The sequence below is a fragment of the Andrographis paniculata genome, unplaced genomic scaffold, assembly GCF_009805555.1.
Source record: "Andrographis paniculata isolate CXL003 unplaced genomic scaffold, ASM980555v1 Contig37END, whole genome shotgun sequence".
NCBI lineage: Eukaryota > Viridiplantae > Streptophyta > Magnoliopsida > Lamiales > Acanthaceae > Andrographis > Andrographis paniculata.
In genome coordinates this window covers 3,593,131-3,665,219 of record NW_026137570.1, presented here as the reverse complement: position 1 = coordinate 3,665,219, position 72,089 = coordinate 3,593,131, and the positions used below count along the sequence as shown (strand labels likewise).

The following is a 72,089-nucleotide window of genomic DNA, read 5'->3' as shown; positions in this document are numbered from 1 at the left end:
CTAGACACCGTACGATACATAAGCAAAATAGGAAAAATAAATACTACATACTGTAAAAGTAAAATGGTGATCCCCAAAAGAAATTCACTCATTTTGATGTTGATTGAAGATCTCCTTGAGGTCGTGAAAAGACCTATTTTTTTTTTAAAAAAAAAACCCATGTCAACTGCTCCAATGTCATTATCAGGTCGTGCCTTCATATCCGATCGCCAGTTGTAACTTCTTCCAACCGCCTTAGAACTGCTTTTCGCCCGACCTGCACGTCCACTGCTTCATCTCTTTGCCCGTCTTCCATCTGCCCGACCTCCGCGTCAGCCGCCTTTTCTTTGCCCGACTTCTCTTTGAAAAACCTCTGTATCCCCCGATCACCTATTCACAGGTTCTCCCAAGAAAGCCCATTTTCCTAACAACGCTTTGACCATTGGACCTATACCTAAAACCATAATTTAATCAATAAGTCCATTCTCGAAAAACCCTACTCATTGATTTTCCTTACTCAACACTCTTCTTCTTTCATTCTTCCATGCTCCAGCCGCTTCTGTCCGTCGTTTTTTTTCTCTTCTTATTATTTTCCAATTCTATTCTTCATTCTTCAATGAAGAATTTGAGATGAAGAAGAAAGATAAAAAAATTGGGGAAAAAAAGAAAAGAAAGAACCATGTGGGGCTGCGGGGGTGCGAAAAAGAATTGGGGAAGAAGAAAAAAAATTGGAGAAAAACCTGCGTGTGAAGAAGAATTTGGGGAAAAAGAAGATGGAAGAATCTGGTGCTGTTGAGGAGAAACAAAATGAAAGAAAAAAATAGAGAAAAAAATTAAAATATATATAAATAAGTGTATAACAGTCAAATATGATAAAATTTAACGTCCGTTAGTTAAATTTAGAGATGAGAGAGTGTGCAACATTTTGGAAACCACAAATAGGTTTTTTGGAATTTTAAAACCACATGGAGTTTTCAACGAATTCGGAAAATCACAAAGGGGTTTTATTGCTATTTTTCCTATTTTTATTTTTTTTTATAAAATATCATATTAAATATTAATTTTTTTTAGTATTTTTTTTATTTTGAAAATTTCTAAAAATTTCTTATGTAAGTGGAAGTTTAGAGTTTGTTTCTTTACCAAAAAAAAAAAAAAAAAAACTAGGAATTGTTTTATATGGTTAAGAGTGACTTTTTAATTCCGTTTAGACAAATATTTTTGAAAATTTTAAAGAATAATAAGAAGTTCAATATTTAATATAATTGTGTTCTAATATAAAATAAGGTATTCCTTCTATCTACTTCTAATATTTATATTCTTTTTGTCCGTCAAATTCAAAAGTTTATATTTTATTTTTTAGTAATTATGGTTTTTATTAATATATTTTTTTAAATTTATTTACCATTTTATCCTCACTTTATTACTTATATTTAAAAATAAGGGAAATTTTTTTTCCTACCAAGAGTGTGCACTAGGTAAACCCCCAGTCGAACCTAATACCTGTAAAGTAAGCCCGACAGACAAGTCAGACTAGGTGAACCATGTGTGGCAGGTGACCTAATGCGTCGGGAGTTTGAACCCATAATAATAAAACATCAATTTTGATATAAGAATAATAGATAATATGACATAATTTGTTTTAAAATAAGCACATATATATTTATATCATGTAAATAAAAAATAAATAAAAATAAAATATGTAAAAAAATTAAATCATTTAATAACAAAATAATCATTTTAGCTTAAAATTTATTTATTTTGAATAAATTACAAGATTAATATGTTTGTAACATTAAATAAATATAATAGATATAAATTTATTTAATTCATTAAACCTGACTCCTAACTATTTAACTAGATAATTAGTGTAAAAATAATTTAATTTGATTTATATAAAATTTTATTTTATAACTTATTACATTATATAATTTTAAAATATCATATCTAATTTCTAACTATAAAATACGTATAAAATAATTTATATTATAATTAAATATTGATATAGTAATATATAATATTAAAGATATTAGTAAGTTTGTCCGGGGATTGGATTGGATTTATACTATTTATCTCATATTTTTCCCCCCAAAAATATCAAATTAAACACCTATTTTTTATTTTATATATTATACAAAAAATCAATTTTACATTCAAAACATCACATCAACACCTATTTATATCACATCATACAACTATTCAAATTCAAAATTTTTATTATTCAAATCACAAACCCCAAACAAACACACCCTAATAAATGAAAAAAAAGCAAACATTTTTTTCTCCCTTCCAAATTTGGGGTTTGTTTGGTTCGAGGGGAATGGATGGGTGGGAAAGAAAAAAATTATAATTACTTCGTTTGGTTCTGTTTTTTATTTTTAAGGGGAAGAAAAATGAGGGAAAAATAACAAAATTGAAAAAATTTAGAGAAAAGAGAAATATATTTGGTTTTTTTAATTTATAAAATTACTATTATATCATTACTATTATATATTATGTATTTAATTATACATAAATTATATTATACTTTGAAATTATAATATAATGTAATTAAAGTATAATTTTTCATATTAACCAAACACGTTTTATGAATAAATAAATTGAATCTTATTAAATACTCCATTTTTATTTTTCTTTATTTATACAATATAAGAGACAAAATAGTAAGGGGTTGTTTGGTTTGAGACTTTTTTGTGGGATTGAAATTTCACGGTATGATTTATATGTAATGGAATTTATTATATTTAGGATTTGGAATTCTATCATATGTTTGATTGGTAAAATTATATGAGAGTTATATTTCTCACATCTTGTTTGTTTTTCACATGAGTTTAAGGATTTGAATTTTTTATATTTTAAATGACATAATTGTCATCCTATGAATTTTATTTATTTTTTGATAAATTAAATCGCTAATTTATTCTTAATATAAATTGAAAAGATATCAAGAATTTTATAGGGATGATAATAAGTTCGCGTAAACTCGAGACCCGACCCGGACCCAACCTATTTATTTGAAGTTGAGTCCAATTATTTGAGTATTGGGTCTGGGTCCAGGTCATATTTGGGGTAATATATTAATAATATATCAACTATACATATGAAAAAAATAATTTTTAACAATATAATTATATTAAAAATATTTTTTGAGTTTAATTTATTCATTATTTTATTATAATATTTTTTAATAAAATACATAAATTTTAATATATGTTGAGTCCGGTACATGTGCAATTTTAAATTAAAATTTAAGAATTGTAAAAAAGAAACATGGATTTTTGTCGAACCCATCCGGTCTTACCGGGTATAATTTCGGTCGCATCCGCTATCATCCCTATAATTCATATAAATTTTATAATAAATAATAATTTTAAACAATGAATTTATAAATTTATTTAAAAAATATTATACCATAAAAAATATAAATTTAATTAAATATATAATTCAAATAATAATTAATTTTAAAATTATTTAATTTTTATTTTATGTAAATATATTTATAATACTCTATGTCCCATATAAAGAGTAACATTTGTTTTTGGCACGTAAATTTTTTAATATTAGTATTATATTGGGTTGTCATAAAAATGACGAAAATACCCTTATTAGTATTGTATAATATAAAGGTGGTGACATTTGTGTAATATATTGTAAGTTGAAATGATATTTATTATGTTAGGTAGGTAGTACAATTACTAAATTATAAAATAAAACCTTTGTTTTGGGACGGACGAAAATGAAAAATAGAACCTTCTTATGGGACGGATAGAGTATATGATATTATTTCTTTTACAATAGGATATAAAAATAAAATTAAAAATTCCAGGAATGGAATTTAAAAGTAACCGGGATAGCCATTACAAAAAAAATCTGTGGGTTGTTTGTTTCAAATATTTGATAGGATTTTACGAGGTTTGATAGGATTTAATGGGATTTGGTTTTTAAAATACCATGAAATCTATGTTTGATTAAAAAAAAATAATGAAATTTAAAATGATAGGGTTTAAAAAAAGGGGTCCAGAATCCTACAAACGAAAGATTTATTAATAATGAGGTATCCATGTTACTTTTAAATCTCCTTCTATGAGATTTTAAAATTTACTTTTATATTATTTTTTTAAAATTAATTATTATTTGAATTATATATTAAATTAAATTAATATTATTTTTATGGTACAATATTATTTAAATAAATTAATAAACTCATTGTTTTAAATTGTTATTTATTATAAATTTTATTTGAATTATAATATTATCGGGATGACAATAAGTCGGATTAAGCCGGAACTGAGATCCGTCCCGAATATATATTGTTAGATTTGAGACCCAAATTGGATCTGATTATGCCGGATCCGGCCGAAACTATACCCGGTAAAACCCGATGGATCTAACAAATCCAATTTTTTTTACGATTTTTAAATTATAATTTAAAATTACACATGTATCAGACCCAATATATATATTAAAGTTTATATATTTTATTAAAAAAAAATATTATAATAAAATAATGAATAAATTAAACTTTTAAAAAAAAATTTAATATAATTATATTGTTAGAAATTATTTTTTCATATGTATAGTCGATATATTATTAATATTATAAATCGAGTTCGGGTGCGGGTATGGTCCGCTTAAACCCTAGACCCGATTCATACCTGATTAGAATACCCAAAACATGACCTGGATCCAGACCTAATACTCAAATAATTGGACTCAACTTCAAATAAATAAGTCGGACCCGAGTCAGGTCTCGAGTTTACGATAATCTATTGTAATCCCCATAAAATTATTGATACATTTTCAATTTATATTTATTATAAATTAAATGTTTAATTTATCAAAATAAATAAAATCCATAGCGGGACAATTATGTCATTTACAAGACTATAAAAAATTCAAATCCTTCTACTCATATAAAAAACAAACAAGATGTGAGAAATATAAATTCCACTTAATTTTAACAACCAAACATATAATAGCATTCCAAATCCTAAATATAATAAATCTCATCATATATAAATCCTCATTTGAAATCTCAATCCCACAAAAAAAGTCTATGAAACAAACAACCCCTAATTTGTAGGATTTTAGACTATTTTTTAAATCACATCAATTTAAATTTCATCATTTTTTAAAAAAATAAATATGAATTTCATGGGATTTTAAAATTCAAATCCCATTAAATCCTTGAACCAAACATCCCCTAAAATTATTATATTTTTCCTTCACTTGTATATTTAACCAAACACAAAAGTATTATTTTCACTCTTCTTTCCCCATTTTCCTTTGGTATTGTACACTTCAAAAGTTAACCGGGCCGGCCCAAGCAGGTGCAGCCCAAGTCCCGGGTAGATCCGGCCCAGAAGAATGTCCAGATCAGTAAATAGGCCCGTGATCAACAAGTAAATAGATAAGACATAATTTGAAAATAAAAAGAGGTTTGGGAGATTAGAGAAAAATAAGGGATGAGAGCCTTATCCGAATAAGGTTAGGGAAATAAAAGCCTAAGGAGGTTGGGACGCCAGGGACATCAATCATCTTCTTTATGCATTAGTTTTTCCTCTGCAAATTTAAATTCCTACATTGTTTTCAGACCTTTACAGTTTTCTCCCGTTAATTCCAATTTAATTTTTAGTTAATTCCTGTTTTACCTTCTTCTTTCTTTGTCAAATTTTTCGGTTATCGCGAGATAGCCCAGATCTTTTTTTGAGGAGGCCGGGGAACCTTACGATTCAATCAATTCCGACAGGCTTTTCCGATTCAGCCGTCGGTGACGATTTTTTTACGACAACAGATTGGCACGCCCAGTTGGACACCAATGTATCGCGACTTTTGAATAAAACTTCGAAAAAGGAAACTGATGCCGCCGATAGCCCTAGAGATGTCAAAGAATAGGAAACCGTCGGCGATTCGTCATCGCATCCCGCGCAGGAGGCTGCTCCACGAGATGCAGCCTGCACAGCGGTTGGGGGGTCCGATCCCATCATCAGCCTCCCGGCAAGCGTTCTCTATGAAAAAATTCGCGGAGAAATTCAATCTTCTTTCCACAAATCTGCTATGGAAATGTCCAAATATATAACGGACGTACTCAAGCCCGCCATACGAACAGAATTCGCGCTGCTCTGGAAAGAGAAAACTCGAAAAGGCAAGGCTCCCATGATCGGCCTCAATCCGCCCAAGACCTGGCCGAATCCCATCCTCTCGGCTAATTTTGGGGCAGCTTCTCAAGCGCTCAGCTATGGTCACGTCACGATCCTTGGAAAGAACGGATTTGGAGAACCTCCGGCTACCATCCGAAGGCTCAGGGAATCCAGCGCGACGACTGGGCAAACCTTTGTCGGGCCATCCTAGGCGGGAGGGTTTGGCATGACTTTCAGGTCAATACCAGCTGCCCCGGGTTGGCACCCGGGTTCTTCATCTACGGGGGTGTCGTTAAACACTCCACCTCTCGCTCCGACCCTCCAGGGATATCCAACGGCTGGATAGGGAACCGGCAACCCTTGGGGGGCAGGGTTGTCCGCGACCTCAGCACCTTCGTTCGCTCCAGCCTCTTCGGGGCCTGGGGGCTAGGAAGGATTGCCCCGACCGCACCCCATTGCGCTGGGGGGGCAGGCTAGCACCGCAGAAGGTCCATTTGCCGCTGGTTCCGGGACGCAGCAAAATTTCGAATTTGTTGCCCAGGCAGGCCCTGGCAATTTCCTGGCACAGCAGACCCCTGCGATAAGAGAAAACACGGAAGCCCCTAGATTTCGCCTCCCACCACGGGAACCGATCCTCCAGGCCCCTCCGCAGCCGGCGATCCGGAATCCGCCGCACATCCAAGCTTCTCCAGAACAGCCTGGGGGGCAGGCGGAAGTAATGCCGCTGCTCCTGAACCCTCAAGCGATTGAGGATGTGATAAAGAGGATTTACGGGTATCCTATCTGCTTACCGGCCAGGCCTCATTACCAATGCTCTTTTCCAGGATACATTCCTTTGGATCACCCGTTACCTTGCAACGCTCAAATCCCCGAGTTCGCATTATTCTCAGGGGAGGATGCCCGCTCTACGATCGAGCACATTAGCCGATTTACGGCTCAATGCAAAGGAGAGTATGGGAATAACGACTGGTACAAACTCCAACTCTTCTATTTGTCCCTTACAGGACCGGCATTTTCCTGGTATACCTCGTTACCTCCGAATTCTATCCACACTTGGGCGGATATGGAAAGAGCCTTCCACGAACGATTTTACAGCCCGCTTCCAGAAGTGATTGTCTCGGACTTGACCAACTTACATCAGCGGGGGGACGAATCCGTTGAACATTTTTTGGAACGCTTCAGGAGATCGGAAACTAGGTGCCAGGTCCGTATACCAGAGAATCAGGTGGTAAGCATGGCTATCGATAACATGACTCATCAATTACGGGATAAACTCGCCCTCCAAGAGTATCAGGATTTCCGGCAGTTGACGTCCAAGGCTGTAAAGGCCGAACAGCTCGTGAGGGAGGCCCAGGCAGTTCGGAGTCAGAAGTTTCGGGGTGCGAATCATTGTGTTTTCACCCAAGAGGAGGCTGCCGAGGAGGCCAAAGAAGGAGAAGAGGCCTTCCTGGCAGAGATAACACAAGGGAAGGCATACACATTCCCAGCCCTTAAGCCATCTCGACGGAAAGACACAAATCCAAAAATATCTTGTTCTTTCGATATCGCAAAGACCGAACAGATCTTCGAACACTTGCTAAAAATAACCAGCTCCGCCTTAAGGAAGGTCACAAGATGCCAACCGAAAAGGAATTGAGTGGGAAACCATTCTATAAATGGCACGGAGTATACGGTCACCAGATTGGCAACTGCATCGCTTTCTGAAATGCCGTTCAGAAGGCAATCAAAGAAGGCCGTATTAAGATGGCCGAAAAATCTGATATGAAGGTGGATACGGAGCCGTTCCCGGCACCGATCAACGTTGTCAGAGTACACCCGTCTAGATTTGGGAGATCAAATGCAGCTTCGCGGATAGGCTACAGGGGGGCAGATTCCAAAAAACCCGTGTTCGAGCCGCTGGGAAGGTCGATCAAACCACTAAATAAAAGTTCGGTATAGGATATACTTTCTCCCAGAAATACGGTCGCAAAAGTAAGTTTCAAAAAATGAGGGAGGTTTGGCGAGTAATGCATGTGGACCAAGTCGTAATCACGCCCCATCAAACTCGACTCCCAGGGAAGGCCCCAAACGACGGAAATTGGGTGAGGAATCGGAAGGAACGATCGAGCCAACCCCCTACCAGAACCCAAAAACGGAGGGCACAGCGACAGTGCCTGGCCGCTCGTCCTTTTCAGGAACAGCAGGCTGGGGGCAGCAAATTGCCTACCACGAAAGTGGAGATAACAAACAACAACACTAGAGATCGGTAAGGACTAACACCGAGAGACTGAATCCCAGCCGTCAGGACCTACGCCATCACATCTAGGCTCGGAGGGAATGGAGACCGAGAGGAGTTCTCTCAAGGGTCAAATTTCCCAAGGAAACGCATTTTACGGTGACGCTCGAGGGGATCAGATTCCTGAAGACGAACAAAAGATCGACGCCCTTACCTGCGATGGGGCATCGAAGGCCACCTTAGATATTATCGCCTGCGACAAAGATCTCGAACAGAATGAGGGCGATCTCGAGGTTAGGACAGTGGGCGTGTTACCTCGGGAATTTGAAGCGCCTACATCCCAGCCTGACTATCTCCAGAGAGACATCTTACTGGAAGAGACTGGTCCATTGTATTGGGCAAAAAAGGAGCTTAATGTTCCGGAAGGGGTTCCGGACCCAGTGATTTTCCAGAAATTATCTGACGAGAATACACGTCACCTAAAGCCGTTATTCCTTACCGTTCATCTCGACGGAAAAATAGTCAGCAAAGTCCTGGTCGATGGGGAGCGTCCGTTAACATCATGACCCTGTCCACTTTGCGGAAAATAGGGAAAAGCAGAAATGATCTTGTCCCAACATCTTTACGGACGACCGACTTCACCAGGAATGCACATACATCAGCAGGCGTTTTAGTGGCAAAAGTGACGGTCGGAACTAGGACGGATCATATGGCTTTTTTCATCGTCGAAGGAAAGCCAACCTATTTGGCTATTTTTGGAAAGGATTGGATCCATACTACTCAATGTATGCCTTCGACCCTCCACCAGAAAGTCATGTTTTGGAATGGAAATCAAGTTGAGATGGTAGAAGGCGAGACTGATCCTATTATGGAAGTACATTCCGCGGAAGCCATATATTATTCTCCTAAAGTTTACCCGTTGTCCATGATGCTGGAGGACGCTGGGATATTGAAGGAATGTAATTTAACCATAAAAGGGTTTGATATCAGAGTGGAGGCCGGCAAACGGCCTAACGGTGCAGACGATCGTTATGCCTGACGACCTAATTGTATGGGACTTGGAGGTAAAGGCAGGCAGGTCCGGTTGTCTATTCATACAAGAAAGGGACCTTGCCGCTCCGCCGCCCAACGAACAGACAGGAACGGCCCCCGGACCGCCTGATTACGATCCAAATGAAGAAGACGTTCAGCCGTCAATCCGAAGAGCTGCTCCACTTTTCGAAGCTCAAGATCCCGTGGAAGAAGTTAACCTGGGGAGCGACGCAACGCCTCGGATGACGCAGGTCAGCGCCCTACTGGACGGCGATGCGAAAGAACAAATGGTTACTCTGATTCGTGAGTTTAGACATTGTTTCGCATGGGACTACCATGAGATTCCGGGGTTATCGAGAAGTCTGGTGGAGCACCGACTACCCATTAAGGCTTCATGTCAGCCCCATAAGTAGGCCCCCAGGCGCTTCAACCCGGAATTGTTGCCAAAGGTAAAAGAGGAGGTCGAAAAGCTTCTTAAAGCTAATTTCATTCACACGTGCAGGTATCTATAATGGATTTCTAACATCATTCCCGTACTAAAGAAGAATGGAAAGATTCTTATCTACATTGACTTCCGGAACCTCAACCTGGCGACACCAAAAGACGAATACGTAATGCCGATTACCGACATGCTCGTAGATTCCACAGTAGGATACGAAATCCTGTCCTTCATGGATGGCTATTTCTGGTACAATAAGATATATCTGGCCAAGGAGGATACCCATAAAACAACCTTCCGCTGCCCTGGAGCGATCAGAATCTTCGAATGGATAGTTATGCCTTTTGGCTTAAAAAATGTTGGAGCAATCTACCAGAGAGCAATGAACGCAATATTTCACGACCTAATCAGTGCTTGCATGGAAGTATACATAGATAATGTGGTTGTTAAATCTCGGGCCTTCGACCATCACCTACTGGACCTTCGCAAAGCCTTCACACGAATTAGGCAGCATAACCTCAAGATGAACCTGGAAAAATGCACTTTCGGAGTACAAATAGGAAATTTTTTAGGATTCTTGGTGCATCAGAAGGGTATCGAGGTTGATAAAAACAAGACCAAGGTTGTCCAAGACCTCGGACCCCCCTCGCAACATAAAGGAATTACAAAGCCTGATGGGGAAAGTCAATTTCCTGAGAAGATTCATCGCCAACGCGGCTGGGAGGATGAAAGCCTTCTCTGTATTATTGCACGGGAAGGACACATTTGAATGGGGGACAGCCTAGCAGGAAGCCCTAGACCAGATCAAGCGGGCGCTGACATCTCCAACGGTGTTAATGCCGCCGATCCTTGGAAGGGGGCTAAAACTGTATATAGCCGCGACGGACAATATGGCAAGCTGTCTTTTGGCTTAGGACGATAACGAAGGTCGGGAACGTACTGTTTATTATCTTAGTAAGATCTTAAATGAGGCCAAAACTCGTTATTTGGGTATTGAAAAACTTTGTTTATCTTTATATAATGCCTGTACGAAGTTAGAATATTATATGTTGCCAGTCGAAACTAAAGTCATATGTAAAGTCGATCTTCTTCGCTATTTACTAAACATGTCAGTCCTTCGAGGCCGTTTGGTTAAATGGACGCTAAAATTAGCGTCTTTCGCATTGACGTATCAACCCCTCAAGGCCGTCAATGGACAAGCCATTGCCGATTTCTTAGCCGAACATCCGGGGATGGTTCAAGCCACGTCCGTAGATTATGTAGGCCTAGAACCCTTGATGGTAGCTTTTGACGGATCCAGTACTGCAGGGGCAGCCGGAGCAGGCATAATAATTCACAGCCCGGAGGGGGGAGTATGGCGCTTCGCGCATCAACTTTTGCAAGGTGTCACGAATAACCAAGCCGAATACGAAGCGTTACTTTTGGCGTTACGTTTCCTTGTCGCCCGGAAGGTCAGGAAGGTCGTTATCCGAGGGGATTCCCAGTTAGTTATCCGAAAAGCCCTTAAAGAATTCAAGTGCATAGATCCACAGCTCCAGGTCCTTCTCCACAAAGTTCACAGTCTCCTACATCAACTTACGGATGTGGTATTAGAGGATGTACCTCGAGATGAGAATGCGGAGGCAAACGAACTGGCACAATGGGCTTCCGGTTTCGAAAGAGGACATACGCCTCAAGGATTCAAATGTTTACAGATCGCCACGCCAGATTCAGACTGGCGAACCCCTTTGCTGGAAGGGCTGGCAGACCCCGGGAAGGGCGCCTCGAAAGCCGTACGATATCAGCTCTTGAAATACACCCAAATTAATGGGGAGTTGTACCGACGGAGGTCGGATGGGACGCTGGCACGTTGTCTAGGGCACAAGGAAGCATTGGAGGCCATGGCAGAGGTCCACGAAGGCATTGGAGGCGCACATAGGGCTTGGCTTGCGATGAGGTGGACGATACTCCGCTATGGCTATTTTTTGCCACGGATCTCGCAAGACTGCACGGATTATGCACGCGGATTATCCCCGTGGAGGAACTTCATTCAATAGTCAAGTCATGGCCCTTCTAGGGTTGGGCGATGGATGTAATTGAGAAGTTTTATCCCTCATCTTCTAAAGGACATTCGTTTATTCTCGTGGCAACCGACTACTTTACAAAATGGGCGGAGGCCATACCCCTTGCCAAGGTACACCAGAGCCATATCATACGCTTCATTAAAACAAATATTATTTTCAAATTCGGCATCCCTAAGACGATCACCACCGATCAAGGTACCGCGTTTACGGGTGCGAAGGTCAAAGGCGTTCATGGCCCAATATGGGATCCAATTGCTCCATTCTTCCCCTTACTAGCCCCAAGCTAACAGGCAGGCCGAGGCAACGAACAAGGTGTTAATTTCAATTATCAAAAAAGCTCTGGAAGATAATCCGAGAGGTTGGCATGATACGTTGGAAGAAACACTATAGGCATACAGGAACGCCAAACCTTCGGTGACTGGAAGCACCCCATACCGGTTAACTTATGGACATGATGCCGTGCTCCCACTGGAAATTACAGTACCTTCGCTCCGAACTTTGCAGATGAACGGACTCTCAATGGAAGATTACGATCAAGCACTACTTCAGGAGCTCGATGCCTTACCCGAGGAAAGGTTACAAGCACTCGAACATATGCGGCATCAGAAAAAAATGGCAAAAAGGGCCTTCCAGAAGCACATTAGGTCTCAGGCCTTCCTGGAAGGTCATCCTTCTGGTCGGGCCGAAAGATTCGAAATTTGGAAAATGGTCACTCATATGGGAGGGACCGTTCATCATATCTGCCAAGACAACTGGCGGTGCATATAGATTAATGGAACCTGAGGGATGAGAGTCCAGCACGTACATTAATGGAAAATATCTTAAGAGATTATATCCATCCCTTTAGGAGTTAGAATAAGAAGTGCCTCCATAATCAAAAGATGGTTGGTTCACAGACAGGACGAGGGTAACCTGGATTGATCTACCATTAAAGAAAGGCCGACACGACACTGAATTCATATCCATCAAAACAACTCCCTCCGCCACTTACAGATCATTACAAAAGAAACCAAAAACAAAAAGGGAAGGGAATGATTCAAGTTAAAGCTACACAAGTACGGAACAAGTTATTAGTCCATAGGGGAGTCGCTCAAACTTACATCATGTGTGACATGAACATCCACAAGCCCAATACTAACGGCGGACATACCTGCGGCCGGTGGATCATACGTTGTCTCGGCAACACACGGTTCCCCAGCCACAACGACCACCATGGGAGGAAGACGGCTGGCGAACTCCGAAGTCCTAGGACGCGAGGAAGTCCATAAGGCCATCAGGCTAGGCCACGCCGAACGCAGTTCTTTTAGGCCCCGCTCAACCCGCTGGAAATTCTTCTCAAAGACGAGCTTTTGGCCGCGGATTCCAAACAAGGGCTCATCCAGAGCCCTCGCTCGATCGTACGTCTCCATTCTCCGAGCTGTCCTTGAAGCAAGACTCGCGGCCACCCTCACCGATTCCAGTGGGATCTCCTTCAGTCGCTCCTCAATTCTGCTCAATTCGGCTCGTAAAGCTTTTTCTTCAGCACGAAGACCCTCTATATATGCCGTCTCATCTTCAGTGCGTTGTTTCTTATCCAGAAAGTTGTGAGCACAGGCTACCTTTTTTGCTTCTATGGCTGCCAATTCTTTGAGTTTGTTGTCATTCGTATTGCGGACACCCTGTAACATCTTTAGGCGTCCGGAAGTTTTGCCTAGATGGTCCGCAAGATCTTCCAACTGCTTGCGACGAGGCAGGTCCAACGACAAGGAGGCAGCCGCGGTCAGAACAGATGCCTGCAGGCTATCCAAAACAACCGAATCCTCCGGCAAAGTAGACTGATATGCATTGAAGGATTCTAGACCCAAATCTTCGAGGCTGGAAGGGACAAAGGTATCGGTAGCAAGGCTTTGGGCGAAATATGCATCCACGTCGGCAAGGACTACTTTTGGGACTAAAGAAGCAGCTGGAGAAGGAGACGTCCAGACACGCTCGGGCCTGGTCGAGGCAAGGGAGCGAATCTGGGCCGAGTAAACCGCCCCTTCCGGAGTTGTAGCTCCATGTGAAACCTACGTGCGTGCACCAGGTTAGAACAGTCTACAGAAGCGAATCGGTATCAACCTTTAGACGCTTACCTAGAAGGATGATAGAGGTGAGACAGATCGCTCAGCCGACTTGACAACGGCTTCAGAGCCTATTCCCGCGTGAAAAACCTACCAAGCAGAATCTATCAGGACGCTTCCTATACATGAGTACGAAAAGAGGGGAAGAGATGAAGCATACCTGAGCATGAGACGTCCAGGAAGGTGAGTCTGCAGTCGGGGCAACAGAGGACACGGGTGTGGCCTTCTTGGGAGGAACCTGTAATATTTCAGCAGCCATAAGGACCTTTTTTTTTCGTGAGGAAAACCCATTTTTGAAATACCTGAAGGGAAGGTGGCGATGGAACTGACCGTTTGGTAGGGCGCTTTGGCCGCGACTTAGGCACGGCCGATTTTGATATTAGCCTTCGGAACGGCGAATGGCAGAGAGTGGCGCGGATTGGATGCCTGTCACCGGAGGCGTACCTGTGATTGAAAGAAAAGGGATCGGTCATACACGTTTCCGGGTTATGCGCTCCGCAATAGAAAATAAATAGAATACCTATGGCGAAGGGCACGAACACTTTCTCCACCTCCTCGGAAATAGCGGCAGGCGACTCCTCACCACCCGAATGCCTATCATCCGGTCTGACTAGGGACCGCCGAAGAGCCGCCACGTTCGAGTGAACTAAAATTAGCCCACCAATCATCGAAAGAAGGCAACGTGCTTGGATCAAAAACATAAGACGAGTGCGGCAGCTCCTCTATGTCACAGAGATAAGAACGCCAATCGTCGATAAGAGCCGACCCCAAACTTTGACCTGAGATAAGGGGGACGGTAGAAAGAAACCAAACATGAGGATTCCTTGAACTAAGCCAAACTGGCGCGCACAGTACTGAGGTTGGTAAACCTCCCCAAGCAAAAGATTGTATCGGGAGTCCACGGACAACCCCCCAATTAAAATGCGAGCAGTCAGACATTTGTTCTAGCATATGAAACCAGAAAGGTCAGTAGTTATGAAGATAGAAGTATCAACAGGTACGAAGAAACCGGACTAAAGGCAGAATTCGGCCAAAAATCGATTGGTCTCGTGTTTGAGTGAGTAGGTAATCGAATGGAGGTCGCCTTGAAAAGAGGGATACGACGCCAACTGAGGACCCAAAACTGTGAACGGCCGGATGGGGAGTTCAGGGTGCGGGCTGATTAGATTCGGGAAATATAACCGCGCCCATAACTCAAGAAACCACAGAGGGCCCGCTCCCACCGGTTCACGGGAGGAGGATACAAAGAGTTTCCCCAAAAACTCGTTTATACCATAACATAACAAACCCAGAAAGTACGAGGCTAAGTCTATCTCCACCCCTGACATAAGAACATGCACAATCGGTTCTACTTCCCGGATGAACTCTTTCGACGCGCAACAGACAAAATACTTACTAAGCCAATACATAAGGAAGACATTGTGTTCCAAAGGATCAACAGAACCGGAAAGCATATTGGACGTAAGGAACTGACTCACAGTGGTGTTACTGTCATAGGCGACAGGAATCGGTAATCGACCGGGCTTATACAATAGGGATAAAGGAGGCTCTACCCCTTTCGAAGGGAGACCTAAAATCCCTACCACATCCAACACAGTCGGGGCCAAGACCCCGAAGGGGAATACAAATGCGTTTATGCTAGGACTCCAAAAACACAAAAGGGACTTGAACATAAGATTATCGCGAGCATTAAACTCAGTACACACAGACAACATGTCCCAAATGCCCCAAGTTTCGCCATTTCACCCCAAATAAAGGAGCTAATCTAGCCTTCCAAGATTTAAATTCTGAAATACCACTAGGGAGACGAAATATACGGGAAGGGAAAACGTTAAGATCGAACCAAGATTGGGCTAGCAAGAGCTTACCCCCGCCGAGGGCGTCGAAGGAACCCTCAGGCAACTCTTCTCGATCTTTCGCGAAGGGCGCAAGCCCGAATCGAGTCTTGCTGGACGACGGGGTCGCCCTCTCGAAGCACGTCGGGGGAGGATGACCAGCCTGGGGGTCCGATTTCGGCCTAGATATCGGAGCTCCCCCCGTGGTGAGAAAACCGCCGAGGACTCTTGAAGTTTTTCCCCGCCGTTGGTCGCCTAGATCGCCGAGAACGTTGCCGGACCGCCTCACCGGAGTAGGCACGGGAACCACCGTGTTTCGTCTGGGGAAAGGAATAAGCGAACTCGCCGATGACGAGGTGGAGCTGAAATGAAGAGAGAAGAAGGCGAGGGTTTTCTTTCGTGAGTGGAAAAGGGGGATGGGAGAGAGGCTATTGCATATTGGGAGACATGAACATAAGGGTGAAAGACTGGCACTGACACAATTAAGCGCGCGCAGACCCAGATTCGTAAGGTGAGGATTTTACAAAATTATTTGGATACCAAGTTAATTGTACCCAAAATAATTTTGTGGGGGGCATTTGTACACTTCAAAAGTTAACCGAGCCGGCCCAAGCAGGTGTAGCCCAAGTCCCGGGTAGATCCGGCCCAGAAGAATGTCCAGATCAATAAATAGGCCCGTGGTCAACAAGTAAATAGATAAAACATAATTGAAAATAAAAGGAAGTTGAGGAGGTTAGAGAAAAAGAAGAGATGAGAGCCTTATCCGAGCAAAGTTAGGGAAATAAAAGCCTAAGGAGGCTGGGACGCCAAAGACATCAATCATCTTCTTTCTGCATTAGTTTTTCCTCTGCAAATTTAAATTCCTGCATTGTTTTCAAACCTTTACAGTTTTCTCACGTTAATTCCAATTTAATTTTCAACTAATTTCTGTTTTACCTTTTTCTTTCTTCGTCAAATTTTTCGGTTATCGCGATATAGCCCGGATCCTTTTTTGAGGAGGCCGGAGAACCCTACGATTAAATCAATTTCGACAGACTTTTCCGATTAAACCGTCGATTACGATTTTTTTACGACAATAAGTATGAACCAAATACACTATTACAATTTTAATATTATCTCAGCCTCCCCATCCTCCTGTTAAAATCTCTTCCCTCCCTTCATTTGAATCAAACATATTAGAGGAGAATTAAAATAAGCTTATTTTTTTCCTCCTAAAAAAAAGTAAATAAATAAAACCAAGATAATTATAATTTTTTTATTTCCCTCTCCTCATTTCTTCTCCATGCTCATCAAACCAAACAGATCCTCAGGATTTTATATATATATATATAATTAATTTATATTAATAACAAATAAATTATATTTATTTGTATTATATAAATTTATAATTTAGAAAATAATATTTATATTATATAGTATATTTTATTGATATATAGTATTTAAAAAATTTAAACACTTTTAAATTTTATTTCCATAATATATATTATTATTAATTTTTATTTTAAAAATACTAATTTTTATTTTAAAAATACTAACGACATTATTTATATAAAAATAATAATAAAATAATATTATAATTAATTATTAATTTACTAATTTCATTATTTTAAATAATAGATCGTTAATAAAATAAATTCCGAAAATAATAGTACTACTTTATTATAAAAAAATATTAAAAAAATCGTATAGATTTAATAATTATTATATCTTTTTTATTTTACATAAAAAAAAAAAAAAAAAACCAACCTTATACTTCTTGAAAATAAGAAATATATAAAAATTATAAGTAACAAAAATATGAGGTTAAATTGCACAAAATTCATCTGTGATTTTACTAAATTACCCTAAATTCTTCATACTTTTAAAACTACGTCGAACTCCTTCGTGTTCTCATAAACTCTATGTCTAACCCCGCGACGGTCCTTATTTAATGGTATTTTGACCTAAATGCGCCCAAAGTGCGAATAAATTTTAGCATCTCAATTTCTAAATCACTAAAATTACGACTATATTTATTTTTCTTATATTTAATTAAAAAACAGTAAAAATAAATTCTTAAAATCTGAAAAAAAAAAAAAAAAAATAACTATTTTTTTAGGCTAAATATAAGAAAAATAAATATATCTGTAATTTTAGGACTAAAATTTATACAAAGTTTGAGCGCAAAATAAGGACTGTCGAAGGGGTTAGACGTAGAGCTTATGAAACTACGAAGGAGTTTGACGAAGGAGATTTAGTCCAATTTCATGAAACGGTATGTTTTGTGCAAGAAGGAGTTTGACGAAGGAGATTTAGTCCTAATTCATGAAACGGTATGTTTTGTGCAATGTAACCAAAAAATATAAAAAAAAAAAAAAGAAAAAACAAATTCCCTACATCACAATATACTTTCTTGTTCAGTCCCTGTATACTATTTTATTCCTAGTAACTCCCTGCTCATTCCTATTACTCCATAAATTTAACTTTAAAATTTCTATTATACCCTTTATATATCTTTTTATTTACTAGATTACCATACTCTCACATGAACCCCTTAAATTACTTTATTTGTTCAAATAATTATTCTGCTCGAATTTAATTTTTTTATATATCAAATGATAGATGATAAAAACTTTTTTTTAATTTTCACCAATGAAAATTGAAAATTACAAGTGTAAGAGTTGAAAACTTTTCTCTCAACTGATTTATCATCAATTTCAAATTACATCAAATAACAAATTTACCTCAACTACCAATGCAAGCATCAACACCAACTCAAATCACCATAACCACGGTTGCCCACAAACATCACACATCGAGATCGAACCAACACCCAAATGACTATGTTGATTTATGTTTACATCTAGGTAAAAAATTAATTTTAGTTTTGAGAGTATTAGTTATATTTGCATTTTTTATAAAAACGTATATAAATTTACAAGAGTTATGTCGAAAGAATATATAAAATCGAAATAAGGTTATGATGTTGTTTATACTTTTCGAATTTATTTTTAATACTTTACTGTAGAACAGTTAGTACTTTTACAGGGTATTTGAGATACCTATTTTTGTCTTATACAAACTTTAGTCAGTCGAAACAAATAGTTTTTATAAATATTTTACATTATAATTCAAGTATTGCACTTATTTTTTAAAATTTTTTATCAATATTGTATCGAATCAAATGATTTATTATCGAACGATGATTTCAAAATTGATCACCACAACTGTTGTGCCATAAGACCCTATGGATAAATTAATATTTGTAAATTTATATTGAGAATAAACGCAAATAAACTTACAAATATTATATGGGAAATATATATCATCACAACGATGAATTGCATAGAGTCGAAAGAAGGTTATTGTTTCATTTGTACTTTAACACGAGAAAAACATACTTTTTAATACAAAATTTGTACTTTTCGAATTTATTTTTTATACTTTATTGTTGAACAATCAATACTTTTGTAAGGTGTTTGAAATAAATATTTTTCGCCTTACATGGATTTAAGTTACTCTAAACCAATATTGTTTATAGATGTTTTGTAATGCAATTTAAGTATTGCATTATTTATTTTAAGAATTTTATTCATTATTGTATCAAATCAAGTGAGTTATTGTCGGACGATGCTTTCAAAATTGAACGCCACACCTTTTTTACTTCAAAGATACTAGTGTTTACTTGATTCTTATTTTCTACTATTTTTAAATACACCTCAATTGATGAATGAAAGTTTGTAAGCAACATCGACAATAAACACAAATGGAATTATATGGGTTTGTCAAAAAAAATATATCATCGCAACGGTGAATTGCATCGAGTCTAAAGAATGGGTTTACGGTGTCATATTTACTTTTCATATGTGAAAAAATTACTTTTTAAAAAACAAAGTTTTGTACTTTTTAAATTTATTTTAATATTTTATTGTTGAACAATCGATACTTTTATATAGTGTTTGAAATAAATATTTTTCGTCTTACATGAATTTTAGTTGGTCGAGACCAATAATTTTTTATAAATATTTTGTATTGTGATTTAAATATTGTTGTTATTTTAAAAAATTATAAAGGTTATGTTTAAACAAAATGCTACCGCAACAGTGAATTTCATTGAATTGAAATGAAGCTTATTTATTTTCCATATGAAAAAAATATATTTTTGTTTTAAAAAAATTTGTACTTTCTGAATTAAACCATAATAAATTAATTATCGCAAATACCATTACCAAATAAAATACATCACTCTCAATAAATTAAATAGACAATAGTTACATTGTTATAAAATTTAGTTATTTAATGCATAAGCCCAAAAATAAAATAATAATTAACAATTAAGTTAAAAAAATCTAACCCATAAAATTTATAAATAAATATATTTGTATAATTTAGAGATTAGGTTTATAGAAATTTTTATTATCAGATATTGTAGTTGTTCTAGTTGTTGTTTCTGTCGCCAGTGATATTTTTTCGTTTATGATGATTAATTTTTTTATTAATTGTTTTTATTTTTTACCATAAAAAATGTAAAATAAAATTAAAAATTAATTTTATGAAATTGGAGAGATTGATGAAAAAATGAATAAAATAAATAAAAATATTATGGTCTTTTTAAATAGGTAGGGAGTGAAAAAGAAGAAAATTATAAAAATAAAGAGTAAAGAAGAAAATATTTATATTTAGGAGTAAATAAGAATTGTAATAAGAAATAGGAATTTTATTGGAAGTTGCCTATTTAATTTTGATTTTTTAATTAAAAATGATTATTTTATATAATACTCCGTAGATATATATATATATATATATAATAATTAAACGAGATTGAGCGGTGGAATAGTTTTTGAATGAAACTCGCTAATCTGATAAATGCGCTTTTAGCAGTTGGAACCATCTATCGCATCTAGTCCCGGCCGTCTGCGTGCTTCGTGAGAAAGATTCCGATGGAGAAACCGCCGCCCGACTGGCGGAGCAACAGAGCGGCTGTGCAAGCCACCAACGACGACGCCTCTGCTAGCAAGCTGTATGCTATTTTTCTTTCTGTATAGCAACTATATGTGCCCTAGTCCTTCAGATCAAATCGATGTTTTACATGAAATCAATTCTTTGTATGAACGGTCTATCATCAATCTAATAATAATAATAAAAATTGTACATCAACCATAGGTGTAGCGATGGAAAAATTCAGGGGCGACTGTAGCGGTGCCCAAAAATTTCATGGCGATTGCCTGGGCGTTCTGTGTTTTGAGTATCATTTCCTGTAGGAATTGATATCTCTGATTGAATTTGGGTGTTGGCTGTTCTGTGTAATTCTCTGGGATCTTACATGAGCTTGAAAGTGTGTAATTTCTTCTGTTTATGGCATGAAATATATCTGAAGTGATTCTTTAGAGATGCCCTTGCCTACTTATGCACCAATGAAAACTTCCATGCTTAAACTACTTAATAAGAACGATACTTGAATCCCATGTTTGTCATGATGGTTATGGATTTCAAACTGTTGTGATTTTCAATATGTAGATCTTTGACAGAAATCTAATGCGGCGGCAAGTAGAACTATTTCTATGTTAGTATTTCTTACTGATTGTTTGTGTTTCTTTTGGAAGGTCTTGCGTTAAGAAAGGGTACATGAAAGATGATTACATTCATTTGTTTGTTAAAAGGCCCGTGAGGAGATCGCCAATAATTAATCGCGGTATGCTTTTGAGCTTTTTCTATGATTTCCACAACCATTTTTTTTTTCTTAAAATCTTGTAGCATGTATGATTCACATCATTTTCTAATTTTGTTTTGGCTTATGATGTTGAAAGGGTATTTTGTTCGGTATGCGGCACTTAGGAAGCTTCTTTATGAGTTTCTTGACTATGAGGTAAACATTGATGGCAAAGGCAACAAGAAGCAAATATTATCTCTTGGAGCTGGCTATGATACTACATTTTTTCAATTGCAGGTGATTGAGTTCTCATTATAGATATTAATTTTATATTTGATATTTTTTTGTTACGAGCGAGTTTAATATAGTAGCAACGGGGGTTGGGAAGGGGATCCCCTACCCCCAGCCTCCACCACATTACCAATCCAATCACTTCACCCAGTTACCCTTGATAAGTCCTACTGGAGAATAAATCGATGTAATTTATTTTAATAATATAAAAGATCTGTTCTCTATATTTTATTATAGAGTAGTAAATATTCAGCATATTGGTTAATTTTTTAACATAATAAATATGACTTGTGCCACATCTCTTCCCATGGATGGATGCCAACAGTTATGTGTTCCCATTGCCGTTGCTAGACTCTTAACCGTTGTTTTGCTACTTGAGACAGCAACTTATGGTTCCTGTGTTTAATTTTATGGCTCTGCTTGTTTTGTTCTTAATATCTCTGTCACTTAGACATAATTGGAATCGAAGTTGCAGGCCGTTGGATGATCTGTTTCTAATTTTTCACAGGATGAAGGGAAAGCTCCTTATCTCTATGTTGAATTAGATTTCAAAGAGGTAAATGATTTTCTTTATTTTATATTTTTTCTCAACTCACCACCTTGCTCCAGTGTTTTCTCATTTTGTAGGTACACATTACATATATTATTGAAAAGACAATATTTGACCCCTTAACTCCTATATTACTATTACTTTTTGTCGCTATCATAAATGTGATAAAGTCTGCATTCATGGAAATTTTGATTGTTCTGTTTTTGTTCTCTCTCTGAATTTCTATTTTCACTTATTAGGTAACAAGTAGGAAAGCTGCCCTTATTGAAAGCTCCATTCAATTGAGGAGCAAAGTTGGGGAAACCGCATCAATATCACAGGGTAAAAATGACTGCTGCTGATTCTAACATTCAGATTTTGAAACTCTTATTTTACGTTCTTTTATTCAGATCACCATATTTTGTGTTTTTCTTATACTGGTAGACAGTTTTTACCTTTTCTTGACCTAGGAATGTCCGCTCGTGTTTGTAGAAAATGACAAAACAAAAACATTATGTTATACACCTTTGGATGGCTGCAAATTCTATACCATTTCATAATGATTTGTCGAAGTTGTTTGTAGTGACCATGGTCTCCTCAAGTATAACAATACAAAATCTGAATTTACCTGAATTAGCTAATTTTATACTATAATTTACTAGCATATCTTTTAGGATTCTGGAACAGCAATGCTACGTTATTTGCTTGATTTAGGTAATTTGCATAGTTTTTGCACTGCCTGATCAAATCATATGTGATTCTTAGGATACTGTCTAAGAAAATGATATCCGGCTGCAATGTTACAAAAATATGCATGCTGTTTTAATAGGGACCATGATCTATGGTTTGTGACAGTGACCTTTCTGCACATCTTAAGCACATGGCCTTTGGTTGGGCATAAATTTGGGTGTCTATAGTGTACGTTTCTGTTAAACTGAGTTATAATGAATTGTGAAAGAATTATATACATTTGATTTAATATATACATACATATATATAATATTTAATGTAATGCTTTGATAATGTGATAAGTATAGGAGTGGTGACCAGTTTTACTGTTTAAATAAATATAATATAAATAAATTTGTTGAAGTTAAGTAGTGGATGACAATTGAATTTTTTTGTTTTATTTTTTTTTTTGTTTTTAATTTTTAAATAGTTGTATCTTGAGAGGAAAGAAAACAAAAATTGGAATGAATTTATGCTTTATGGGATAAGTGTTTTGATAAATTTGGATTGGCAAGTTCACTACCAAACATGATGTTATATGTTCTAGGTTCATCTCAGGAAGGGTTTGTTTATAAATTTGTTGAATTTAAATAGTGGATGACAATTGAATATATTTATTTATTTATTTTTATTTTAAAATAGTTTTATCTTGAGAGGGAAAAAAAATGGCAATGAATTTATGTTCTATGGCATAAGTGTGTTGCTAAATTTGGATTGGCAAGTTCACTACCAAACATGATGTTAAATGTTCTAGGTTCATCTATGGAAGCGTTTATGTCATAGTTTATGTAGGCTATGTTACAACTATTTTATAGGAGTGCAACATGATCTTTCATGCTACATAGATTGTTGATGTTGGAAAATTTCTGCTGCTCTCTACGCAGTATTGTGATAAGTAATTATTGTGCCAACCTTGAAATTATTCAGAGAAAGGGGAAGTGCTTGGCTCACACTACAAACTTCTCCCTGTTGATCTGCGTGACACACAACAACTTGATGATATCATTTCTCAGGCAAATATAGATCCAAGGTATGTATAAATTGATTCGATTAGTTATTTATCTTGAAAGGATGGGTGACTGAAATTCACCTACTTAAAGATCTGGATTTTGCTTCTTACTTTGACTGTGCTTTTGTTGTATGACTAGTGTTGGATATGTATTATTTATTGCTCCCGAGATGCTTCTTTCATTACTACTTTTTTTTCTCTTTGACCTCATTCAATCCCTTTAGTTATTTGTATGTTGTAAACTTCTCACATGATCTTACAAAGACTAGAAATTCATGCGTAAAGCGGAGTAGCATACCTAGACTCAAATCAAATCTGTGTGTTCTCTATCACTACTTTTTCCATATGGTTTATAACAATTTATTTCAATCTTATTGAAACTGTTGATTAATATTCGTACCCATGTTTGTATACTTTGTTTGAACATTTACCAAATTGTATTACTACTTTCTTTGTATTTTTTCAACTAATTGGATCATTTCATTTTAAGTCTTTTCCCAGTATAGGTGTTTGTTTTTTGTGCTTTACTGCTAATTTCACTTTCTTCACACTAATCCCTTTTTATGTCTTGTATTTGATTGAGTTTTGCTGTGTTCTAATGCTTTTATCAGTTTGCCAACATTTATAATTGCAGAATGTGTGCTTATATACCTAGATTCCAAGTCAAGCTGTGCTGTAGTTGGGTGGGCTTCTAAAACGTTTCCAACAGCTATATTTTTTTTGTATGAACAGGTGCTGTGGCTTCTGACTTTTATTGTTGAATTAGTTTGTGAGGTCTTTCCGAATCTGTTCCAAAATTTTTATTGTTTCATTAATATTCATTGCATTTGATTGGTTGCATTTTCTAACAAGACACACACACACACTAACCAAAATTCAATCATTATCCATATTACATCTAACTATTTTGTGGAAATATTTATATATTACACATGATTTGTATCACCTATATCATGGATTTAATCAAATACCCTCAAAAGACTTCCAGATAATCTGATATATATACGCCCAAAAATATTTACCAATTCCCAGAAATGCATAAAAATCACACACACAGTATTTTATCCCAACGAAAGGAAGAACCTAAAAAGGCAATGTTGTCTTGGTTGCTCAATTTAATGACACTGGAAATGATTATATGTTTCTAATGCTACCAGATTCGGCCAGATGATGCATTTGGGCAACAGATGATCAGAAATCTGGAGGTACATCCTATTTAATTCGTCCTTCTCCTGTTCATTCTGAACAGCATGTCTTGGTTTTCTTTCTATCTGCCATTAAATTTTCCCACTCATTATAGAGATGAGATCATTGATAAGAAGATGAGATGAATGATGATATGATTAGTTTGAATTGTAAAGATTTCATTTTAATTATGTAGAAGCTCATGGCCTGCCATTCTAATCCATTTCGTAAGCTTTCCTCAAAAATTTCCAGAATGCCATTCTGGCATAAAAAAAAAAAAAAAAAAAAAAAGAAACAAAAATTCTCATAATGAATCTGAAATTGGGAATAAGAATCTGTACTTTTTTACGGGAGTATGTGAGTGAATGGTGGAAAGAAAGAACAATATGACTGGAGTGTAGTGGATGGTCGGTAGAACATTGAGACTTTCACAATTTTTGCAGGAAACAACTTCTGTTACAATCAGAAGATTTTGTTATGTTTATGGTGGAAAGTGATCTATTACTATAAATTTCAGTATTTAAATCTAAATGTTATTCTACCCACCCAATTCAAATGGTGAACACAACGCAACCATCAGAAAATTCCTTTGGTTATTTTAAGCTTGAACACAACCACACTCAGGATTGAGTACCTCATACGTATTAATTGGCACTGAAAACTTTACATTTTCATTAATGTTTACTGAAATTCTTATTCATTCCTTCATTCCTCTACGTACATTTGTGCTTGAGTGCAATTCCTGTGCTTCGATTTCTTGCTGGTGTTAGCTCAAACATTCTAGATGGACTGCAGTTTCTTCAAGCCCGTTCCTTCCATCACATTTATTTTAGTGATCCAATTTTGCTATAATAGGATCTCCCCCCATTCCAAATCGGACGTGAAAGTTTCCTGTCAAGCTAGCTATATGTTGTGTATTGTCGAATGTATTCTCTTTAAGACTAGTTTTGCCAGAGTGAAGCTGGTGGTCCCCCTCTCATATGTCTAATGGATGATTCAAATGAATATTAATGAGATCTTCTGTGGAAAAATGATATCTCTGATTATTGCGTATAATGATTTTCCCATCAGAGCCGAGGATGTGCGTTGTTGAGCATTGATGCCACACCAACTTTACAGGCAAAGGAAAGACTTTTTCTTGATCAAGGATGGCAGGTATTTGCACATTGTGGTGATACATGCAATTCTCATAAAATGAATGATGTATAAGCTGCATGAGTAGTTTTGTACCTTTACTAAGTTAGTGAGTAATTTTTCTAAACAAGTTGATAAAAAATTTGTAGTCCTTGCTTGTTTTCTGTAGCATTCCCATGGCTACAAAAGTTTGCATCTTTACATTTCTTGTTTTAAAAATTCCGTTGTGCTTGTGCATGTGTGTGTATGTGTTTTTTTTTTTTTTTTTTTCTTTTGCTATCTTCATGTCTTAACTTTGATGCTTTCGGAACTTCTGATGTCTTATCCCTGTATCTGTGAGATCCTTTAGAGGGCTGCTGCCTGGGACATGGTGAAGGTTTATAGCGCATTCATTGAGTCACAAGAAAAACGCAGGTATACATTTTAAACAGCAGAAATAAAGTGGAAGTTGTAGCAAACACTGCTATTTTACCCATCTTTTTACAATGTAAACCAGAGGTGCCTTCTGTCAATGACTTATTACTGGTTGTGAATGTTAAAAGGTTCTTTAGGTCATCATTATAATTGTTGGTATGCTGTTATTTCAATTTTTTAAGTCCAAACTGAAGAGACTAATTAATGGCATGCCTGTGGTAGACGCCAAGCAAAACTTCATATTATGAATTTATGATAATATAATGGCGGATATGTGGTACATATAGTCAATTGGTGAGTAAGAACATAATGCACTCTTTGATTAAATGTGCATTGCTGCAAAGGTTTAGCAATGGCAGCTTTTTGGGATAATGGCAGCCATTGCAACAATGCTTTTGTGTTGCTTTTCCAGATGGCATTACAATATCTTGATGAATATATTTACACATATTTAGGGGGGGGGGGGGGGGGGGGGTGTACGGGAGTGGTGGAGCTCTTAGTGCAAGTAGCTAGCAGCACTAGGTGGTTCCTATGGCGGGGGTTGGGATTAATGTTGGCTTCTTCCTGTTATTCAATGAAGCTAAATGCTTGCCAGGGTTCCTATAGTGTATGATTTTTTCCCTTTCTAGTTATCTTTTGTATTTAGAATGGTGCCATTATCGTTTTAAAATATGATTTTGTCTTCTAGTATTCTAGTTGTAATATTACTGTATTAACAGTGCTCTCTTAATTGTCGCAATAGGTAATAACAATTGGTTTTCTGAAATCATTTATATGCTTGTCCAATTTATATTGCCTGCTTGTTTATCTTTTGCACTACCTCTCTAAAAGCTATTTTCTCTTATGTGGACTCCATTGTATGATCGATATGTTGTGGGAAATTTCTGGCATTGTCTCTACTACCATTTTTGTAGTGGGAAGTTGATCGAATAGAAGTGTGTGCTTAAATAAGATATATGTGATGCAGTGTGAAATTTCTTTAATTGAGAAAGTAGAAGTTGTGCTAGCCAACTATATTTGTCTCGTCTGTTGCAAGTTGAACTTGTGCTTATTGAGTTTGAACTGATAGGAAAGTGTTGGAAGTATTGTTTTTGTAATACGATCTTTTACTATATATATGGCGTTCTTTCATTACTTCAATGGTAAAATAATCCTTTTCATTTTTAGCACGAGCTTTGGAAATGTCATTATAGAAATCAATCACTGAATGTTTCTCTTTTTTACTGGATCAAGGGTGCATACACATTTTCCATTTATTAACATTTTGTTTTTCACGAAGGCCATGTATTTCACTATCCTTCTGAATTCATTTTTACTTTGAATAGGATTGAACGGCTGGAATTGTTCGATGAGTTCGAAGAATGGTACATGATGCAGGCAAGTATCTAACTAACCTTCTATTGTGACCAAATAATTCGATTGGAAATTTCTGCATTAGTGTAAGTGCTTGATACTAGTGCTATATACTTGCCTATGCATCCCCTGAAAAGATGGAGACCTTTCAACGTGTTTGGTATTATGCTCGAATTTTGTTTAAGGCTTTTGATCTGATAATAATTTTTCTTGCTGCTCGAACACAGCCATCCATGTGCTTTCTTTTGGTGAAGTAATTTTGATTATTCTCTACTTTGTAATTTTGAAGATCTGTCTACTTATTTCATATCTAAACATTTTTTCTAATTCTTGAAATCACTCATTTTCAGGAGCACTACTGTGTGACTTGTGCAATAAACGATTCACTGGTATGCCATACATATGTTCCGGGGACATCACTCATATAATAATATAATGCACCAAACGTGTGAATGTGATCGAAAAAACTAAAATGAAGATGTTGCTCATTGCTGAAGCTTGCTTGCTGTTTCAGGGTGCATTCAAGAATTTCGGGTTTTTCAAAGAGGAGACAGGAGTCGATGCATCGGTATCAACCGCCCATGGTCAAGAATGATCTGAAGAAATAGATCTTCCGAAACAGACGGACACCTTGTTGAGCATACTATACTTACTTACGGCTTCCACCAAACTTTATTCGAGTTTTCGGTGATGTGTGTGTGTATGATTGGAATGAATCCAAGCTTATGTTTGCAATTGTTATAACTTGTGCTCAGAAAAGTCTTGGATTGTTGTGTTGTAGACTAGTGATCCTTTAAAGGAAATGAAAATGAGAATTTCTGTCACTTGTATTTGATACCTCAAATCTTATTCATTGGCTCATGCCATTGACCTGACCTGTTGTGTTTTTGGTTGGGGTTGGGGTTGGGAATAATAAAATTTTAAATTCAAATAGTTATTTGATGCTATGTAAATTAGAAAATGATTTTTATTATTATTATTATTTTTTGTAATATAAAAAAATAAAAATTATATGTTTGATTTAGAGAGTGGTTGGTTAGCATATTGATTGTGCTAGCTGAAATTATTTGTTCAATGAAATTATGTGGTAAGTAACATATTTTATGTGAATGAAGTTTTGTCATTTGTTATTAGTTAATCGTTTATTTATATCATATTAATATATCTTATTTTATTTATTCAATTGATGTGAGGGATATATTTTTATTTATTTATTTTTTTTTTAAAAAAAATGTAGTAGTGTGGAGCCAATCCCATACACGCTTATGATTTACAGTTATCTGAAAGATGCGAGGGATAGGTTAACTAATTGGCAAATTTTCAATGCCCTTTTCTATTCATTACATCAGTATTACAACAAAAAATTGCATTTGCAAGTGAATCATCATCCATCACACACAGACACATCTCTATAAATATATGCATCAGTAAACCATTGTCGAGACATTTTTTTTATAAAAATTTGAAGGTTTGAATATTGACTTAAATAATAATTTTACATAACATTTTATAAGTAATAAAAAATATATTCTTCTTTTAAGAAAAAAAAAAAAGGAACAAAAGACTAATTCAGCACTTTCTTTCTTGTTTGCTCTATGCTTTCGGGTTTTGCCAAAAAATCCATCGACAGACAACAACAAAATGGTTCATCAAAATCAAATAACCCACAACACAAACCACTATTAAATAAATAAATTACTCCCCCTAAATAATAATCATAATAATCATACCTGTACAACACAGGAAAAATAATCCTACTACATATATATATATATAGAGAGAGAGAGAGAGAGAGAGATTTCTTTTTGTAAAATACTAAAAGAACTCAAAGTCCAGAAATTTACCAGCCCCAGGTTTGATATCATCTGTTGTTCCTCCTCCTCCTCCTACCCTTTTGCTTCCGCCGCCTACTTCAGCTCCTCCCCCACCTCCACCACCCACCCCTACTTGCCGGAACTTCGCCGGAAACTCGGCCTCGACCGGCCTCGGAACTTCCGGCGGTGTACTGCACCGTATCAGCGCCCAATTAACCCCTTCGAAGAAGGCATGCTGCTTGATCTCCGGCGCCCCTCGTTTCACTCCCAGTCTATTCTGCGGCTCCTTCACCAGCAGCCCCCGGATAAGGTCGCGGCTCGCGTAACTCGTCGCCGGAGATTCCGGAAACTTCAACTGCTGCCCTACCACATTGAACAGCGTCGCCCGGTTCCCCGAACCTTTGAACGGCGTTTTCCCGTAGAGCAGCTCGTGTAAGAATATCCCGAATGTCCACCAATCCACCGCGCTGCCATGGCCTTCGCCTTTGATGATTTCCGGAGCCAAGTATTCGTGCGTTCCGACGAACGACATCGACCGCGCCGCCGTAGGCTCCGCCACTAGCTCCGGTAGAGTGCTCGATGCCCCTCCCGACTCAGCCCGCGATTTTCCCGATTTTTTCTTTCCCTTTTGCGGGAAGATTCGTGGTAGGAAACACGTTGGCTGCATGCATGCAGATGTTGGCTCCATGCACGCCGGCTGCACGCAGAATGCAGCTCCTCGTTCCGAGCCGAGCACCGAAGATCGAATCAGGGTTGGCGAAACCGCGCACCTAAGGGAAAGGTCAAAATCGGAGAGCATAATGTGGCCGTCGTCGCGGACGAGAACATTTTCGGGTTTGAGGTCTCGGTAGACGACTCCGAGCATGTGTAGGTACTCTAGCGCCAATAGAACTTCCGCGGCGTAGAATCTACAATCGCAAGAATACGAACATTTGATCGATCGAAGATGAAGATGATGAAGATTTGCTCGCTAACATTAAAATATACTAAAGCTGTTAAACGAGCCGAACGAACTCGAGTATTGGTTGTTCGAGCTCGACTCAAATTTATTAACAGTACAAGCTCGGCTCGTCAAGAATTCGAGCCAAAATAATGGCTCGAGCTCGGCTCGTAAGGCTCAAACTAAGCTCGTGCTCGGCTTTAATTTTATACATATTTTATATATTCTTTAATATATAACTTAAATATATTTAATTTCATTACTAATTTATTGTAATAAAATATTCAAATTTTATTAATAAATACATTTTGATATAAAAATTATATATATTATTATTATATTATATATAAATAATATAAATCTATTATCACGAACGAGCTCAATTGAACTTTCTGCGAGTTGAGCATGAGCTCGGCTCATTTATTTCTATAAATGACCCGAGTCGGGCTGTTAACGAACTGGGTCGAGCTTAATTGGCGAACTACTCGATTCGTAACAGCTCTAAAATAAAAACTCAAGAATCGTAACGAAGTTTATATTCGCATACCTCGCCGCATATTCGGAAAAATGTTTCCCAGGCTGCCGCTGCCTCAAGGTATGGAGGTCGCCGCCGGGGCAGTATTCCATGACTAAGCAACAAAACCGGTCCGTCTCGAAATGAGTGTAGAGCGTCGGCAAGAACGGATGATCGAGTAACTGCAAGATTTCCCGTTCGGTTTGAGCCCGATTCAGCTTGTTCCTGCTGGTGAGCGACGCCTTGTCCATGACCTTCATCGCAAAGAAACAACGGGTCGAGCTCAACTCGGATAAATACACGCTTCCGATGTCCCCACAGCCTAGTCGTCTCAGTAGCTTGAAATGGCTCATTCCCAAAATACCGTCGCGCGTTCGAACAGCGAGTATAGCTTTCCATCGAGGATCGTTCCCTTTGTGAGGCTTATTCGCGCTACTTGTTAGGTTACTCCAATTACTGTCGTCGCTGAGCCCGCTGCTGTCGCTCACTCGGCTAAGACTCGTCTTTGTACTCTCGAGAGAATCCCCTCGAATGCTTCCTTTCATTATACTCTCGTAGTTTCTGTCGACGCTAATATTTCCGTCGCTCGTTATTGCGTCGCTTCGGTACGTGCTGGCACAGCTATTGGCTATGCTCATTGCTCGAGCGACTCCGACGCTGTCGATGCTACTATGAGGACTGACATTTCCGCTCGGCGGCAATGAAGTGTCCCATACGCATTCCTTGTCCTCCGAATCCATGATTGGGCTCGACGTCGCTTCTAAATTTTGCGACTGACGAGAAACCGCAAATGGCGATACAACAGCTGCAGCCAAGTCATGAGGCTCTAAAACCAAGCTCTCGGTTGGCGAAGGTAACGACGACGGGGTTTGCTTTACACTTTGTGGTAATCGGATCGAAAGATCGTCGAGAAAAGGACCCTTCTTCGACATGCTTTTGACCAAGCATTTCCCGTCCCCATTATCAATAGGTACATACACTGGCCTCATCATGTCTGTGTCGACAGGCTCGGGGGGATGACTCACGCCGTGGAACGAAGTCGAACCATTCTCCTCAAACGAATCACAACCGACTTTAAATGAAAGAACATCGGGAAGTTCTTCATCATCATCCTCCTCTAAAAATTTCTTCCCTTTCCAAGCTTGACTCGGAAGGCGAGATTCGGAGACTTGAGGCTCTTGCAATTTGAATGGTTTCGTGATCTCTTCTTTTAGAAAAGCAGGTCGATGATTCTTCGACATCTTAGAAGCTATGATGAATTGCCGGGGGACGGGATGCGATTCCGGTATCTTTTCCATGTCCAATTAATCTCTTTGTATCATCACAAAGCTATTCTGTCTTCATTAGATGCTCTGAAGGACAAGAAAATACACCTCACAATCAATTATCATACTAAATTTGCTTCACACACAAAACAAATCTATTAACTGATAATGAAAGATCCAAATGAACAAACAAAATTAAATCTCACAACAAAAAAGGCTTGGGAATATTAATAATCTCAAAACTGACAATACTAAATCTTAGATTCCAGTAAACTCGTAATTTCAAGCATCTCTAACGGAAAATATCTTAATTGCAAAAGAACAAAAATAACAACCTTCAAATTACCACTTTCAGCGAAGAAAGAACTCAACAATGGTTGAATTACCATTTCAGAACCAAAAATTCGTACAGAACGACTGAAAGCCTGTAACAATTTACCAAAACACTTCCAGCTTCTTCAATTACTTTCCGATTTGTGTTTTAAGAACAAAATTCACTCACAAACGCACAATTGAACATCAACAGATGCATAAGCACGAATTCCACACAAAAATTTGGAGAAAATCCATCAAAGTAGAAACTCATTTGCTCCGATTCCACGCAACTATCACAACCGAATAGATTCGAGGTAAGAAGCATTATTCAACCGAGCAACAAAAAACAATCAAAACACAATCTCCATACCAAAAAATCCAAAGCGCAACCAACGCAGCGGCGGCAATAACACAAAATCCGCCGCAACACAGCTTCACGGAGAAGAAATCAACGATTCCTTCACTCCGGAACACGAAAATGGCGATGAATCGCAAAGATAGGCCTCGAACAACAAAATTACTTGCAAATCAAACATAAACTGAAAAAAGTAGGGGACAAGGCGACATCCGGAGCTACTCTTTGTTGAAAAATTGCAGCATCGGCAGAAAAGGCGAGCAGGAATTTGGTTGAATGGATTCACTTTGAGGAATTTGGAATGGATTTGGAGAATTTGTGGAAGATTGGAGAGTGTGTGAAGCTTTTTTTTGGCTTTTCTTTTTTCAGTGATTTCTCTCTCTCTTTCTATTCTTTTTGGGGCTTTGGGCGCTTTAGTCATGTTTACTGTGATGACTGCTACTGCTGCAAAAGAAACCTGGAAAGTTCGGGAGGTCCAGGGTGTCGGGGTTCAGTTCTGGCTGTTTATGCCGTTGATTGTTGGTGGCGCAGGAAATGGACGGTGATGATTGACTGGGCGTTGAGGTCCTGAGGCTTCCTAGGAAGGAGGTAATTGAAGTAGACAGAGCAAAAGCAATTTTGCCCATGTTGAGTTTGGTGAAAAGACGAGACTACCCCTCTGTGTATAGCGACTTTTATCAAGGAAATTAATTTAAAATGATGGGGTGTGTTGACTGTTTGTATTAGTACTTATACTTCATCCATCCGATGTTAGTACGGTTTTTTATTTTTATTTTTCCTTGAATCTTATATACAACTCATTTTAATAAATACTCCGTAGATACGGAAATTAAAATAAAATATAATTAAAAAATTTATTAATTAAAATTAAAATAATTAATAATTTAATTAATATTAAAAAAATTGTAAATTATAAAATTTAAATTATGATTAACATGTATAATTATATTTTTTAAAAATAACAAATTATGTAGAATGATCGAAAATAAAAACAAAATATGTGGGACGGAGTTTTACTACTTTTTCTCCCATAAAAATTTCTAATTGTAGATATAAAAATTTAAGAGGTGTATAATAATTATTATTGTATAATACAAATAGTTATAAATTAAAATTAAAATAACCAAATGAGTTAATTAAAATTAAAAAAAAATTATAAATTATGAAATTTAAAATAAAATTTAAATGTATAGTTATTTTTCAAGAAATGAAAAGAACAAATCACATGGGACTGACTGAAATTGGAAAAAGTAATGCTCCCTCCGTCCCATAATAAAATATCCATTTTTTCATTTTAGTCTGTCTCATAATAAAGTATCCATTTCCTTTTTTAATAACTGTACTGTCTACCTAACATTACAAATACTCTTACAACTTACAATATATTACAAAAATACCATTACTTTTATATCACAAATACTAATAAGGTTATTTTAGTCATTTTTACTTTATTTCTACTATATCCCAAAAGTAAATGAATATCTAGTTATGGGACGAAAGGAGTACGTAGGAAGTATTATTTTTTTTTAGCTTAAACATCATTTTTTATCAAAAATTTTTGATACATTTTATATTATATTTTATTTGCTTTTTATTTATTCATTTTTATATTAAAATATTATTATTTTTAGTATTTGTATCCATATAAAATAATATAATTATCCCGACAAGAAAGTATTATTTTGTTACATTATCAAAAATTAATTATTTTATTAATATATTTTTAATAGGATATACCTCCTGTCCATTGCAAAAATAACAGATTCCGTTTTGCATAGAAATTTTAAAATATTAATATTATATAAATAAATAGAATAATAAAAATCTAATTTTGTCTTTAAACCTAATTTTTTTTATTTAATAACATTCTTTATCATATTTTATAAAATATAGAAGTATTTTTTTATTAAAGTAAAAAATACAATTACTGATTAAATAAGATATATTGATAATAGATAGATTAAAATAGTAAAATGTACATTGAAATGAACAGAGGTGGTGTATTATATATATATATATAATATTATATTAAAATATTATTTAAATAAAAATAAATAAAAAATTTAAAATTCAAACACAAATTGAATTAATCCTTATTATAGAAAATTTTATGTATTTGTGGAGTTCATGCATTTTTCCTAGTAGATACATGTGATGCGACTATAATATAATAATAATATTATATAGTATCTTCTTTTGATTATAAGCATTTTATTTATTTTTTTTGTATTACATTTATTAATATTAATTATTATATCAAAATATAGTATAAATTAAAAAGAAATTATAAAAATATTTTTATTAATGTCTTATAATATTAATAAAAGGATATTTGTACAAAAAAATTATACAAATATAAAAATATATTTAATGTTAAGTACAATGATGCAAAACGTAAATGTAAAACTTAGAGGGGAATAAAGAAAGTATAAAATTATTTAATTTTTAATTTAAAAAAATATTATATTTTAATGATAGTGGACGTTAGTTTTTGTCAATAAATATATCCTTATAATTAAAAAAGTGGGTGTAATGGTGTTAATATAAATAAGGATAAAAGTTATGATACGTGTAACGGGGCGGCGGCTACGGTGTTGCCAGCACACTGCAAACATACGGTATGCCATTCAGACAGAACACAGTATTATTACAAACAACGCACCGTATGCATTTATATAACACACTTGTAATTATGAACTAACAAAACAAATACAACACATGAACTAACCGCACATGTTATAGTCTTATACAACATAAATAATAGTTGATTTCAGCACACCATATAATGTTATACAACATACTTGTAATTATGAACTAACTACACCTGTCTTTATTATATACCGCATGTGTTGTATATAATAAGACTGTCTGTTGTATATCTTACGAATGTTGATTTAAAATCAGCAGAGTGCTAATTTTTTCAATTTAGCAACCTAACCGTTTTATGTGTATCGGTGGTAGAGTACAAAATCACTAAAAAAAAAATTGAAATGACTGTTTTGCAATTAGATAATCTAAAATAAAATTATAGATAAATATATATTGTATTTTTTAATAATATTAATAGGAAATATTCCGAATTTTTTTGTTAGATAAACAATTTTTTTTTTTAATGGACAAAATTACTATGATTAAAACTAAAATTAAAATAAATGATTATATATTTTTTTTAACTAGTCATATTTATATTTATTGTGTTTGACAATTAGTTTTTAATTTTAAATAATTAGATTCAATTTGTTTTTAATTGGTAGTTTATTTAATTAGTTGATTCAACTAAATAGATATATATATCAGTTATTTACATGTGAAGTACCAATTAATGATATTTTATATTCCCTTTGTTATAGATATGTGTATAATTAATAAATAATGAAAATAATTATTATTTAATAAAAATAATTTTAAATTAAAATTAAAATAACTAATTAGTATAATAAAATTTTAAAAATTTTAAAATTAGATTAAAATGTATAATATTTTTCCAAAAAAGAAAAATGACAGAATAAGTTGGAAAAACGAAAATAAATATGTGGATACAATAAGATAAGTAGGACGGGGGAAGTATTTTATTTTAAAATATTCAATTATATTTTTTAGTGTGTATGACGTTTTTATAATTTTTATTATTAGTTATTTGAAATTATAAAAGTATTATTAAAAAAATTGTTTTTACTATTTTTTATATATTTTTTGATAAAATTAATATTTTTTTTATCCGTTAAAAATAGCTCATTAAGATATGGTACGAAAAAAAATAAAAAATTAGTGAGTAATTAATAATGACGAAATATAAAATGTAATTATTATATTAACAATTGTATTGAATAAGCTTTGAGTAAAATGTAATAGTTAAATTTAAAAATTTTTATTTTGCTAAAATTAGTAATGAATTAAATTTAGTCGAACAAATTAAAAAAAAATGCATAAATTTGACAGACGAAAAAATATATATTTTATCGAAAAGTATAAATAAATTTTTTTACTAAAAATAGTTTAAAATATAAAAAATAATTTATCCATACATATATTTTCATTATATTAATTATTGTCTAATTTTTTATTTATGCTATTTTTTTTTTTTTTAATAAATTTTGTAATATATAAATATATACTCCATATAAATAAATTAATAATATTTTTATTTTTATTTATCTTAATTAATAAATTTAAATAGTTTACAAATAAAGTAATACTCCCTCCGCCCCATAGTCCCATTTTGCGTTATTGTACTTAATATTAAAAATATTTATTATATTTACATAATTTTTGTACAAATATCATTATTTTAGTATTATAAGACACTAACAGAAATATTTTTGTCATTTTATCTTGATTTATAATATATTTTGATATAATAATTACTATTTAAAGATCAACAATGAATATCTTGTAATGGGACGGACGGAGTAGAATAGATATAAAAAAGAATAATAATTCAATTATTTAATTTTTAAAAGTAAAATAATACTTCATATGTCCACATAATTTGTCTATTCTTCTATTTTCGGTCTGTTTTACATAATTTATTATTTTTCAAAAAAATATATAATTATACACTTTAATCTCATTTTAAAATTCATAATATATATTTTTTTTTATTTTAAATAAACTATTTAGTGATCTTAATTTTAATCTATAATTATTTTTATTAACATACTTTTTAATTATTTACTAATTATATAATACCTAAAACTTCATGTCCTAATTAAAATGGACAAATTAACTGGATGGAGTGAGTATTAATATATGGTTTTGAAGGAGATGATTAGTACTAATTTAACAACAAATAAGAAAATAAATTAAGTAGGAAAAAAAAAAAAAACTGTTATGAAACATTGGATATTACTCCCTCCGTCCAGCTACGAGTATACATGTTTCTATTTTGGGACGTCCAATTATAAAGTAAACATTTCATTAAATACCTTACTTTTTTCCACAAATACCCCTATTTTACATCACATCATTACTTTTACACCAAAAAGCAAGGGCAAAAATGTCATTACACTACTTTTAACTACCTATTATAATTAAAATACTATTATTTCTTAAACACCGCGCCAAAAGTAATTGTATACTTTTTTTGTGGACGGAGGGAGTATTATTGTTTTATAAATTAGAGTCTAGCTTAAAAGATTTTTTCAAAAAGTTTATTTACCAAATATTTTATTAATTGTTTAATTCGTTAAACTGTCAAAATTATTGAACAAGCTAAAAATTATTTAACGACTTAATTATTGAACGTCTTACTAAGAAAATTGTGATGGTTGGTAATAGAAGTGTAATTACTTTGAATTTTTGTTTAAATTGTATTTTAATTTGATATTTTATGAAAAAATAATAATATAATTTTATTAAAAACAGTACACAGTAAATAATATTGATTTTAATTTGTAACGCTAACTGACAAACCCATTATATTTAAAGTTTATAAATTATACAATAATAATTATTAAGAAAATGTAGAGTAAACATGCAAAATAGGATAATAAAAAATACAAAAAAAAGTATACGAATATATATCAAGGGTTTTTTTTTTTTTACGCCAAATTTTTCTTTTTTTTTTATTACTATTTGAATTCTGTGTTTCTTGAAAAAAAAAATTCTAATAAAATATTCAATCAAATATTATTATAATATAAACTCAAATCAAACTTTTTTCCAAACCAGTAAAAAGAAACACACTAATGTTTATAAATATGAAAGGAATTTTATTATAAATATAAAATAAAATTTATCAATATAATGGTCACAATTGATACTCTCTTTCTCTCAGAAAATACGAAGGGATTTTGAGTGGGTCATATATGATATATGATGTTATGTATTACATACTTAATTAATTTTATTTATATTTTTTAAGTATATTTTAATTTAGTAAATTTTATCCAAAAAAAATATCAACTGTTATGAAGAACAAACAAAAATAAAAATGGCGTCAATTGTGGTAGGACGGAAGCAATATGTATTAATAAGATTAATATATTAAAAAAAATAAAATAGGTATAATACACATTGTATGTGTACATATAAGATATTATATAAATACTTCTTAACCGTCATGCAATTGTGTGTATTTGATGGGATATGTATTTTAATAAAAGTCAATAATAATTATTATTTTTTTCTTTCACAGTAACAAAGTACAAAGATATAATAATTTTTTACATAAAAATAATTTTGTCAATAGAATTTTTTACACTTCTACTATAAATAAAATATTAATAGTTTTTAATATGCATGCAAAACGTATGAAGTATATTGACATTTGATAGCCATGTTGAGACAAGATGAAAGTAGTATTCCCTTTGTCCGGATTTTTTATGTCACATTGTCTAGACATGATAATTTAAAGATAATATTTTTTTTCGTCGATCAAATTTATTATCATCTTTTGTTTTAATTCGCTCGTCAAATTTATTATTATTATTAATTTTGATAAAATTAATAAATTAATATTTAAATAATATTTTTTGCTAATTCTATCGGTAGAAGAGAAAGCCTGCCCTTCAGAGGGGAACAATAACTGGAAACAGTTGCTAATACCCCCGGGCGGCTAAGAAGATTATCCTTCATTCAAAATTTATTTACAACAAATTCTAAAAAATTTTGAACTGAAATAGTTTTTTAATATGATATAAATATGTATTGATGTAAAATTTTAGTGTAATAAAATAAATAAAAATTGGGTGTTTGATTTAATATATTTTTTTTTTTTTTAAAAGTTAAAATGGTATAATAAAAGTAAAATCTTACGAGTAAATAATATCTTTATTACATTCTATCTATTTATTTACTTTAATTTCTAATTAAAATTTAAAAATATTTTTATTATTATTATTTTTTTTAAAATTTTATCGCTTTATTAATAAAATATTTATTTTTTCTTAATATTTGTGTCGGACTCAAATAAGTTAATTTACTGAAGGGAAGAACATTTTATTATATAAATAGGGTGACTATAAAGTAATTTGAGAGTATTATAATAAAGTTATTAAAAATTTAATAAAAAACAATGAGATGAATAAAAAAATATTAGAGAAATAGTTATTACTATTTGTTAAAGTAATGATAATAAAATTACGAGTAAATAAAATTATACATAATTTTACGGACAAAAAAATACTTTTTTCATTCAACTAAAAAGTTTATATTTACTTTTAATAAAATTTAAGAAACGATAGTATTAATCGTAGTAAATAATAAAAACAGTGTAAAAATAATTTTATTCATATTTTTTGATATAAAAGTAATAATGTAATAGTAAAAAATAAATATTTGTGAAAGAAAATAAAATATTTTTAAATAATTACTTTATAATTTGATAATTTAAAATATAAATATATAGTTTATATAAGGATAATTAATCCTCATAGTGAGGATATATTGTGTTATTTGGATCACAAATTTGGAATTGATCCTATAGCTATACTGAAAATGAGAGGTCACGTGCATAGAGCGTGAGAAGTGAAGGGCATTAGAGTAATTTGGTAGGAAAGGAATGGTGAAAAGAGGAAAAGACTTGGCAATAGCAGAAAGGGGAAGAGGGCGGGAATTAAAGGATGTGGGGGCCACAGGGAGACCGTTATTGGGCCAGAGTGGGGCCCACGCGCCCTTTTCAGAGGAGGCAAGGCAACTGTCTCTCTTTCTCTCTCTTACGTCCTTTCTCCACTTTACTTTTTTTTTTTTTTTTTTTTTTTACATTTTTATTATTCTATTAAATATATGGTCACAGCTAAGGGTGCATTTCATATAGTCCAGTCGTTTCATACTTATATATTTATTTAATTTTTTTACGAAATTTTAGAAATATTTGTATTATATTTGATAAAATAAAAATAAAAGTAAAAAAATTAAATTAATCTTATTAATATTATATGATATAAATATAATAATATTTGTGTAATATATTGTAAATTGGAAGGGTATTTGTAATGTTATATAGTATAATTATTAAAAAAAAAATAGATACTTTGTTATAAGACGGATTAAAATAGAAAACGAATATATTGTTAAAGGACGGAGGTTTTACAAAATAAAACTGAAAACAAAAAAAAAAAAAAAATGATATTAGAAAATTGGATTGCAGAGGAAATAAATTTAGTAATAAGAATTAATTTTTATTATTTGTAAAATATATAAATTAATTGAAAATTATTAAAAAATATATATTGGGTGTGTTTATTTGTGGATTTGATTTTATATTTTACTATTTAGTTTTTTTTTCAAAAATATCAAATTAAATATTTATTTTTTATTTATTATATATTAAACTAAAGTTAAATTTTATATTTAAAATATCACATTAATCAATATTTATATCACATCAAACAATTATTTCAATTCAAAATTTTACTATTTAAAACCAAAACCTAAAACTCAAATCTCACAAGTAAACACAACAAATAAGACAAAACAAGTACGAATCTATGAAAAAATATTATTGACGATTTGTTTTAAAAAAATAAATTAGATACGACATTTTTTAAAATCACAGTAGATTTTTTAAAAATAAAATTAAATATTTAAATAATAAATTAAATCAGATATTTTATAATATATAAATAATATAATTTAAAATATATTATAGAAATTAATGAATACAATACATAAATACTCCCTCCGTCTCATAACAAAATATTCATTTTTCCATTTTAGTCCGTCCCATAACAAAGTATCCATTTCTTTTTTAGTAAATGTACTATCTACCTAACATTACAAATACTCTTACAACTTACAGTATATTACACAAATGACATTACCTTTATATCACACATACTAACAAAGTTATTTTAGTCATTTTTATTTTATTCATACTATATTCCAATATAATACTAATATTTCTAAAATTACGTGGAAAAAAATAAATAGATATTTTTTTTGGACAGAGGAGGTAATAATAATAAATAAATAAATACACTGATATTTTTCATTATACATTTATCTCAATTTCTCTACCTATAAAAGAAAAAAAAAGTAAAAATAAAGATAGGAAAATTATTTCCTACGCAAATTTAATTTCTCTGATTCAATTAAATAAAAAAAATATTTTTATTTCTATGTCAATCTTTTGTATTAAACTCTCCATAAATATGAAAATTTAAAAAAATTATGATTAACAGATAATTAAAAATATAAAATGAAAATAACTAAAATATAATAAATATAATTATATATTAAAATTAAAATAACTAATTAATATAATTAAATTTTAAAAAATTATAAATTTAAAAATTTAAAATATAGTTAAAGTTCACAATTCTTTTTGAAAAAAAAAGTGATATAAAATCTTTTAGAAGAATATAAATAGAACATTAGCATAATAAGTGAGATAGAGAAATTATTATTATTAATATTAATATTATTATTATTTCCACTCTATCTAAATGGTTGTATTTTACAATATATTGATTTAATTTTATTATTATTATTATTTTTTGTCTGTAATAGTTATGTTAGTATTTTTATTATTGTCTAAATTTATGTGTAATATAATTACAACAAAAAATTATTTAGTTATAATTTTATTATTACTATTTTAATTAATAATGATTATTTTGTTATTTTGTTATTTGCCTTTTTTTTTCTTTATAAATCCTTTAGTAAATTATAACAATATTTTTATATTAAAATAATTTTATTTATTAGTTTCTTTGTCCAAGAAAAATTCATAAATATCTCGTATAGATAGAATATTATATTTGTAAGTGATCTTGTCTAAAAATGAAAAATACATAAATATCTCAAATAGAAAAATACTATTAATTTAATAGGGTCAACAGTGAAATATGTAATAATGTTTTGATAACAGAATAAATTAATAATTGCACGAGGACTACATGTTTAGGAAGATCATGATCTCATGCCACACATGGTTCGCTTAGTGTGATTTTTTTATCGGGTCTAATTTGCAAGATATTAGGTTCGATCGGAGGTTTACCCAGTGTGCCCTTTCGGATAGCGACTTCAAGTTCCCACGTTATTAAAAAAATAATAATAAAAGTAGAACAATCTTAAATAAAATATCATTTTTTGTAAGTACTCCATATGTTTAATTACACATTACAAATATTTTCATACTTTTATAAATATTTATTTACACAAAGACTATTATACGAAACTTAAAAAACACACCAAATATATTATTAACTATGATTAAAATATAATAGTAATTACATTCTGCACAAGGGAATGGTTATGATGTTGAATTAGAAAAATTAGCACCATGCTCATTTTTAAAATTAGCGTTGTAATATATACAAACAACACGCAATCTTATTATACACAATACATGTTGTGTATAATAATGACATGCGATGTTGCTTCACAGATATAGCGTGTTGTATAACAGTATGTGATGTGCTGAAATCAATTAGTATTTGTGTTGTTGGTTCATAATTACAAGTATGTTGTATAACAATATGTGGCGTGCTGAAATCAAGTATTGATTTTGTTGTATAAAACTATACGTGTGTTGTTAGTTCATATGTTGTATTTGTATTATATGAATATAAACAGTGTGGTGTCTGTATTAATATCGTGTGCTATTTGAGAACACACCATGTGCTACGGTGTTTTGTCAGCTTTATTCAGTACTGTAGCCGTTGCTCAGCATAAAATATTCTAAATATATATAGATATGTATATATATATAATTTTTATATTATTATACAATATCATTATATTTACTTAAAAAATGCATATTATATTCAAGTTTACCATCGGTATCAGCATATTATCTCTTACTCCTGCAATATTCACTTTTGAGCGTATGAACAATAAAGCATAGATGCTGATTTGATTGAGTCAGCATATATAATATATATAAATATCATATATTTTTATATATTACAACATATTTATAATACAATATATGCTATGTTATAAAACAATATATAATATTTTATCACACATCAGATAATGTATTTTGTAAAAATATGTTAATTGCCTTTATGATATATGTTGATTCGATCAAATCGGCATCATACTGATTTAACCAGATTAGCATCGAATCCGCACTCATTAGTAATAATACTCTTCCCAATGCTATTATTTAGGGCATTCATAAATGATCGATATACATTTTCATATTTAGTAGAGATAGATTCCACCATATTAATAATATAACTCACTATTTTATATAAAAAAAAAAAAGAAAAAAACCCCTTAAAAATTATAGCTTTATTTATATGAAGTTGATTTTAAATTTTGTTTTATTACGAAATCTTACATTACATATATACAGATAACTATTTTATTTTATTTTATTTTATACAAAATATCATAATGAAATTAATATTCAAACTAAATTTTGAAAAAAGACAGCGAAATTCTATATAAAGGAACCCAAGGTTTGTTCACTTTAAGGATTTTTTTTCCCTATATTTTACACTTTAATATTTTAAAATTTAATTTAAAACTACTACATTAGATAATTATTTTATTTTAATATTATCAAAAATTAAAATATAAGTAATATTTTGCAAAATAAGAGAGATACTTACGTAAAAATAAAGATATATATATATACATATATGTTAATTGAACAGTGAGGTGGGGTTGAAGCGAATCCCTCAACTTGTATAAATCATGAGATAAAAAAAATTTGTACAAAACATGTAAGTCAAAATTCTACGATTAATTCTACTTATGGCATACTAGCTATACAATACGTATAAATAATAACTAAAGTACCAAGTGTCGAAATCAACAAAAAAAAACCGAAAATTAGGTAGGTCATCAGCGTCTTGATATATAATACCACAAAGTAATCTCGAAAAGTCTAAGGGCGCCAAAGTTCGAGTTAATCCGGTGATGCAATTCCGATTCACTAGGTAATCTGCCGCATGGTTACCTTCGCGATATATGTGGGTAATATTCCATGTGATGTTCTAAGAGTGAGCCAAATCTTCGAAAGGATTTAAAGATTCCAATGTTCGACCGATGAAGCGAGCAGGTGGATTCAGGCCATGAAATCTATCCTAATCCAAAAGGGAGGGAGGTTTCGCTCGATAACACCATGTTGGATTGTTTGTAACTCTACAAAGGTGTTCGTCAAGGAGATAACCACCACTTGAAAAACAACGACAATGAACCATAGTGATCTCGAATGATGCCACCCGCCTCGGCAGGATTTAGGTTACCCTTTGATGCGCCGTCAGAGTTTTGTTTCAAAAACACAAAGGACTCAACTTCTCTCAAAAAATAATCTTCGGAAGTTTCCAAGGTGGGTTATCAAGGCCCAATCCAAAGTGCTCGGCAACTGCAATATCGCCTAACCAGTGACGTCTTTTAAATATACCGCTGTTGTGAGAGACATGTATGTGATTATGCACTTTTCAAATAATTATGTCACAAGCGAAGTAAGTGTTTTTATGCTTTGCACTATTTTTTTATTTTTTTTTCAGTTAAAATAAACAAAAAGATCCGCAAAGAAATGGTCATTAGAATATTATAATGAAAAAAGTATTTAAAAGACATAATCCAATAGTTAATTATAGTATGAATGGAAAGAGAATAAATTGGCGTAACATGAAATAAATACGCAAATTACCTCCAAGCGTTCTACGATTGCTCTCCAGTCATAAAGAGATGATCAAGTATCTCCACCTCTTGACAACATTCGCAATTTGAAGCTAAGGAAACCGTTGTTTCTTGAAGCTTAGAGTAAAAAAATGCGATTCTGACGAAGTCGTAAAAAAATACCGATATGGCAGATATAAAGAGTTAAGACCAACAAGATGAAGAAATGAGACTCGAATGAGAGATACTATGGATAATATCTCAAGCCGAGGATGTAGTAAACATATATGAAGAAATAGTTTTGTAATGTGCATTTTTTTTTAAATCTCAATTAGTATTGCTCGAGAAATAGTTATGTAATGTGCATTTTTTTAAAATTCAATTTTAAATATTTTATTATACAATTATAGATTTTTCTATAAAATATATAATTTTTTCACCCAAAATCAATAATTATTTACTTTTTGTATGTGAATTTTAAATATTAATATTTTCTATGTATGCAATAAAATAGATGAATGGATGGATACTTCTTTCCCTAAATAGGATGAGTTTGTTTTGTAATTTAGTAAAAATAAGTTAATTACAATATTGTAATAATATCTTGTTTGTCTAATAATTTTTTTTATTGATACAACTCTCAATATATATTATATATATTCTATTATTTCAGAAAAAAATAATATTTAATATAAAATATTATTATTTATATTATTGATACAATTTTCATACTTCATATAAAAAAATACTTTAAATTAAAATACTAAACAAACACATATAAACATATATATTTTTTTATTTACCGGGAACTATAATTAATAAAAAAATTGATAGATTTCAAATAGATAAAAAATGACAAAGTAAATAAATTAATTTTGGATGAAAAATGTCACATCTAAACTATTATTAAAAAAATAAAAACTAAAAAACACATCAATATTTGCATAAATGTTAAACATTCACTATTTTATTATAGAAAATAGTGTGTTTGGTTTTTATTGAATTTGAGATTTTAATTTTGAAGTTTAATTAATATTTTAATATAATATTTTGTGAAAAATTATATTCTCTTTATTTGGGCTAATTATGCCATTTTGCTTGGGCATGGTATTAAAAAAATAATTATATTTTAATATAAAAATAATATAGATAAAATTTGAAATGAGGATATTATAGGAAATTCATTAAAAATTTAACAAAAAGTGATGCCATAAGTAGAAGTAATGAAAATTGACTATAATTTGTTAAATATAGATAATAAAATTTCGGATGAATAAAATTATTTATTATAAATGAATTGTGCATAACTTTTGAAAATAACCAAACAAATTATGACATAATTATAATGAATAAAATAATATATTTTTATTGAAAACTGTATGAACGAGATAATGTAAATACTATTTGAAATAAAAAACCAAATCTTATGCTCTTCTATATACTTTGAGTTTAATTTTGATATAAAATCAAATCACAAATTCTTTTTTAATCTATTTTTTTTTATACATATAAATTCTATTTAAATAAAATTCAAATAAAAACAATTCAAACCTAAACAAAAACAAAAAAAAATTCCTTTTTCATCTATTCTTTAATACTTAATCCATTCTTTTAAATAATATATATTATAGAAGGTTTGTTTGTTTAGGAAAATGATGTACAAAACTTATGTTTTTATCTAAAATATAGAGAATTGTTTAAATAATAACATAAAATTAATGAGTATTTGTAATATATTAATTTTGTTTGTTTTATATAAAATATAGAAAATTGTTTAAGTAATAACATAAAAATAATAAGTATTTGTAATATATTAATTTTTTTCTAAAAAATGTATTTTTGAAAAAATATATTTATCATAAAACGAAACATCGTTATTTGAAATATCAAGTTCAATTACTATTTTACCATCCCACAGTTACTTTTATACTAAAAAGTAAGGGCAAAATTATATTTACACTATTTAACTAGGAGTGTCAATTCGTGTTTTCAAGTCGTGTTCGTATTGGGTTGAGCCATGGGTGTAACAAAAATGTAAATCCGAACCCAACCCGAACTTGAAATTTGATCCGAAACCCTAGACCCTACGAATATTTTCGAGTCGGGTTCACGTTGACCAGCTTTAGTTTCAGGTCACCCGAAATCCGAACAAATCCAACACGAAACAAACCCCGAAAACTTGAAACAAATTAAATTTACCTAAAGAAATCCATTTTTATTTTATTTTTTATACTTATTTTGTATTTAATATAATATAAATATTATAAATTAAAATAATAATAAAAAATAATTCTAAGTCAACCCGAAACCTGATCTGATTTTTATATTTCGAATTATCAGATCGACCCAAAATTTGACCTGAACACAACAATGAATTTTTTTTGTTTCAGGTTCAGGTCAATCTGATTTTTTGCAAACCCGAAATACCCATACCCAAATATGAAAAGTTTTAGGTTGAACAAGTTTGATTTTTCGGACCGGGTTCAATTTTGACACTTCTACTTTTAACTATTTACTATAAATAAAATACTACTAGTACCTCCGTCCTATAATCCTATAAGAAGTGTACAATTTGGTTTTTGTGTCATTGTATATTACATTAAAAATATCATTATATTTGTATAATTTACTTCACAAATATCATTATATTTGTATTATAAAAGACTAATAAAAATATTTTTATCGTTTTATTTTGACTTGTTCAACTTATTAATATAGCAATTAATTTTTAAAGATCTATATAAAAAATCAATAATTATGCACAATATTACGGTAAGAAAAGAACATTGCTTTTTAAAACTTCGCGCTAAAATATAAAAAATAAAAAAAAAAAAATATGCACCCTAAATGGTTATGCACAATATTTTATTGAAATTAATCAATTAACAAAAAAATATTTTCTTAGTGATATTTGGCCGAAGTCTGTTTAAATGTTGTGGGTGTCATATCACAAATATAATAATTTATTTTTATTTTTAAAAAAAATTAAATTTAAAACACATAATAAATATCTTAAAACATAAATATAAGAATGTGTGAATTTTACTATTTAGAACGAAAATTCAAGATATAATACTAACTTTTTATTTTTTATACTCCTCCGTCTTATATCTCTATATCCATTTGCTTTTTACAGAGTTTTAGAAATATTAGTATTATATTGAGATAAAGTAGAAATAAAGGTAAAAAGACTAAATTAACTCTATAATATAAAGGTAATGACATATGCGTAATATATTGTAAATTTGGAGGGCATTTGTAATGTTAAGTAGATAGTACACTTACTAAGGAAATTAATACTTTGTTATGGAACGAACCAAAATAAAAAAAAAAATGAATATATTGTTAAGAGACGGAAGGAGAGAGTATTATGCTTTTCATATTTTATAGTATTTCATTATTATGCTACTCGTATTGAAGAACAAATGATCTATTTTTATTTTTTTAATAAATTTATCTATTTTAAATATATTAAATAAATATTAATTAATTTAATTAAATTTATAATATCTTAAATGTAGGACTCATTCAAATTTATTTTTATTTTTATTTTTTTTAATAAATAAATATTTTTTAATATTTAATTTTTTTATAAAACTAATTTTAGTTAATTATCAATAAATAAATATATTTTTTCTTATTTATTTTTATTATATAAAATTTTATTATTTACAAAATGATATTTATATTATATATATTTTATTGACATATAATGATAAATACATATTCAAAGTTTATTTTAATTATATATATTAATTCATATTATAAAAAACAAACAATACTACTTCTATAAAAAATAATAAAATAATACTCCCTTCGACCCACGTATCATGTCCACGTTGCTGTTTCTGTCCGTCCATGTCGCTTTTCTTTATTGGAAAATAATTATACACTTTAATCTCATTTAAAAAAATTTAATTTATTTTTTTAATTTTAATTAAACTAATTAGTTATCTTAATCTTAATTTATAATTATTTATATTATAAAATAATTATTTTCACTAATACATTCTTAATTTTCTACTAATTACATCCCTCCTAAAATACCGTATCTACAGTGTAACAGACACGGTATATGGGACGGAGGGAGTATCATATTTTACTAGTAATAACTTAGTAATTTATCCTACCTAAATAACTGTGTTCAAAACAAATGAATTTCAGGCCGGACATAGCATTAAAAATTAAATTTATATTCAACAAATTATCTTAAATAAATATTTCAATTTAAAATTATATTATTCAAAACTCATATACAAAACCAATTCACAAACAAACACACCCTTGTAAATTATATACTAAGTGTCCGTTCTTTTTACTTTTGTCTGTTTCACGTAATATTTTAATTATATTTTAAATTTACAATTGTATAATTTTATTAATCTTAATTAAATTATTTAGTTGCTTTAATTTATAATTATTTTTAGTTATATAATTTTTAATTATTTAGGAATTCAATTTACCTATCGTATCAACATTAACATGTATACTTTAAATGGGATTGTGAGAGTTATAAACATTTAGAGTGTGTTTGTTTGAGTGATTTTTTTCAAAATATATTATTCATCAAAATTATTTTTTCAAAAATATTAAATCTAATACTTATTTTTTATTTTTTATATTATCCTAAAAATAAATTTTACATTCAAAACATCATATTCACACCTATTTATATTAATTATACAACTATTTTCATTCATTTCATATATTTCTAAAAAACTAAGAACACAAGGCCAATATTTTATATATTTAAAAGATAATATATAATTACGTAAAAATTAATAAAGCTTATATATTTTGATATTTTATGTTAAAGAAGATATTTAAATTAAAATTATAAAATTTATACATACTAAATAAAAAATATTCCATCCAATCTTTTGCCTTCAACTTCCTTTAAATAAAATAATTTAGATAAAATATAATTAATAAATAATTAAGAAATATATTAGTAAAATTATTATACAATAAAATTAAAATAACTAAATTATATAAATTAAACGGTGATGATTATAACTTTAAGTGAAATCCAAATACACAAATAAAAAAAAATAAAAATAAAAAAAGAAAAGAAAATGACAAAAAAAAATTGAAAGGAGGAGTAAGATGAAAAAGACTCGTGATTAAATGAATGTCGGAACATATAAATAATAAAGACACAAATAATTTGGCAGCGGTCGGACCAGTCCACTCTGTTTTGTCTCAACAACGACCGCACCTATTATATTATTATTATTATTATTATTATTATTATTATTTAAATATATTTTTATTTAAAAATTAGTATATAATTTATTTTTTTTAATTTATATTTACTACTGTTTAAGATTAAATAGTAATATATAGTACAATATTTTGATGTGATGAATTTTTTTTTTTTTTTTTTTTAAAAAAATAATGATAGTACATAATACAAAACCGAATAGGGAACTTTAAACAAATGAACCCTTAGGCTAGATTCTCTTTGTTTGTTTATTTATTTATTTATTAGTACTATGTAATTCTATCAAAATATACATGGATTTTAAAATTTAAATATTATATTTAATAATTATTTTATTTAAAACTTAAAACTTGAATTTTGCTTCAATTCTTTTAACTATACAATTATTGTAATTTTATATAGAATTACATTATTTTTATTTATAAAATATTATATTTAAAATAAAACATACTTCTTCCGTCACGTACATTTTTTAATATTAATATTATATTGGATTGTAATAAAAAAGACAAGACCCCCTATTAGTTTTGTGTAATTAAATAATAATGATATTTGTATAATATATTGTAAATTAGAAGGATATTTATTATGTTACGTAGGAAATACAATTATTAAATTAAAAAATAGTAACAATATTTTGGGATGGATGAAAAAAAAAATAATAATAATCTTTCGATGGGACGAAAAAAATATTATTATTATTATTGTTATTATTTTACTCAAACACCACATTCAAATATTATTAAATAAAAATTCAAATTAATAATACTAATATTTTATTTCAAATCAACTCCAAATTACATCTAAATATTCACGTAAATCTAAAATAAACAAAGTAAAAGAATTACAAATACAAAAATGTTTCTTTAGGCCATCTCAAAATTTTCATGTCCAGTGATTTTTAAAATTGGGTAAATTATATAATAGGTCTTATGTTTTAGTAAAAATGCACAAAATATTTTATATTTTATTTATTGCATGAAACCCTTGTGTTAGTGTAAAGTTTGCACGAAACACTTTCATTGTCCAAAACTGATATTTGGTTATAAAGAAAGACTTAAATTACGCAAGTTTTATACAAATAAAAAACATAAAATATTTGAAATAATTTTTTTTGAATAAAATAAATAAATAAATAAATAATTGATCAATCATTTATTTTTATAATTTTTATAAAAATCAAATAATAATTTGTTTCTAAAACTATAAAATGAAGGATTAATCAATTATTTTATTCAAAAACTTATTTAAGATATTTAGAATTTTTATTTTTGTATTAAACTTACGTAATTTAGGTCTTTATTTAAAATCAAATATCAGTTTTGGACAAGAAGGTATCGCGTGCGAACTTTACATTAACACAAGGGGGTATTAAAACACAATGAGGTATTATATAATTTATCCTTTAAAATTTATTGTGAAGTACTCCCTCCGTCCCATATTTATCTATCCGTTTGCTTTTCGCACAAAATTTTTAGGAATATTAGGATTATATTGAGATGCAATAGAAATAAAAATAAAAAAACTAAATTAACCTTATTAGTATTATATGATATAAATATAATGACATTTGTGTAATACTCCCTTCGTCATTTGACAATCTATTTATTTCTCTATTTTGGTTCATCATATAACAAAGTATCCATTTTTTTTTTTTTTTTTAGTAATTGTACTTTCTACTAACATTAAAAATAATCTTACAACTTACAATATATTATACAAATATCATTACTTTTATATCACACAATACTAATAAGGTTATTTTAGTATTTTCTATTTTATTCATACCACAACCCAATATAATAATAATATTCTTAAAACTCCGTGCAAAAAGCAAACAGATAGATAAATAAGAAACATAGGGAGTATAATGTAAATTGGAATGATATTTGTAATGTTAGATAGATAGTATAGTTACTAAAAAAAATTGATATTTTTATTATGAGACAGATCAAAATAAAAAAATTGATAAATTATTGACAAACGAAGAAAGTATATATATTTTTTTAATTCAAAGTATATTTTTTGTAATTCAAATATTTCTTAGATCATCTCCAACGATCTCCAATTTTTTAAGCATAGATGGGAGAAATAGAGTTTCTACGTTCCAATAAATCACCATATTTAACACTAAAAATGGTGTTTTGCTTGCAACGTAGCAACGCTATACAGTGACATTGATTTTTTTATTTTTTTTATTACTTAAAAATTACATATTGGTTAATACTTTAATTATATAGGGACCAATTTGTAATTTTATATTTTTAATTATGTATACTTTTAATTTTTATTAATTGTTAATGACTAAAATATTTATTTAAATTTATAATAATTTAAATTTTTGTATTTAATGTAATATTTGTCTTGATTTTCCCTTGTATAATTTTTGGTATTTAATATAAAAATATTTGTTTGTTTTTGCACTTAACTTAAAAAAATTATTTTACTTAACAATACAAAATTATTTATTTTTTATAATATAAATATATTATTAAGTAATAATAAAAACTTATGTAAATAATCATAAAAGTTGGGTATTAATTATCAATATAAAAAGTTGTTTAAAATATAATATTTAGATAATATTCTTTTTGAAGTTAAAAAATAGAAATGTAGATTAAAATAAAAATATTGTATCAATTGCATTTTTTGAGTTACAACTCCATATGGAATTGGTCGGTTGGAGATGGCCTTAGTCTGTTTTTTCTTAACGAAAGTTTGGCAACATTTACTGTTTGATCACTGTGCTGATTGAAAAGAGCACGAAACTCATGTATGAGATAACCTCTGTTGTTATCGTAGTGTATAGGTTGTGGTGGTTGATCATGTACTTTTTATTTTTTTAAATTTAGAACAATATTTGCGCAGCTATGCAAAAGTACAATCAATTAATTATTTGATTATTTTAATAATTGTAATTTAATAAAATATATAAAAAATATATATCATTTTGTATAAAATAAGTGGAGTATTGAGTCATATAAAGAGATACGAGACTCTTTACGTTTTCAATGTGGAATAATCTTTTGAAATTCCTCCTTCACCATTTAAATATACAACAAATGTTGGTCGATATATGAAAAGTTGACCACTATTCTCCCGACTTTCTACTGTAATCACATCTTCGTAGCTCTACCAAATGATTATGCATAATTCTCTTTCTTTAGGTAGAGAAAATTCTAATAAAATTTCTTTAACATGGTCAACAAAGAGGTCCGTCGTCTTGAGAACAACTTTTGATCTACTGGTATCTGAAAATTTAGTTTTGATATCTCCAACATAGACTTTTCGGATGAGACCTTTGATTTTAGTGAATACAATAAGATCTATTCCAATCACACTAAGAATGTCACCAATACAACAGACGATTGCTTCTTCAATAATATCAAACTTATCCAAATATGAATACGTTCCCTGTTGATGAACATAGTGCGCAACCTAATTGGTTCGTGGGATGAATTGATGTCAAATGCATAAATCGGATATGGTTTATTCTCACGGTATTCATTAGTAAGATCCGTAAATTATATATTGATGGTATACTCTTCTTTTCTTATTTTTTTATTAGACATGAGATTTTTTTTTTTTTTTTCCTTCTTTATAAAAAAAAAAAAAAACTCGTTGAACTAAAACAAATATTTGTATTGAATTCCTAAGATGATTGAATAATGAACGAGAAATATATGGCCAAAATATAAAATACATATATTTCGAATCCAATTTGCATTGATGGTAATAAAAAGTAAACCTATATATATATATATATATTGAACTTGTAATAAAATTCTTGGATCCAAATGATAAATGTTAAAATTGTGCCACATGGATAAAAGGTTGGGAGCTCTTATTTTTATTTTATTTTATTTTTATGACGTGGGAACCAGCAGCTGCTACTCGAAAGCGCGCGGTGTTGCCGAACCCCTACACTACCAGACCATTGTTTACTGGATGTTGGGAACTGTTATTGTTTAAAAGGATGGAGGATAATTCTTTTTATTATCTATTAATTTTCACATAAATTATCTATTAATTTTGAGATAAAATTTCAATTTTTTAAAATAATATAATATATATATATATATATTTAAAGAATACAATTAACAAAATTAAAATCAAACACACTAGGTGTGTTCATTGAATAATTTTTATAATTCAATTCCCTATAGATATTATTATAAAATTTATTATATGTATATATTCACATCATATATATTCCGTCTGAATTAAAGATATTCATTTGACTTTTCTACATTATGTAAATATATTAATAGTTTATAAATATATAATGTCAGTGGTGGAACTATCAAATTAGAGGGGTGCAAAATTTTATTTTTAAAATATATAAAATATTTTTTAATTTATAAAATAATAATTTTATTTTTATTTTATTACAAAATATAAAACTAAAATTATATCAATGACTATATATATTGTAAATATTTATTTTTATAATTTTAAAAAATAAAAACTACTAATAGGTGTTTGATTTGATATTTTTGGAGGAAAAAAATGGGATGAATAGTGAAAATTAAATCCAATCCTCCAAACAAACAAGTGTAAAACCTATATTATTCTTTGGATTAATAGAATTAAAAAGCTAAGAACAATAAAGTAATAGATTTAACTCGAATGAAGAAAATATAATACTCACTCCGTCCACAAACTAATATCCTACTTTCATATTTGGGACGTTCAACAACTATTGTCCTATTTTTTTTTTTAAACATAAATTTTATATTTTTACCCTTCATTCATTTATTACTTTTAATTTTTACCGTACAATTAAGGGAAAATTTGTCAATATATAACAAAAAGGCAATAATCTAAAAACCCTGTGTAAATATACTTTAGGACAATATAAATTGGACGGAGGAAGTATATATTACATTCACTAGAAAATATGAATAATTCAAATATAAAATATACATCGGGTGTGTTTGTTTGTAGGATTTTGATAAAATCCTACTATTAATCCAAAATTTTTTCCCCAAAAACATCAAATCAAACACCTATTTTTTATTTTTTATATTATACTAAAAATCAATTTTACATTCAAAACATCGCATCAACACCTATTTATATCACATCATACAACTATTCAAATTCAAAATTTGTACTATTCAAATCCCAACTCAAAATCCAAACCCCCAAACAAACACACCGGATCATAAACACAAGTGAAATAGACGAATTTATTTTGAAGCAATTTCAAAATATATGACCTCCTCAAAGTGCATGAATTGCAAAATTAATATCGACATATATTTATATACGATGGAAAACTATATATCAACTATCCATCTCGGTGATGCTATACAAAACTGCCGGAGATGAAAGTTTCATTCATCCAATAATTTTTTAGTATCAAAATTCCCCATGAATATTAAAAAATATAATATATATATATATATTAACACAATATATAATATATATTTTTATATATTAATAAAAAATTAATAATTCAATTCAATATATAATTTTTCATACATAGAAGATCCATCCATAAAAAAATATAATACACAAAGTGCATACACTCTAAAACAATAAGAGTGAATAGTGTTTAGTTTGTTATTTTATAATTTGAAATTAAAATCAATACGATTCACTATATATAACCAGTTTCTAATAAAAATATAATACTTATTTTTTCTTTATAAATACTATATAAAAATATTATTTAAATAAAAATTCAAATAAACGTTATATTTTAAATCAATTTCAAATCCTAATAAAATAAAATTAATAAAGAACCCTATATCAATGATTAAAAAGGGTAGTTTTAACAATAATAATAATTCAGAGGGTGGTTCATAATGATTAAATAAAATGATGAAAAGTGAGTAGGAAGTGTAATTGAATTAATTGTAGACAGGCAAGTTGTGATACCAATTTCATTTCATGTCATTTGCTTTAGTGACCAAAATGATTAACCAATAACCAATAAAATATGGAGTATTTGTTTCTTAAATATATATATATATATTATCAATAAAATACTATTCATATTTTCCATAAAATATTTAAAATATAATAAAAATTACTTCATTAAAATAATATTACAAATCCTCGAAATATGAGTTTGAAGCAGTTGTTTGTAATTGATTTGAAATTTGATACTATTTTCGTTCGACTTTGAATGTCTCATTTATTATTTGCATGTTGATATGTGAATATTAATTATTATATCAAAACGTAGTACAAATTAAAAAAAAATTACAAAAATACTTCTATTAGTATAATACTAATAAAAAATATTTGTACAAATTTTTTTACAAATATAAAAATATTTTTACTGTTAAGTACAATAACACAAAAAGTAAATATAAACCATTTAAAGCGGATGGAGAAAATATTAATTTAAAATTTTATTTACATAATATTTTACAAAATATAATGGTATATTTTTATTAAAAACTATATAAAATGAGCAATGATGATATGAATTTCAAATCATAATCAAACAACTCCTAAAATATTTAGAAAACACAATCATGCAGCACCACTCAAAGCACTTCACTTCACCTTCTCAAATCAAAATTAAACTTTGATTGTATTTATTTGATTTTTATAGTTTTAGTATTTTAATCATGACATAGGAAGAGTTGTAAAAATATTACAGAAATACTCCGTCTCAAAAGAAGTGTCTTGTTGGGAGTTGACACGAGCATTAAAGAATAATAGTATTTAATTAAAAGTGGGTATAAAATAGAATATAAAAGACTAAAATGTCCTTACTTTTTGAAGAATTTTAAAAAGTAGGTTAGAGTAATAATTAGGGATAGTTTGAAAAAGTATGAATAATTTTGTTATAAAGTGGGGATCACGGTTACTAAATAAGGAAACAAGACAATTATTTTGAGACGGACAAAAATGAAATATATACAATATATATGTTATTTTTGTAGAGAATGAATTTTTTTATAATATAAATAAATAAAAATTTAAAAATATATATAAATATTATATAAATTTATAATTAAATTATACAAATTACTATACATTTATATTATTATATCTATACCCATCAAATCAATACACATAAAAACTTCTCAAACTCCAACCAAACCCAAACCCTAAAGAAACATCAAAATTCAAACTCATCTCAAAATTCAAATAAAAATCAAACCCAAACCCAAATTTCCCCAAAACCTCCTAAATAAATACACCATATATTTATTTATTTTTTATTATTATGTATATATATATCATACTTTTAAATTATATATATTGATATATTTTAAATTTCGAATTAAAATTTAAAATCACATTATATGAATATAAATATATAAATTAAAATAAATAAAGAATATAACTCTACAAAATTATACTCCTTCCATCCTACATACCATGTCCACATTGCCGTTTCTGTCCGTCCCATATTCCATGTCACTTTCCTTTTTTCGAAATTGATTATACATTTTAATCTCATTTTAAACTTTTTAATTTATTTTTTAAATTTTAATTAAACTAATTATTTATCTTAATCTTAATTTATAATTATTTATATTATAAGATAATTATTTTAACTAATACATTCTTAATTATCTACTAATTACACCCCTCCTGAAATACCGTGTCTACAGTGTAGCAGACACGGTATGTGGGACGGAGGGAGTATATATTGATATATTTTAAATTTCGAATTAAAATTTAAAAATTACATTATATGAATATAAATATATAAATAAAAATAAATAAAGAATATAAATTTAGATATTTTGAAGCAAAAAGAAAGTAGTTGACCGAATTGATCGAAAGGAAGGAAGAGATAAAAAAATAAAATAAATTTTATAATATATTTTAGGGAGAATAAAAAAAGTGTTGACCGAATTAGTCTTATGGGAGAGAGAATGAGAGAAGATAGAATATATAAAAAAAGAAGTGGCAAACCGAATTTGTCGAATGGAAGGATGAGAGAAAAAAAGTGAATGAATTATATAAATATATTTTATGGAGAAAATGAGAAAAAAAAAATATTGACCGAATTATTCTTATGAGAGAGAGAATGAAAGAAGAGAAAAAATAATAAAAAAATAAGTGACAGATCGAATTGGTCGGATGAAAAAATGAAAAAAAGAAAGAAAATAAATTACATAAATATATAAATCAACTTTGGCATATGCAAAACATCAAAATTATTTTTTAGTTTATTAGAATGAGAGAAAGTGTTGACCGAGTTAGTTTAGTGAGGAAGGCAAGGAGCCAACATTGGGGGAACTCGATTGGCCTCACATGAGAAGGATTGGAGACAACCGTCCACAGAAAAGTCGGTTGATCTCAAGATATGTCTACCAGACTTCTCTCCAGCGGGAAGTTGGTTGGCCTCAAGAGAGTTGGCAGATGGTTGGCCGGCTTTGAAAGGGCCAGCTGCCGAGGGACCCAAAGACAGGAGCCCAACCGACGGAGGATTTGTGGCCGGAAGGTCGGTTGGTGGTTGCTCAGGAGAAGCCAATAGTGTGGTCGGGTAAGAGAGCCAGAAATACCTTGTCGATCCAGTGGTGGGCAGAGTCATTTTGTGGTTGTTGGGGCTAGGCCGGTCGAACAGTTGGCCCTACTGACAGTTTTCATCCTAGTTTGGAGAAAGAGAATAGAAAAGAGAAGAGAATATATAAATAATTTTTTTTGGTAGATGTATAATCAACCAATTCCAAAAAATCTAATTTTGTTTTTTCAAAATATTTATTTATATTATATATTTTTTAATTTTTTCTTTTTCTGTATTATTAAAAAATTTATTCTCTATAAAATAATATATATATTGATATATTTTTTATATTTGTAATTTACTTTTAAAAGAAAAATATATGGATATAAAAATAAAGTAATATGTATATAAAAAAAAAATGTACCAAGGAGCATTTTTGTCAACAAACAAAGCATTAAAGGAATTCGGTCAACGAAATATCATCTAAATCAGCCAAAAACTTCATTTAGTGTAAATGACAATTGGAGATGTAATTTATATTTTTGGTCACTGTTGCACGTATAATTACACGTAAGCACAAACAAAAATTAAAAAAATTGAATATTGTGAGAGACATAAATGTAATAATAGATAGTTATCCGTATATTAAGTTGTATATAAGTGTTCATCGATATATATTAATTTTCTTGGTGATTATATTGAATTGATGAGATTTGCAATTTGATTGTCCAATGTTATTTGGTTAAATTGGATTTGGTTAAATTGGGTGAAGGATCTATCTGTTTGATTTTTTTTTGTGATCTTTGGGATATAATATATTTAAAACTTCTTTTAATTAGTGATTTTTTTGCCGTTTCTGCCCATAGAAGTAAAAATTTATTCCAAAACAAGTAAATTTGTGTCTTTTTTTGTATAAATATATTTTTATTTACTTATTTATAATATAAAATAATATTCATATTAAATATTGTCGGATCCAACATAGTATCATAACATAGGCTAGGTCTCGAGTTCGAGTCTCACCGTCTCCATTTGCGGCATATGCATGTATAAATTTCGCATACCACACTTGCACTTGAAGGGGTGTGTTGGGGACTTCCGTTTGCGGATATATATTAATGACCTATATCTCCAATAGGTGAGTTATTAGGGGCGTGTTGGAGACTCTCGTTTGCGAATATATGTTGATAACGCGTATCTCTAACGGTTTAATGTTTAGGTGAGACGATCATTCTGCATTCATCAAATAAATTTTATTAAAATATAAATTTTAAAATACTTAGATGTATATTTTAAATTTATTTTTGTTATATATAATATTATAAATAACTATCAATTAAATAAATTTATCTAATCAAACTGACCATAAATCCAACCATCAATGTAATAAAATTATAAACTATATATAGTATAATTTACCTATTTATATATTTATTTATTTATTTTAACAATAGTAGGAGTAGTGTGTGGGGGCTATATGTCTCTTTTGCTTTATTAAAAGTGCAACTTTCATAATTGATTGCACATTGGAATTAGAGAAAGTCTTATGTTGTGTTGTGTTCTTCATGTCTATTTATTTATTTATAATATAATATAAAACATCTTATCCTTAAAGTTAATGTGAAATCATTATTGTTTTATTATTTTTGTTTTTACTGTAGATTCCACCAATCATTAATAATGCAATTTTTTAAACATAATAATAATAATAATAATAATAATAATAATAAAATAAATAATACTTCTTCCGTTCACCTTAGAAGGTTTCTATTTACTTTTTACGTATTGTTCTTTAAATATTAATTATTATATTAAAATATAGTATAAATTAAGTAAACAAGACAAAAATATTTCTATTAATGTCTTATAATACAAATATAATGATATTTGTATACAAACTTATACACCCTGCAACATTTTCTTTTTGGTATGTTTCAAACACACTGCAATATTTCTAAAATAAGAAATAATTAATTATATTTAATTTCTACCTCACACTTTATTCTCTCACATTATTCAAATAAAAAAATAAAATATATATTTTTTCTCTTCATCACCACACCTAATTTTTAAATTATTCTACTTAATACTATTCACCTAAAAACTCGTACCAAAAATAAATATTGCATATTTTTTAGGACAGGAGTACTTATCATATTCATACAATGATTTTAATATACATTATTTTTATTGACCAACTTTAGCCACACATAGGATTTACTAGAAGGTGCTGTCTTTGTTTGTTTCTTTGTTTTTATTTATACTTTTTCAGTCAAATTTGTTATTTGTCATTTTGGTCACTTCAAATAATTTTTATTTTTTTAAATATTAATTTTCAATTATATATCAAAATATTTTTAATTTTTATTTTTTATATTACTCCCTCCGTCTCATATACCGTATCTGTTACACTGTAGATACGGTATTTTATGAGGAATGTAATTAGTAAATAATTAAGAATGTATTAGTGAAAATAATTATCCTATAATATAAATAATTATAAATTAAGATTAAGATAACTAATTAGTTTAATTAAAATTAAAAAAATAAATTAAAAATTTTAAAATGATATTAAAGTGTGTAATTATTTTTCAAAAAAAAAAGTAACATAAAATATGGGATGGACAGAAACGGCAATGTGAACATGGTACGTGGGACGGATGGAATAGTTTTTAAGGATAAAATGTAAATTATATAATTTTATTCATTATATATCTATAAAAAATTTTATTTACCTTAATTCACATGTAAAAAAACAACTGAAAAGTTTACTAATTGACAGAGTGAATAAAATTTTATTATTTATAAAATGATATCAATATTATATATTTTTATTGAAATATAATTTTTAAAATATTTAAATACATATTTTAAATGTTTAACAATACTTTTATTATCTATTCTTATTTCAAAATTACTAACAATACTTTTTACATTAAAAAAATAATACTCTCTTCATCCCATTCAAAGATTGTCATTTTTCATTTTCGTCTGTCCTAAAACAAGGTTACCATTTCATAATTTAGTAATTGTATTACATACCTCACATAATAAATACCCTTCAAACTTATACTATATTACACAATTGTCATTACTTTTATACTCCCTCCGTCCTATGTACCGTGTCCGGGTTACTGTAGACACGAAAATTTAGGAAAATATAATTAGTAGACAATTAAGAATGTATTAGAAAAAATAATTATCCTATTATATAAATAATTATAAATTAAGATTAAGATAACTAATTAGTTTAATTAAATTAAAAAAATTATAAAATAAAAAAATTTAAAATGAGATTAAATTGTATAATTATTTTCCAAAAAAGAAAAGTGATATGAAATGTGGGACGGACAAAAATAGCAATGTGGACACGGTAACTGTGACGGAGGAAGTATTACACAATAATAGTAGTGGCATTTTTGTTTTTTTTACTACAACTTATTATAATACTAATATTAGAAAAATCTACGTGCAAAAAGTAAACGACAACCTTACACCGGAACGGAGGGAGTATAATAACTTACTATGTATTGTGAACTTCTGTTTACGGCTAAATAATTAATGACTATGTTTTCCTAACCGTTCGAGCTTTTAGGTAAGACGGTCATTCTAAATCCGACATGGTATCAGAGTTTGGTTAGGTTTCGAATTTGAGTGCCTCCGCCCCGGTACTGACTTTTGACGGGTTTGGGGCAAAACAAATACATGGACTCCTAAAGATATATATAAATAATAATTTTTATTTATAATAAAATTTTAAATAATTAAATGAAATATTTTTTTCTAATATTTTTAAATACAAAAATAGTATTAAAAAACTTTGAAATTTTTTTAACCCTATGAATTATAACTATGACCTTGCTATTACAAAATAATATCATACTACAAAATTACATTTTTTTCAATTTTAAGTAAATCAAATAAGTTTTTATATATAATAACTATATATATATAATATAAATATTTGACGGCTCATCGTTTATATTGGGGCCTAGGCAGACACCACTTTCAACCGGGTCCAAGACCGACCCTTAATGGAAGAATTACTTTGAAATCTAAATTGTATTGAATATGTCTTGACATAGTTTTAATTAGACTTTCAACTTTATTTTTTATTAAAAATTCAATAATAGTTTATTAGTATAATATTTTTGAGCATTTAATTTTTGAAAATAAATTATATTAATCTAAATGAATTTTCACTTATAAATGTAACGTTTTTTTATCTTATTATATATTCCATTAGTTCATTAATGAATTTTTTATTTGACTTTTGCGCGTGAATTAAGGTAAACTAATATTTTACATATATATAGTGTAATAAAATAATGTAATTCTATTTTACTCTTGAAAAAATGTTAAAAATAAAAAAATAAAGGTATTTTGCTATTTAATTAAAAGTTATTTGTACTGAAAAAAATTAAGAAGTTTTGATTTGAACAAACTAAAATGACAAAATCAAAAATTTACTCTTCGATACAGTGACTAATTATTATTGTTATTATTATTATTATTATTATTATTATTATTATTATTATTATTTTCGTCCGGATTAATTATGCCACTTTTATTTGGATATAGAGACAAAAAAAAGATAATGATAGTTTAATAGAGAATATGATGAGTATAAAGTAAAATGGGCTTATTATAAAAAAATTATTAAAAAATTGATAAAAAAAAGTGACGAGAGAAGTAAAAAAAAAAAAAAAAGTGATAAATTGATTATTATTTATTAAATGTATAGATAATAAAACTGTTGATAAATTAAATTATTTATTATAAATAAATTGTGCATAATTGTAACAGTCATTTATTAAAAAACAGAGTATTAGATTTTGAAAATTATTTAAATTTAACATAACTTGAATTTTACAAGTCAAGGCCCATCAGATATTTTGAATTTGATGGGATTGGCCTCTACTAAAAATTTGTTGAGCCCACTTTAAAAGCCATATTTGATTTATGTGCCCTGTTCGAAAAGTTCGGTTTGAGTTTGATTTTTATTTGAATTTTGAGATGAGCTTAAATTTTGTTGTTTTTTTTGTGTTTGAGTTTGGTTGGAGTTTGAGGAGTTTTGATGTGTATTGATTTGATGGATAATGAATAAAATAATATAAATATGTATTAAATTTAATTGATAAAATTTATATTATATGATTTGATTATGAATTTATATTATACCCAACATATATATATTTAAAATTTATTTATTTATATTATAGAAAATTTTATTCTCTACAAAATGACATATATATTGTATATATATTTTTTCTATTTAATTATAATAAATATTAAATAATATTTTAATTTTTTTAAAATAAAAAAAAAAATAATAATAATAAAAAAAAAAAACAGCATACCTGACTCCCAAATTGCACAGTAGAAACCCCAACTTGGGGTTGGAGAAACACATGTTTATTTTTATGGGCTCTAATTTAGACTGTAGAAATTGAACCATAATAATTGCATAATTTGGTGAAAATTTAACAAATACTCCTCCGTCCCATATCTATATATCCATTTGCTTTTTGCACGGAGTTTTAGAAATATTAGTATTATATTATGATAAAGTAGAAATAAAGGTAAAAAGACTTTAACCCTATTAGTATTGTATGATATAAAGGTAATGACATTTGTGTAATATATTGTAAATTAGAAGGGTATTTGTAATGTTAGGTAGATAGTACAATTACTAAAAAGGGAAACGAATACTTTGTTATGGGACGGACCAAAATGAAAAAATGGATAGATTGTTAAGGAACCGATGGAGTATTATATGGAGGCCTCAATTTTAAAGAAAAAAAAAAAGGAATTACCCGCTTGATTAATAACACTCCGTGAGAATAAAAATTTAGTAAATTGGATTAAGAAGTTGAGTTTATACAAGTGATTTAACACTTATTGAGAGGAGAATAATCTTTCTAAATCACTAAAGAATTAAGGTTGCTTTTGGTGCCGAGAATGAAAATCCAGGGAAAAACGATAATAGAGAATGAAATGGTAGAGAAAATGAATTGAGTAAAAAATGAGAATCAATTCTTTTGTTTGCTATAACACAGAATTTTGGTTAAGAAATATAAAAATAAAAAATACAAACGCATAAAGAGAATATACTATATTTCTAATTGGAAAAAAATAAACCGGTCACTAGGAATTAAATAAATTAGATTAAAAAAAATATATTTTATATTTTTTAGTTAAATTAGATTAAAAAAAATATATTTTATATTTTTTAGTTATATTTTTAGTTTGATAATGCATTTTAATAATAATGTAAATATGATATTTCAATGAGATTTGTATAATATAAAATTTATAAAATAATAAATAATAGTAAGGAAAAAAATGACAAATAAATACAAATTAAATTGTAAAAATTAAATGTAAAAAAGAATAAATAAATAAACACACATTGACTCTTTCTGTTTCACTTATCTTTATTTCTCTGCATACACGAGAGAAATGAAATTAGTAGCGTTTGGTACATAGAATGGAATTGCATACAAATAATACTAGATAATGGAATTGCATTTTCAATTGAATAGAGAATGAGAATTAATTGTCTTGTGCGCTAAAAGAGAGAATTCGGTTGAGAAATGTAAAAAAAATGCAGCTATCTAAATGAATCGAACAAAAATAAATGATTAATCGGACAAAAGAAAGTTTTAACGAGTGAAAATTCATGGAAAAATAGTTTCGATGATTTTTTTTAAAAAATTAGAAATTATATATGATGTTTTGTAAGATTATATGTTAATACATTTTTTTTTTCAAAAATCGAAAAAATTAAATTTTTGAATAATAAATATAATGTGATTTTTGTAAAGTTGAAATAATATAATTTTTAAAAATTACAAAAATTAATTAGTACAAAAAAAAATACTGCAACATTCATTTTTCTCTATTTCTCTGGATATAAAAGAAAAATAAAATTAGAGAAATGTAAATGATTTATTTTTCAACTTTCTATTTATGTTACTCAAACAAATAAGAGAAATGAAAATATTTCAATTTCTTTCATGTCAAATCCCTATACCAAACACACCATCGGAGAATAGGAAATGATTTATTTTGCAACTCCTAATTCTTTGTCTTTCACTGAACAAGGGGTGTGTTTGGTTAGCTATTGAGTTTTTTGAATTGGAAGTTGGATTGAAAGTGATTATATAATTAATATTTGATATATGATGTAATATATATATAAGATTTAAATTTTTTTTAAATGTGTATTTAATTATTTAATGACTATATTTTAATAAAATATATACAATATGTATATTATTTTGTAGAGAATGTATTTTTATATAATAAAATTTTTTTCGTTGTTTTAGTCCTCCGGCGCCGGAGACGCCCGTGTAGCTCGCCGGAGGTGACATGTCCGCCAGGTGTCGCTGACCTGGCGGACACGTAGATTTTTTTTTTTATTATTTTTATTTTTTAAAAAATTATTTTTAATTTATTTTTAGTTTTATTTGTATTTTTTTATTTTTTTTAATTTGGTCCAATTAAAAAAAATTAAAAAAATAAAAAAATGAAAAAAAAAAGTAAATCCAAGTGTCCGTCAAGTGTCACTGAACTGGCGGGACACCTGGCGGACACGTCACCTCCGGCGAGCCACGCGGGCGTCTCCGGCGCCGGAGGACTAAAACAGCGAAAAACTTTCACTTATGGAACTAGTTTGCGACAGACTCCACTTACGGGACTAAAATGATAACAGTCCAGTTACGGAACTCAAAAAACAGTTTACCCTTGTAAATAAATAGAGAATTTATTTATTGAAAATAGATAGAAATATAAAACTTTGAATAGATTTTGAGTATGTTCCCATATAATGTAACAGTTTTTATAAAAAATTGAAAGCATAGTGTCAATTGATTACGAAATATCAACCAAATGATTCAGTTTTATTTTATTATTGTTATTTTCTTCGCAGTGGATAATATCATACTTCCTTCATTACACTTTTTATGTTCACTTTTTTATTTCCGTCACTTTAATTATTTTAAAAAATTTAATCTTATTTTGTTACTTTCTTTTTTGAAAAAGAATTATACACTTTAATCTTATTTTAAAAACTTTAATTTATAATTTTTAAATTTTAATTATACTAATTAGTTATCTTAATCTTAATCTATAATTATTTTTATTATATGATAATTATTTTCACTAATATATTTTTAATTATTTATTAATTATACCCTTTCTAAATTTCCGTGTCTACAGTAAAGTAGACAAAATATCCGAGATGGAGGGAGTATTAAATAACACTAACACATTATTAAACACACAACAACCAACTACACATAAATGTTTTTAATGAAATCAAAGTAAATTTCATTAATCATAAAATAAATAATGGGTACTTGGCCATGATTTCACCTCCAAGCCTCATGTTAACTCCAAATTGTCTTATCTTCAGAAATAGGTCGGTGCCGGTACTGAATTGAATAAACTATTTATATCAATAATGTACATATATTTTTTTTTTTTCGATAACTCACTGATAAAGTAATTTGAGCATGAATAACCTCGACCTGGGTGTTACACAAACCCAAAACTCATAGCTTGGCTTTGTTGCCCTCTGTCACCCAAGGTTTGAGGTCTTTTGTTTGAAATTAGGTAAGGGGAAATGTAAACCTCTATTTATTACAAAATCAATAGCTAATAAGAGAAATTTATCTTTACTTTTATAAACAAGGGAAGTATTCAATATTTTTTCAATGTTAAGACACATTCGATACTTTTCACCGAGATGATATTTATCTCAATACCAGGATCAATATCCTATCTAATACGAACATTTGGGATTTTAATACAATGTTAAAAAGGGATCTGAATCTCCATCTCTAAACCAATTAAAGCGATGCAGCAGTACATTTGGATTGCCAATGAGAATTTTGAATTTCATGATAGAACTAAAAACATAGATATTACGTTCCATTTAATTACGAACGTAGTTGAAAAATGTCATATAGAATTAGATAAGATTATAATACAATTTAACCCGGTTGACATGAGAACTAACTTCTTATCTGTTTCAAAATTTATTTCATGCCTTAATATTCTGAACTTTGATTCCAATGTTTGATTGAAACATATTCTGATTAATGTACAATTATATCCAAAATAATAAGTTTTGTTCTTCTATGTATCAATGAATCTATCCCTAAATGATAATATTTGAAGGAATGTTATAATAATTTTTTTGGAACTAATGTTATTAGATTGATGCCAAAACTCGTTTTGTTTTTTTTTTTTTTTTTTAATTTTTTTTTTAATTTTTTTACTTCTGAAATGCACATTGATACTTATCTATAAGTGGTGTGTATATATTGTATTATTTTATAATATTAGTGAAAAATCGTGTAAAAATATTAATGGGGTGAACACACCTAGACATGGTTCAATATGATATATCAAAACTACCAAATCATACCGTACATTGTACTAAATTATTCAGTATGTTGAAAAAATATATCGATAGCGTATCAAAAAATGGGTATGAAAAATATATACTCTTTTCTTCCCACTCAAATGTATCTCTTTGCGGTTTTGTAGTATATTAAAAAATAAAAGTATTTTATAGGTTAGTGAAGTGTGTAAAATATTTTAATATTTTTGCTTTTTAACTTTATTTATAAAGTAATTGTATGTATAATAATATGTTTATAATTTAAATAAAAGTTAGTATTTTGGTATTAGTATATGGGGAGCGGATCCTCGGTCGAAAATTTATCCAATCTACTCTGTCTAACCTATAAGAATATGACAGATGTTAAATGCTTATTATTATTTTTATTTTTATTTTTTAAATCAAAAGTTGTAAATTTTGCAAATCAATCCTCTCCTATTTTCTTTCCTTCCTCTCGTTAACTCACTAACTCTCACACCCAAATTCTCGCCCCCACCCAAAATCGACCGATCGACGGGGCTGACGCCACCGTCGACGCAGCCCCTGGTGCAGCCGCCGCAGACACACCCAAATCCTCCCCCCACCCCCACGCCCAAATCAACCGCCTGCCGCTAACACCACTGCCGACGCAGCTCCTCCAAAGTCTCCCCCAAATTCGACCGACCGTCCACCCTAGCCGCTACCTCCGCCGACGCCACCGCCGACCGACCGCTCTGTACAGGCTACTATAGTTATTAAATCAAATTGTTATTATGATACATTAATTTAAATTGGATAGGGAATCTCCCTCGTCCTGTTCTCTGCTCGAATTTTAGACCAGTGATATTACATTAATTTAAGTAAGCAAGACGTTTATATATTTCATTTCTAATATTAATATGAAAGAACTTCAGTAAAATTGAAATGATCTTTGTCGATTACAATGACAATCACAATATAAACCAATGCATCCCCAGGAACAAAATATGTATTTTGACCCTTACACATTCTACTATAATCATCAATATCAACCATTCTATTACAGAAACAAAATGTATCAACTCTTTCCAAAATTAGTATTTGCAATACAAACTAATCAATCAAAATCTTATATCATGCATGCAAGCATACACTTCCAACAATAAAAAACAATGCAACATTCTCCCAATATTGCATTTAGTACGTAAAGTCCATATTTTTACAGGTGAGTCCACAAACAAAGTTCTTTGAATTCATAGAAAAATCTTGACTCCAATTTGTGATCAGACGGAAAATCTGTATAATATATATTTACATATATATATGCGTGTATAAATACAGGTGAAGAAGAAGTTTGAGGAGAGATAGACAGTGATGGCATTGAATTGGCTCGGTGGCTGCTATGGAGTGGCGGAGGAAAATGGTGTTCCCTGTAAGACGGGCTTGGTTTGTTTTCTCAGCCCATTTCAAAGCCCGCAAAAGTGGTTTGTCTTTGCGTCATTTTTCTTTCTTGCTCTATAATTTTTCTTTTATGTATATAAAGATCATATCTTTTATCCTTCAGTTGATTGAAATTAATCAGCCCCGATCGCAGATTCGAGTCAAGATTTTCCGATCTTGACGAATTTCGGCGACGGGGGCGGCGGTCGGTCGAATTTGGATCTTCAGCGGCTGTGGCGGGGGCTGCGTTGGTGGTGGCTTTAGCGGCGGTCGGTCGTTTTTGGGGGTGGGGGGAGGATTTGGGTGGGTCTGCGTCGGTAGTGGCGTCAGCCCGGTCGATTGGTCGATTTTGGGTGGGGGGGGAGAATTTGGGTGTGAGAGTTAGTGAGTTAACGAGGGGAAGAAAAAAAAATAGGAGAAGACTTATTTGCAAAATTTGCTACTTTTGATTTAAAACAAAAAAGAAAAAAAAAAAGAAACATTTAACACCTGTCAGATTCTTAGTTAGACAGAGTAGATTGGATAAATTTTCGACCAAGGATCCGCTCCCTAGTATATGATTACTTTTACTGCAATAGAAAAACAATACTTTTGAGTAGAGTAGACAAAAATAGTAAAAATAGTACTTTGAGTTGGGATAAAGGAAATAAATATTATTATACCGAAAATCCGATATACCCAATTACTAGTATGATATCGCTATATATCGTTTCATACTGAAATACCGAAATCCTAAATTATTTTATAATTAAAAAAAAAAGTTAAAATAATAATTTTGATATCAATATATATACCGAAATACCAAATACCATACTATGAAAACTATGTACAACTTTACGCATGTAGCAAGATATCGGAAAATCGAGAAAGTATCAAAATACGGCACTGAACTTTTGATAGTTTTAATATATATTTTTGGGTATAGTATCATAAGGTATTGTGTCAATGTTATTACAGACACGAGAATTTAAGATGGTATGATCAATAAATAATTAAGAATGTATTAGTAAAATTAATTACAATATAATACAAATAATTATAAATTAAGTTTTAGATAACTAATTAGTCTAATAAAAATTTAAAAATTATAAATTATAAAATTTAAAATATGATTAAAGTGTATAATATTTTTCTCAAAAAGGAAAGTGGTATAATACGTGAAAGAATTAAAATAAAAAAATATGATATTATATGTGGGACGGAGGGAGTAATATTTAATTCGATATTTTTTTCCCTTTTCTAAACATACACCTTGAATATGTAATATGAATGAAGTTTATCGTGACTTGAAAAAAAAAAAAAACTCCATATTTCAAGTATAAATAAATATGTAAAATAATATTTGGTAATACATATAGATTAATAAAAAAATAGAGACAGAAAAAAATTACTCTTATTTTTCCTTATTTTTTAATATTAAGAAATATTTAATTTTTCATTGTTTAATTATAAAAAATTATAAGAATATTTATTTATAGTACTTTAGACGTACTTTTTATAAAAAAATAATTATTATTGTTGGTTGCAAATTAGCTAAAAAAACAAACTACAACCAATTAACAATATGAAAACGAACAATACATAAACACAATACCAATATGCTCTTAGCAGTCCCGTTCCTCAGGTTTTATAGGCCTGGGGCGAAAATTCAAATTATGGCCCCTAAAATATATAACAATAATTTTTTTATAATAAAAATATAAATAATTAAATAAAATAATTTCTTCTAGCATTTTTAGATGCAAATTCATCGACAATAGTATCAATATTAATTTTTTCTAACATTTCTTTTTCAATACATAACATAGCCAAACCATTTAATCGTTCTTGAGA

The 72,089-nt window shown here is 30.0% G+C and overlaps 2 protein-coding genes across 2 annotated transcripts; one reads left to right on the top strand and one right to left on the bottom strand.

Moving 5' to 3' along the window:
* Positions 1-20,610: 20,610 nt before the first annotated feature.
* LOC127250534 (leucine carboxyl methyltransferase 1 homolog) lies at positions 20,611-28,982 on the top strand. The gene is made up of 13 exons (XM_051273862.1): positions 20,611-20,798; positions 21,382-21,470; positions 21,586-21,725; positions 22,228-22,275; positions 22,509-22,590; positions 23,905-24,007; positions 24,598-24,718; positions 25,144-25,191; positions 26,243-26,326; positions 26,655-26,719; positions 28,045-28,096; positions 28,423-28,461; positions 28,587-28,982. The coding sequence occupies exons 1-13, from the start codon at positions 20,719-20,721 to the stop codon at positions 28,665-28,667; spliced, it is 1,032 nt and encodes a 343-aa protein (XP_051129819.1). The 5' UTR covers positions 20,611-20,718; the 3' UTR covers positions 28,668-28,982.
* Positions 28,983-29,754: 772 nt separating this feature from the next.
* On the bottom strand, positions 29,755-33,665 carry LOC127250526 (serine/threonine-protein kinase D6PKL1-like). The gene is made up of 3 exons (XM_051273856.1): positions 33,291-33,665; positions 31,374-32,692; positions 29,755-30,794 (listed from the first exon to the last, which is right to left on the bottom strand). The coding sequence occupies exons 2-3, from the start codon at positions 32,636-32,638 to the stop codon at positions 29,888-29,890; spliced, it is 2,172 nt and encodes a 723-aa protein (XP_051129813.1). The 5' UTR covers positions 32,639-32,692; positions 33,291-33,665; the 3' UTR covers positions 29,755-29,887.
* Positions 33,666-72,089: the final 38,424 nt, after the last annotated feature.

Bases quoted from the DNA above. Each gene is read 5' to 3' on its own strand.
- LOC127250534 (XM_051273862.1), top strand. From the start codon at position 20,719: ATGGAGAAACCGCCGCCCGACTGGCGGAGCAACAGAGCGGCTGTGCAA. The intron at 22,591-23,904 runs GTAAAAATGACT...GAAATTATTCAG, and splicing joins AACCGCATCAATATCACAGG to AGAAAGGGGAAGTGCTTGGC. The intron at 24,008-24,597 runs GTATGTATAAAT...TGCTTTTATCAG, and splicing joins CAGGCAAATATAGATCCAAG to TTTGCCAACATTTATAATTG.
- LOC127250526 (XM_051273856.1), bottom strand. From the start codon at position 32,638: ATGGAAAAGATACCGGAATCGCATCCCGTCCCCCGGCAATTCATCATA. The intron at 30,795-31,373 runs GTATGCGAATAT...TTGCGATTGTAG, and splicing joins TTTTCCGAATATGCGGCGAG to ATTCTACGCCGCGGAAGTTC.